The following is a 72,089-nucleotide window of genomic DNA, read 5'->3' as shown; positions in this document are numbered from 1 at the left end:
ATCTGTGCCGTTTGTTAACCAGCATTTGTTGAAACGAAGTTTTAGAGTGGCGTTACAAGTCGGCGACTCGGATGAGCAACGAACGCTCGCGGATGCTCACAAATCTGTTGGAATGAACTTTTTTAGGCTCGAGAAGTACGATCAGGCGTATGACCACTTAAATCGCTATATGGAAATTGTCGACCAATCAAATTGGAGAAGCCTTCCTGAAGAGTTCAATTACTATATTGATGCATGTAATGCTTTGAGGTTGTTTTACGTACGGTTGGGCGAATTGACCTCAAACCCGGAGGAGGCTTTAGATCATTTCCAAATGGCGCATTCCTACGCAGCTCTATGTGACAATAAGCGACAGATTAAACAAGTCAGTCATAAACTCGGTAAGTTAATTAATAAACCGAAAATTTTTGAAGATAAAAATTTCTCTTTGTATAGTTTTGAGGGAATTGAACATGCCTATGCAGAAACAGCAGGTGCTGGAAGGTCTTGGTACTAAATTATAACTGTTACACTTAATTTTGCTGCATTGTTTTTTTTTCTCATAAATTCTGTTAGTGTCTTCAAGAAAGTTTCGAAAACAGCTTTTTCGAATAATTTTTTCCGATGATAGTTAAAATGATATTTAAAAGCACAAGTAGATTTTCCTCGTTTGAGGAATAATGAACGGAAGTCAAATCAGGATATAAAATTTAAATTGGTTCTTTTTTAATTAGATCTTAGTAACAACTTCAATCTTTTGAAACACGGTCAAGAAACAAAAATTTGTTGTTCCGACCCCTCTTGAGGAGCTAGGAACTATATACTCAAATGGGTTTTTTTTGTTCAGACAATTTTTGCCGATCGATGTATTCATCGTAGAGAGTTGCGACTGGTATCATTAGAAAGCTCGTCCAGCATAGAATATCGAATTAAAAAGATTTTTTTATTTTCGTTTTTTTCAGGGAGTTATCGAGGTTTAAACTTCTGACAAAAGTAGAGTGAATTCAGTGGTTTTTATTCACATTTTCCGGAAATTTTGCCTAAAATTTTGTTAATTTTTATAAATGTGTTAGCATTTTGAAGAATAGTGTTGTTGGTTTCATTTTTAAGACAAAAAATAGTGTCAACTATTTTTATTTTTTTTGTCAAAAATTCTGGCTAAATATTTCAAAAAATTCAGCCTTTTTCATCAAAAACAGCACCAAATAAGCTCCTTTAGTCCACTTTGAAAACACCCAAAAAACACTAACGCAATCTGTTTTAAACTGAAAGGGGGGCTATTCTTGCTTCAACTTGCTTCAACAAAATTGTGTTCTTAATAGACGACCAGCACTAGCAGGGCTACTTTTGGACCAATCTTTGACTGCTACAACCCAAGAAGAATTCGGGTTGAAGTCAGTCGGTCTTTTTTTTTTAAAAAATGATCTTTTTTATTTTAATTAAACCAATTAACTTCCTAAGCAGCTCACTATTATTGCATTGAGATTTTTACCCTAAAGCTTATGGTCGTTTTGACTTTTAAAAATCTTTGCTTTTTAAACGAAATACTGGCTTTTTGAAATTTGTCTCCAATTTTTTCTTAATTTGATCGACTTGTAGCTCAGTTTCAGCAAAAAATGAAAGATGCTTCTTTCTACTGAATTAAGGTTCAATCTCTGTTGCGGTTTTACACCTTAAGTTAAGGTTTTCTGTTTTTGACTCTACTAGATTTCACAATTTTTTTATTTTTAATTATTTGCACATTCTTCAAGTTTTCTAGTTTTCTCACACTATCATATTATGGAAACTTCAGATATCACTTTATTCGCGTTCAAAAAAAACCTAATTGAACATAATAAAATTTTGAAAGATATAGATTATGGTTTTAGCGGCCGCGACATTACTTTTTTGAAGAATTTAGTTGAATATTTTAATTTTGTCTTCAAATGTCGTTTTAGTCGTATGAAATTTTCTGTATAATGACAGGTTTTATTGCCCTTTCATGGAAAAAAATGAGCCGATATTCTGATTTTAATAGATAGCTGATGGCTTTCATGACTTTGAAAACGATTGTTTTTCAAGATAAAAAACTCTTTTTAACTTCGCAATTTTAGTCTTTTTAATTTCTATGTGTTACCTAGTCTCGTTAATTAGAGGTTTAATATGACATTATAGATATCAGGGGAAGGTGTCAAAAGGAATTGGTGTCACAAAATCTAAGGTTTTTTATAGACTTTGTTATGACTTTACTGGCTTTGACACGGGTTTTTCATTAAAAAAGTAAATTAATTTTTGATATTTGTCATATTTGAAGTTTTTTGTAGATAAAAGACATATTCTGGACAATTGCAGGTCTCAAAGGCTTCCTTTGGGCGAATAAAGGAACCTATTTAACTATTTCATTTTGTAATTAATGGCTTTCATCACTTTTGAAGTATTCTGTTTCGATGAAAAAAAAATGTTACACAATTTTGCTCTTTTTCTTTTTTTGTCTATTTGTTACCTAGTCTCATTGATGAGAAGTCAAATACTATAAAATTTGTGTTCGAAGAAGGCACAATCGAACATATTTTGAGGGCCGAAATACGGCTTTACGGCTTTGACTGCGTTTTCTGGCAAAGTTTAATTGAATTTTTGTTTGTTGTCCTTTTGATTTTCTTTTTAACCGCATAAAAAATGGTACAAGGAGAGGTGTCAATGTCTTTCTGTAGAAGCGTTGGTAATCGTAAACCGTTGAGATATTTTGTTCGATTTCTAATTGTTTTTATTACCTTGAATTTATTTGTTTAAAAAAAAGGAGCGAACTTTTTAACGTTACTGTTTTCTTTCTTCATTGTCTAATTGTTACCGAGGCTGATTATGGACTGTTCACCTATCTGTTCTGGTGAATTAAAAGTTATTTCGCTTAGTTTCAGATTTATCTGACGCTTTGTTGACTTTGTTATTTACTTTTGTTTTTTAAGACGGACAAAGTTTTTGTTGTAATTAATGTTTGCTGTTGTTGTTTGACTTTGCTGCTGATCTTAATTTGATTTAATATTGGCATATCGCATCAATCTAGAGCATCACTTTACTCAACTGAGTTATTTGCTTTGGAGGCTATCTTTTCGTTCATAAACTGTTTTTTGAAATATACTTGAATTTTTGGACTTTTCTATCTGTTCCTCATTTGGTAGACAATTATACCACAATTGTGGATGAGTGTGGTCGGAACCTTATGTGCGGTCGCACATTACCGAGCCTCCTTGTTTATGTTCGAGAATCAAAATTAAAAAAATGAAGGAAAAATGGAAACTTTTAGAACAGCGGGCTCTGTACAAAATATTGCTTCAAATGATTCTTTAAATATTCGAGCTAAAAAAGGATTGAAAAAAGATGTCAAACAACCAAATTGGAGTTTATTAATAGCCGCCCTCATCTTCTCAGCCGGCTATTATAGCTCTCCTATTTTTTTTTTTTTACTTCGTCGAATAAAAAAATGTTTCGCTTTACCTCATTTTGCCGCCTTTTCAACATTTTGCGTGAAATCTTTTTGACTTCTCTAGGCTAGTTTATCTCTTCTCTCATTCTGCTAAAAGTGATTTTGAACATCAGTTGCTCAGCAAAGCAATTCAAAATGAACAGAGTCAGTATAAAAAATTGAAGTCAGAAATAGAAACGGGATAAACCCATAAAGCCCAATTTTAGATGCCCGCTATTTGAACGTCGTTCGTACAAGTATTAGTTACCTCTCTCTAATGCTTATTGTTATTGATAGTAGCCCCTGTAGCCTCTCTCTAAGAAACAGAAGTATGTTCAACTACGAAATGCCATCAAAATAAATCGGACTTAAAAAAATGTTTTTGTACAAAAATCCGTTTTTTTTTTCAATATCTTCTGTTATTTCAATCCCAATCATGCTTATTGGAATCAACGGCGGCTATTTTCCGGCAATCTGCCGGGTATGTTATAATAATTGTTCTTCCTTGGCCCACACAATGAGCTCAGTCGAAGCCGGACGACGCTAAAAAAAGCCAAAATTTGACCTGATCCAAAACAGTTGAAAACACTAAGTTCATTTAATTATTTTTGAATTGATTAATACGGAGACTATTTTCTCAAGCAAGTTAATCTCATGTTGGGTTGTGATAGTTCCAAATCAAGTCCCATAAGCCGCAGTAGTTCGATTGTAATAAATTCGTAAAAAGTCCCACGTGCCGCTGAGGCATGGCCATTGTGGGCAATTATTATGGCTTGCTTTTAACTTATCTTGCTCCAGTTATCTTGTCCTAATAATTAATGAAATCCAAAACCTTGCAGCTTCATTGTTATTGGTTCAGAAATTTTGCGTTCATCGCAGGTCAAAAGATCTGATTGGTTTAGAAATTTATCGGGTGAAAAATTGAATAAATTGTTGGCACTCTTATAATAGGCAGAGTTATACGCCGGCATTGTGAGAGGCATGGCTGTAGCCCGCAATAAGTACAGCGAAGTTAGTTATTTGATTGCTTCTTATTTAATTTGCTGAAAAAAATAATGAACTTCATTTATGAGATACTGGGTTATAATTGTGTAAAAAACCTTTAGCCTTATTTCAATTGTTAATTTTGGCTTTAAAAATTTATCAATTTATTGTTTTCAAGTTTGTGACTCTTTTTAACGTTTGACGTCAACTCCATTTAATTTTACCTGTTTTGAAATTGCCCGTCCATTGAGAAAAGAGTTGAACAAATTGTTTCACAGTTGATGGAAAATAAGAAACGATTTGATGCTATTAATTGAACAGGAAGAGGACGCTAAACTCAATTAATAAACTATTAGCTTATATCAGAGCCATGTCAGCAATTAATGAAGTAATTTATTTCGTTTTGTACAATTAAAAGCAAAAAATTTTGTTCCGAATTTGATCTTTGGCTGGATTGGTCAAATATATCAAGGAGATCGTTTTGCTGATTGAAATGAACACTATTCATGACTATTTTCGGGATAATTTTCAAACAGAAGTTGATGACCTCCAGTTTGTATTTGGACCCTAAATATTAGGTGTCAAGTATTATAGCTGCTTAAAATTAATTTTGGCAACAGTTTTTTTTTAATACCATTGAAATCTGTTGAACCCAAGCTCACAACAGATTTACAATGTTGCCTCGAACGAAGTATAGTATAGAGTAACTACTAACGGGAAATTAAATGTTGGAAGCCACTAAAGTACTGAGAACTTACTACCATAAACTTAATTTAACAACGAGCAAACAAAAAAAGCGCGTTACAAACACAATAACTTTAATTGCATCTAAACAAAAATCAAACGTTACCATGACTAACTATTTAATAAGGGTCTTTTATCATAATATATTCGGTGGAAAATAGTCTCAGTATGACTCCATTACCCTTAACATTTAGATTCATAGAAGCCAGAGCAACTCCAGTTCTTAAAAGAAACAATTTACAAATGTGTACAGTAAAAAAAGAAAGATGCCACATTTGGATTTGCAGCTCAACTAAAAAAATATTTCTTACAATGAGCACGATTTGAATGATCTAAGGGCAAGATAAATAGTAGGTGAAATTAGTTCCTTTTATGAAACAAAAAAAAATAATCAAAATTTCATACACAGCAAAAAATCAGTTCATATATAAAAAAGTTAACGAAACTTGCTTCCTTAGCATCAAATACCTCAAAATTTGTACATTGTATGATAAATTGGATTTAAAAACTGAAATCTTGACACAAAAATTTTTTTCTTTAATTGAAAATCTTCAAAAAAGATGATTTTTAATTTCTGTTGGGATACAAATTTTATTTTATTGCTGACATGGTTCTAAATTAAATCAACAGTCTTCTATTTGAGTTTGCCGTCTCCCTTCCTGTTCTTTAAATTCATCAATTAGTTTCTTTTTTCGTTTACTCACTTTGCGCAATTCACCTCATTGGGTGAGTTGAGAAGATTCAATTAATATATAAAGTCCCCTCCCATTGGGTGACATATAGTTCAACGTTAAATTTGAAGCAATCATTTTGCGATATTAGTACTCGATTTATTTGGTTGCTATTTATCTCCCCACTTTTGGGCGACCAATTATTAATGTTGGGTGCTAATCCCCTCTCGTGCGGCAACAAAAAATCAATGTAGCTTCTGGAGAAATAAGTAGTCATACTCATGAATGCGAAATCTTGGAACTTTTGACATCTCGCATCTATGATACAAAAGTTTGATGATCTCAGGATAGCAAAACAAAACTTTTTTCGGTCTCAGCACATAATTTTGGCGTAAGCTTTCTCCTATTTTGACCACAATCTATCTGCTAGTCTTTTAAAGATTGTGCTCTCTTGGGCCATCATGCCCTCTACGCTGACCACAAGTGAAGTAAATGAGACATGCTTTTCCTCACAAGCATCAAATTATTTCCTTCATTTTCATCAGCGCAGCTTTCTAAATTGTCTGCCGGTTTTCTGTTGCACTAAGATTTCAGTGGCAGTCACACGGATTCCAAAGGAGGCAGTTTCTTGAGGACTTCATGCTCCCCTGACTAATAGATCGCCTCTTAGGATTGGCTTATTCTCGGAGTGCTCTCCGACAACTGCTTTCTTGGGTGTAGGGCCATTAATTTTCTCGAACACATCTCTTATTTCTTTATGTTTTTGCGTAATGAGGCCACTTTTTGTACATATGAGCGCAAAACATTGAATTCTTCGACAAAACCATCACATTTTGTTTGAATACTTTTTACTTGAGGCTGGCGTTGATCTATGGAGTCGAAAAACTCGTATTCGGACACACAAAAATCATCCCTTTCAGAAACTTTTGCTGTCAGCCAGGACGAATTACCACTTTTGAAATTCCTTTCTATCTACTTTTTCTCATATTCAGTTAGCTGCTCTGACAGTTTGAGAAATAGCTGACCTTGATCTGCTTCCACTCAAGGCATAAGTTTCCTTCTTGCTCTATGGACGTGTAATTTGCGTTCCTCAGCGTTTAACTGAGTTGCATTCACAATTGAATCTGCTTTCAAATTCGATGATTCATTGTAAACATCGAAATTTTCTTTGGCTTTGCTGGCTGAGTCCGTTATTCCCAATCCACCGTGTTTTACAGTTACGCTGAAAATCTTACGCATCACGTCTTGCATTTTACTAACAATTGAAACATCTGGTAAAAATGTGCTTCTTATTGTGTTCTTTATGGGTAGTGAGAATTCTTCACTTTCTAGTGAAACTCATGAACAAATTTCCACACTGTTTGGACAGATTTTTTGGAAAGCTTAAAAAGCTTCCTGATGACAGTAGTCAACGCTTTTACACATCTGAACTTTTTCGTGCCGGTTTTCAACTTTTTTTGTTCAACAGATACTCCCAAACTGTTATTGTCGCCAATAAAGCCACCTAAGTACCGTTTTCCCGTAACAATTTTTCAACCAAATTTGTCAGAACAGCGTTGAGTCTCAACGATTTGGTTTTGGTTGACCATCAGATAACTGTTACTTGGCCAAAATTCGATCTTTTTTCAAGCCATTCCTTCAAGTTTTTAAATTTAGCGCAAGACGCTTTGTCATCTGAATAGAAATTTTGAATGTTTTTCCAGACTACGTAAAGTTTTAATCAGTGTCATCATCCATAAAACATCATGGAAAGTGGGTCCCTCTTTAATTGTGCCTTGATTGGGATACAGAAATGCTCACAAAGCAGAGAACTACTATTGTATAAAATTGGTTTAGCTATGTAAAGAAGCGTATCATTCATAGCTGAGGTCAACCTGCTATTTTTGTATACCAGAGAAAGATATTTTTTAAGCAATTTCAACCCGTAAAGTATAAACGAAAAGTTATAGTCAGGGCATTACGCTTTTGAATATTAGAGAGCATCGTTCCGGGTAGAAAAATACACCCGCGCCTGGTGCATATTGTCGTCAAAATAAGGTAACTACAGAGTAGAAGAGTCAAGCTCCTCTGAAGTTTCTACTGAATTATTTTAAATTTTCATTGTAAAAAAGTATTTTATTTACTGCAGCTCATCACTGTTGTTTCTCGAAATTTGTTGTTCTTCTGATTGTTTTAACTTTGTGTCGTCGAGCTTTGTAGGACAATTATTTAATAGGCTGCAAAACCAATTTTCTCGGATAAACTAAATTTGATTGCACTGATAAGACCTGGCCTTGATTATTGGTTTGAAGCATCAAGATGCATTAACTTGCGAGATCTCAACATGTGTCTGAAGAGTGACGGGGCAACTTTTGTTTCATCCCCCATGCTTGGCTTATGACCATGGCCACAGAATTCGCACAGCAGAAAATTGCAAAAAATAATTGATGACTGTAAAAAATCACAAATTGATAATCAGAAGTTACAAGATTTCCGGTTCATCAAGTTCTTAGTTAGACATCGTATTTTTGGATGCGTGATTCAAGATCTTGCATGTCGTGACACCGTTTAGTGTTTCCATGTGCTGTAAATAGTGATGAGTAACGTACTAGAGGGCAATAATGGGGAAAATCTTGATGTTCGGTTAACTGAAAAATGAAACACGGCGTTTAACAAGCAGTAAAGAGTTTTGCCAAATTAGAAATATTGTAAAGCTATTTCAAGAAGAAATTGACTTTATAGTACTCTCAAACAAAGATCGTTATTTTGTCGGTTTTTTGAATCTTTATTTTGGTTGATCAATTTTTCGTCTCAATCTTTGAATTTTTCAGTGGGTTTTATATGTTTGACATATGATTGACGTCATAACTTATGCTTGATCTATCGTATTGTAGCCGCTAACGCTATTTGCATTTGATGACTATGAACGACATTGACTGGTTCCCAGAGTGGCCGGAGGGGGCTCTTGCAGAGTGTGGCTCATTCCGTTCTGTAGGTTTTTGTATCCGCCGTTCCCTGTCTGCTTTTGACTCTCGGATGTTATTGAGGGTGACCTTTCCTCGGCAGATTGGTTCAAAATGCTGGTCAGTTTTCCCTTGTCTCTAGAGTACGATAAACTAATTGATATAGGCGGCGCTCAAAATAGTCGCTATAACAATCGTTAGTAAATATTGCAACTTGCTAAGTAAACTAAAACTGTAATTATTGGCCGACTGGCATTGCACAACGGCATCAAATTAATCGAATTTAGTTTTGAACAGCTATTCATGAATTGAGGACCAATCCATTGTCAGGACAGCTTCATGCCACCGCGTCAGCGTTCGCAAACAGCTAGTTCTATTTAATCGCGGAACCAAATATATAGGTGGTAAAGAACACTCTATCGGATGTTTAAATTCATCGAGATTGTCGACTGTATATCGTAACATTAAGGCAAAAAAGCACATCGCAATGGCCCGGCAAATCCATCTGTATTTGTTAGCAGGTATTTTGTCTGAGCCAATAAATCTTCAAAAACTTTTGAAATTTCTTTGGTATTAAACTTGATTGTTGTTGGTTTGTACATGAAATCCTTTAGATCCTTAGTATCTTCAATATTGATGTTAAATCATTGTAATTCGAGACAATAAATTTCAGTGCTTACTAAATTTTTGAAACAGATGATAAAAAACTTTAACTTGAGGGAACTCCTGATATTTTTCAATTTTATCTGTTTGGGCCATGTTTCCAAATTGCAGTCAAGCATTACACATAACAACTTCACAAGACACAATTAATCCTATTAACTAATGTAGAAAGAAGCGATAGTCCATTTACACTGCATCAACAGCTAAGTTCTATTCAGACTGCTCCCACTTTTTCAGACCTTCTAGAATGTTACCCTTCTAGCATGCTGCAAAATATTACCATTTCAATGTATTGTAAATTTTGACACCTGATTTTGAAACAGTTGTTTAGAAGTTATTAATTTTTATTGCGTCATACTTTTTCTGACGCTACAGCACTGATCTATGAGAAACTGGGTCGCCCAGAGCTAGCAGTGGAGCATTTGGAGAAGTTTTTCTCAATTGCCCAGCAAGAGGCCGATTTCCACAATATCGACACTGCAGCTGAAGTACTGGCGAAAGTGTACGATAAAATCAAAATGGACTACAATGTACAAGATACGCTCCAGGTTGGTCTAGTTCATTGCTTGGATTTTTTCCATTTCAGTTGTTTTCTCTAAAGCAGATCCTTCGACTCGAGTTCCTGCTCAGAATGTGGCTCCTATGTCCAAAACAGGTATGAGACAGACCGATATTGTTCATTGGCCAGATGAAACGACGCAATCAAACATCGTTCAGACTATGCGTTTGTTCGCACCGGAGCCTTTGTCCGCGATGTCAGTCCGTTTGTCTCATGCCTCTTTTGTCGTGGAGCTCACCCCGGATGAAAATCATTAACACCATCAAAAGTTATAATATCGTTGAAAAGTTGTTTGTTTCAAAAAACGATATACTGTAATTTACATTTCAGGTTCTAGAAACTTTCGTCGAAAACGTGGACAAAACAGACGACAGGTACGGGGCAGTTTGCAGCTGCTTAGGCTCTATCTACACTTCCAAAAATGAGATGGAAATAGCTCAAAACTACTTGAAACTGAGCTACGAAGCAGCCATGGCCAAAAGCAGCAAAGATGCTCTGGATGATTCCAAAATACAAGTTAGCATTGCCAGTGCCCACCAGATGTTGGCTTCACTCTTCACTGCAATCGATTCCAACACTTCTCAAGATGTGAAGAATATTTTATTGTGGAAAAACAACCGCATTAATAACATAACTTCTTGATCCATATATTAGTCATGGGCATTTAGTATTCGAGCTCAATTAAATTTTTAGCTGTATTTTATTCTTGGAAAATTACCTGCAAAGTTTGAACATTATGAGGTAGATAAGATGAACTCAGCTGAAGACACAAATTATGAAAAAAATCATAACTTTTATACAGAATTTGAACAGACAACGAGTGTATGCCAAAATTCGATTATCAGAAAAGGTGGTAGAATTTTCTAAATAAAGAGCTGCATATACTGATAGCCATAACGATCAATATTTTAAAGTTTAGTGGGCGGGGTCTCACACCTCTTTCTGAAGTGCTCTTATGTCCCCACTCTGTTGTCGACAGGTTTTATAAAAAAAAAACACGGAAATTAACCCCCTCCCTCCCTCACTTGACTGTTAAAACGGTGCGCATTTGACCATGTTCTCCGTGCCATTGCCATGCTTTATCAGCCAGTTGGACTAAATGGGAAACTTCACTACCGAACAAATTATTACCATCCGAGTTGAATGTTGTGGGGGTTATGTAAAGCGAAGTTTACTTCTGGTTTATTTCCCAGAGCCTTTGTTGATAATGTATAACGGAAGTTGAAATAATCAATTTGTCAACGAATCAAGGAAATCGAAATTGAATACAATGTGACAACTGATACCAGGAAAAATGAGCAAGAGTTGTCCTATTTATAAAGACGTTTCCTCCATAATAAAGTCTTAAACAACAGTTTCTTCAAAATAACCTCATAGTAGGCTTGTTATCGTTGTTACAAGTAGAAATTAATTGTTGCCATTGTTTTCTTATTGCAGTTACGTTAAAGAAGTTTTCAACGTTGGGAAACGGCTTAGGTTTATATTTTTGCCACCAATAGTCGTAAAGTTGCTGAGGAATGCAATTCGATGAAAAAAAACGATTTACGATGTTACCAATTTCGATCCGTAGACTTCAACGAACACAAATTACAGAATCTCCCATTTTACATCCGCGTTAACGAGCCGATGTCTTTCACAACAAAATTGAAAGTTTTATTTATTCTGTGACACAAAATTAGGTTAAATAAAATGTACAATTAATCAACTCTTATCTGATTCTGGACATAATTACAACTGAATCTAGATTAATTGACTTTAGTGTGATCAATTTATTCGGTCAGTTTTGTTTTTTTTTAATTTTTGAATTCCAGTTGCTTTTCAAAATAGGGACCAGGTAATCGCATAAATTTTTGATGTTCAGATCGCTGTTAGAAGGATCAAATTAGTGCAGATGCTTGCAAATGTTTCAAACCTGCTCAAACATTTAAAACAATTAAGATCCAAATGTCTACTCAAGCTTAATGGTTTATTAGTGCTGACATCCGTATTCAGCTAAGTACACAACAAAATTTCTTGGCGGAGAATAGCGGATTTTTTAACAAGGATATCAAAAGGTAATAGTTTTGCCCCAACTATACTGTAGCAGGCTTGTGAGTACTAGTTTATAAAGTTGCACTCGTAGGTCTTTTTCTTAACAATTTGGCAATAACACGGTGTTGCAGCCCTTCGTTGTTTTGTTTTCTCCTCTCTCCGAGTCCTTCATATATGACAATCGTTTCAGCGCAGTTTGTAATTGAAGTTGGACACTTGCTGAATTTCACCTAAAATTTTGTCAACTCAGATATTAAAATCCATTGAACTTAATTTTTTTTCGTCAGTTTTGTACTCCCATTGCACTTGTCTTTTGCTGCCTTTTCTGTTTAAAAAAATATTGGAGACCGTCTTAATTTTTAATTCGTGTTGTGAATACAAATGCATGAGCGCGAGCAATGTAAGCGAGAAATGTAAGCGAGAAATGTAAGCGACTTTAAATTGTAAATGTATGCGTAACAAAGTAAGCAACCATAGCGCAGTTAGCATAGCACAGCAATCGCAATCAAAGGATTGGCGGTTCGAGCCCCAACCACGTCAAACCCTACGAAGTAAAATACGAATTCTAATACTTGAGCCTTGAGCAACAAACCGCTTGAGAGAGGTTGTAAGCTAAAATGGCCCGATTTAGACTAAGATGACTTAGATATAAAATTTTTAGAGTATCAGAACGCATTAAATGCTTTTACTTTAAGACCAAAGCAAGGCCAAATTACGTCACACATGAGCTGAGTTGACCTCTTTTGGCTCACAAAAGGCTAACAGGTCTTGTCTAGCCTTTTGGCCGCCAGTGTTAGTTTAGATATCTTATGTGTACGAACATGAGAATTGTTATGTGTGATCGAACAAGAGCTAATCGTTGAAAATACGTATTGTTATCTTGAATAAAGATTTTTCTTTACCGTTTTGCTGTCGTTCGAGTTTTAGACGTTATATAGCTCGAATAATTCGAGAGATTACTGAAGAATAAATAAACATTCTGTTCGAGACAAGGATAATTAATATTATTCGTTTGAGCACCGCTGGTAATCTGAACAGTGCCAGCATGATAAGAGCGACAAATCTTCAAAGTTTACAAAGGTGAATTCAGATGAAACCAGTTTTAACTCAAATAAAACATCATTTAGTTCCACAACAACTACCTAAGAGAACGACTTTCTTTTGTAATTAGATTTATCTGTGGGCACCTGGATATTATAAAAAATTTGTCTCATGTCTGCATTATTCCGTTCAATGAACTCCAGGATGTAAGCAGGGAGCCTGACAGATTGATTAACTTAACGGTAGGCAAACAATGATGCACTGCGTGATTGCAACAGACAAAGTTGTTTTATGCAGGCCGATGATGGCATGCAAGGTGAAAGACAAAAAATCAAGCGAGCTGCAAAGGTTGCAATCATAATATAATAATAATCATATTGCAATATCTGTTAGACCACATAAAATCGTGTTAATAATCTTGAGCGATATGAATAAACCGGATCAACTCCAGGAAAGTTTTTGCTCTGATATGACCACGAATTAAATAAATTTTACGTAGGTAGCAATGAGAGCTGGAACACACGTAATTGAATTACTGCTTAAGTCCAGGTGTAGAATCCAGGTGACAGCCAATTACTTTAACTTGGCCTTCATACCCACAATCGTCAGGCAGCTTCAATAGGCCAAGATTTACCTTTTAAACTTTGTTGCAATCGGGTACTCGGGTTCAACAATATACAGCTTTGATTTAGCGTTTGGAAACCATTCGTGAAAATCAATTATAATATTATCAAACTTCAACTAATTAAACATTGAGCACCAAACGAGGTAAAGTACAGTTTCATCTGTATAAAAAGTGGTAGTTCATTATCACTTCTCTCAATTTAACAGCAAATGGCCGCAAGTAGCTTTAAAAATAATACAATCTTTTCTTTTAATTTGTCTACCGTTGACAATCAATGTCATGAAAAAGTAGAGGATCTAAGAATAATACTCACAAAAATCCAGTAATATCACTAATCTTTTGAGAGCAGTGAAAAACCAATTTTCTAACCAACTGTAGTACTACGGTTTTCATACCAAACCTTGATTATATTTTCAACCATTAGTTAAATCAAAACCAATGAATTATAGTAAAAGACCTAAACCATTATACTTCACAAGCTCTGATTTGTCGAAAAAAATAGAAGGTTGTGACTGATTTTGTGTTGATTGTTAGATGTTTTTGTTGGCCGATTTTGGGGATTTTGACTGACGCTAGGCAATCTAATACTTACTGATAGCGTTGTTAGTCTCTAGTTGCGACCGAATTCGCCCATGAACTGCAAGCCCAGACCATTTGAGGAGAACCTCAATTTCTCTATAGGACAGTAGTTTGCCAAAAATGTTGGGCAAAGATGTGACATTTTGATGAATAATCTCAGCGTTCCCGGTTGCGAACTCCGGACTGAGCGAACTTCGGAAGCCGTAGTTGTATCGGTTAATTTTGTCAAATTGTTCTCAAATTGTCAAAACAATGGCAATTCAGTGAAGGTACGGACAGAAGAGTCGAAGCAAATTTCATCTCCAAAATTTTATTCTTTTTTATCGGAAAGACATTCAGGGCCTCCAAGTGTTTGAGACAGTCTCCTATTCGTTTTCAATGCATCAATTTCGCTGTCAAAAATATGATTTTAAGTTTAGCGTGCAAAAAAATTAAATTAGCACTGGAAAGTAATTCAAAACAGTTTTCTGCTAATACATTAAAGTACTCAGTTACAGACCCAAAATGCTATTTTTTGTTTTCAAAACTAGGATTTATTCTGCAAGACCATCTGATCTTTTTTTGTATCAATAGTTTTTAGTCGCTATTACTCCTTTGGAAAAAAGCATCTCTGATCGAATACTGATTTCAAATTTGAGGGTTGATGAAAGTTCAGATTAGTTGCGCTTTTGAATAACTTGATCCACGTTTTGAGTTCAAATTATTTAGGTAGATCTTCAAACTTAAACATATTGATGCACAAACAGAGATTCACTTTTCGAAAGAAGCAAACCACTCTTATGACTTTTGTTTTGACAAAATCGTGAAGAAGCAAAATTCTCAGGCCAAAAATCTGGAGTTACTCAAAATCTTTGTGATTCAATATGAATACGGAGAAAATGGACTTTATGCAAAACTGATCATTGGATATTGCTCTAATTTTCCATAGATCCACTGGTTTGTTTGTGCAGCAATTGCAGAAATTATGTACCGTAACAGAGTTGCCAGTATGCGCTTTACTGCGGTAACAAGCTATTATATTTTTGGTCTACGAATAATTGGATTTATTTCACCAGCATTGATTTCACTGCTTTCTGCTTTTAATTGATGTGCGATCACTGGCACTGCTGTCTGCGCTGTTCTTAAAAGCAGCTCGCAGATTGGGACAATTTTGCTTTTTTGAGATTATCTACCGTTTCAATAAAGAAAACTCTAATGAAATCGTCAAATTTTTCCAAGTTGTTATAAACAGCTAATATTTTATTAAGATCTGACACTTCAGCGCAAAAGTTTGGCAACCAATTTTGACAAGTCCCGTAGATAGAAGGTAACAAGACGGCTCGTTAATGTGCGTTCGCACATGATGTTCCGACCCGCGCTCATCTATATTTTTGACTAAAATGTCCTTTGACCAACATTTTTGACAAAAAGATAATCAAATGACGAGATCTTTACAACGAGATCTGCCATTAAAAAAACTACGAGAAAAAAACAACAAAAAAATAAAAAAAAACACAATATAGCACAAAAAGCACTTACTAACAACGTCAAATTACAATCAGACAAAACCCTAACGACACAGATTTTCTTTTAATAACTCAAACAGCAGATGGGATTTATCATAATGAGACCCGGCCACAAGTCAACAAAAAGAAGAAAAATTGATGCGAAATTAAAAAATCAATAAACATTTGTTAAACCAAATAATTTCAAAAGTATTCAAAATCAATAAAAATCATTAGCTTTTAGCAAAAATAATTCTTGATAATTTTGTTAAAAAGTCAGAATGAAAGCAATAGGTCCTGTCTTCTGTTAGACTAAGCCATAGGAACGGACTAAAGATGTAGAAAAGCTCAAAAAACATACGAACAACAAAATTACGTCTTTTCTATATGTACTAATTCAACTGCAAAATGCTGAATGAAGAAATAATTTCATTCGGGCCACATTTGAAAATCATTGGGATCTGTTATTACGCGACTGTGCTAAAGGAAGAGAAAAAGAAACACAAATACACCAATCACATAACTTTATTAAAACGCATATTGTCAAACAATTAAAACATAAGTAACGTCATGATATCAGTAAACCTGCTAATTTCTAAAATACAAGGAATTGTACTGGACCTCTCAATGATGGGAATGAGTTACAAATTGACGAAAAGAACAACAGATTGAAAAAAAATGAAAAATCCTGCAACATCTTAAAAATGTTTGGTATCCTAAACTTTAAGACTATTCGATATAAACCGATTGCTTCGGGTAAAATCATTCATTCAATCACCAATAACAAGCTTCTGAGATCGGTCAGCAATTTATGACTACCTAAAGAATGATAAAAAAGGCAAAAACAGCAAATTAAAAAAAAATGAGCGAGAGGTATGTCGAAGCCATTAAAAAATGAACTTTTCAGTAAACACTTTTCTACTTTCATTTAATTTCTTAACGACTATGGGATTGTTCTTCCTAATAATTTTACTCCAATAAATCAACAAACATGAAAAAAAAAACATTAAAACCACGAAATTTTAGAGAAAAACCGTAGTCACAACGCCATTAAATTCAATAGCTCTCAAAGGAAGCTAATAAATACGCCAGGTTACTCCTAGATGAGACAACAAAGAAGTTTGTCAATCGCAAGTTATCAATAAGACTTCACGATAGGTCATTGACTATGAAAACGACAACAACAAAAACAGGCAAAAATCCTAAAATTAAGTAGAAAAGTAGAAAAGTGAGAGAAGAAAGTGTCGAAGCCATTTAAACCATAAGCTTTTCTCTGAAAACTTTATGTCTGATCCATTGAAAATCTTCTCTAAGCCAATGCACCTATCAATTTTAGGATAATGTGTTAGGATTCCAAAAGGAGCCAAAATTACGAAAAAAAAATATATCTAAAAATTTTTCAAAAAATTTTGAAAACTTGTGCTTCGAAGTCATAACACCAATAGCTGGAATATAAAACGGCTAACTAAATTAATTTTGGTTCAAGTAGAACGAAAGTAGTTCCGGTGATTACTGGTGCTGACATACAGTTCACGAAAATATGCTTAAGACCGGTTGGTGTTTAGTAAATTTCTCGAAAAATCATTTTTTAAGTCTCAACAGCCATTAAATTCAATAGCTTTCAACGGAAGTCAATAAATACGCTCAGTTATGACTTGATTGGTAGTCAACAAAACCTGTCAAACATAGGTTATCAATAAGACACCACAATAAGTCTTATGACTATGGAAACAACAACAAATACAGGCAAAAAAAAACAGAATAATCAGCAGAAAAGTGCGAGAAAGTGTCGAAGCCATTTAAACCATAAGTCTTTCTCTGAAAACTTTATCCATGATCCACTGAAAATGTTGATTTCGCCGATGGGAGATATCATTATCAGGATAATGTGATAAGATTTCCAGAGGATCAATTATTACGAAAACATCCAAAAAATTTTTTGAAAAATTTTGAAATCTTGTTGCATTGAAGTCATATAACAAATAGTTAGAAGATAAAATCTTTAGACAGATAAATTTTGGTTGCAGTGGCAAGAAGGAGGGTAATGTCATTACTGAGACTGACTTTTAATTCACGAAAACAAGTTTACGATCTGTTAAAATTAAAAAAAGCTTTGGAAAAATTTTTAAATTCTTAACAGCCATTAGCTGTCCAGTCAAAAGCTCTAGATATGTTCACTTAGTGCTCATTCCGGAAACTAGTGCACGTTTTTTCAACAAGTTTTTGCCATAAGACTCCACAAGTTAGTAAAACCTCAAATAGAAACTCAAAATTTCATTTAAAATTACGAAAACTCAGAGTCGAAGCCATTAAAAAATGAACTTTTCAGTAAAAACTTTTCTACTTTCATTTAATTTCTCAACAACTAAGGGATTGTTTATCTTAATAATTTGACTCCAATAAATCAATAAACATGAAAAAACACATTCAAACCACGAAATTTTAGAGGAAAACCGTAGTCACAACGCAATTAAATTCAATAGCTCTCAAAGGAAGCTAATAAATACGCCAGGTTACTCCTAGATGAGACAACAAAGAAGTTTGTCATTCGCAAGTTATCAATAAGACTTCACGATAGGTCATTGACTATGAAAACGACAACAACAAAAACAGGCAAAAATCCTAAAATTAAGTAGAAAAGTAGAAAAGTGAGAGAAGAAAGTGTCGAAGCAATTTAAACCATAAGCTTTTCTCTGAAAACTTTATGTCTGATCCATTGAAAATCTTCTCTAAGCCAATGCACCTATCAATTTCAGGATAATGTGTTAGGATTCCAAATGGAGCCAAAATTAAGAAAAAAAATATATCTAAAAATTTTTCAAAAAATTTTGAAAACTCGTGCTTCGAAGTCATAACACCAAAAGCTGGAATATAAAACGGCTAACTAAATTAATTTTGGTTCAAGTAGAACGAAAAAGGAATCCGGTGATTACTGAGGCTGACATAAAGTTCACGAAAATATGCTTAAGACCGGTTGGTGTTAAGTAAATTTCTCGAAAAATCATTTTTTAAGTCTCAACAGCCATTAAATTCAATAGCTTTCAACGGAAGTCAATAAATACGCTCAGTTATGACTTGATTGGTAGTCAACAAAACCTGTCAAACATAGGTTATCAATAAGACACCACAATAAGTCTTATGACTATGGAAACAACAACAAATACAGGCAAAAAAAAAACAAAATAATCAGCAGAAAAGTGCGAGAAGAAAGTGTCGAAGCCATTTAAACCATACGTCTTTCTCTGAAAACTTTATCGATGATCCATTGAAAATGTTCACTAAGCCAATGGGAGATATCAGTATCAGGATAATGTGATAAGATTTCAAGAGGATGAAATATTACGAAAATATCCAAAAAATTTTTTGAAAAATTTTGAAATCTTGTTGCATTGAAGTCATATAACAAATAGTTAGAAGAAGAAATCTTTAGCCAGATTAATTTGGGTTGCAGTGGAAAGGAGGAGGGTAATTTCATTACTAAGACTGACTTTTAATTCAGGAAAACAAGTTTACGATCTGCTAAAGTTAAAAAAAATTCTAGAAAAATTTTTAAATTCTTAACAGCCATTAGCTGTCCGGTCAAAAGCTCTAGATAGGTTGACTTAGTGCTCAATTCGGAAACTATTGCACGTTTTTTCAACGAGTTTATGCCATAAGACTCCACAAGTTAGTAAAACCTCAAATAGAAAATCAAAATTTCATTTAAAGTTATTAAAACTCAGAGTCGAAGCCAAAAAAAACACGATTGATTCTTTGAAAGCGAATTTTTTGTCCATTGGGCTTCATAAGACTGTAATTCAGGTTGTCATTAACGGAACCTTTATTTGAAAAGTGACTAGTCTCGAGGTGACTTGAGAAAACAAAGAATAATATTAAATTTCTAGGAAGAGCTCTCAAATTTTTTTGATAGTACACTTTCCTATGAGACCAGAACTTTTTATCGCCTTTCGTTCGTCCATTAGGAACTGAAAATTGATTGAATTTGTGGCGTGAAATGGAATTTTGAATTAATTTTTTTATTAAAAGGTCTTAATTTGAAGAAAAATTGTACTAAAAGTGAACAAAATCATGCCAAATATCCCGTTGTTCACACAAAACTTCAACCCCCGATAACTCCTCCAAAAAAACGAAATTCAAAAAAAACTTTTTAGTTTCCAATTCTACGCTGGACGAGCTTTTTAATTATACCAATCACAATTCTCTACGATGAATATATCGATCGGCCAAAATTGACTGAACAAAACAACCCTATTGAGTATATAGTTCCTCCCCCCACAAGTGGGGTCGGAACAATTACCGTTTGGAATTAAGCGTGGGACAAAATTACTCAAGAGTTTGAGCACATTTCACTTTACAGCCAACAACAAAAGTGTGATTGGACAACAGATCATCTCTGAGATACAAACCTACTGCTAGCTTATTTTTCTTATCCATGAGATCGCTGATCAAAATGTGCTACAAGACTTCACCAACAACGAAACTGTTCATAATTATCAAAATTATTAAAACTGGCTTCGATATGCATTCAATTAATCTTTAGAATAATCAAAATTCAAAAAATTACTACATATTTCCCAGCAGGAAACAACGGAACTTTTCAGATATTTCATTTATTTCAAAATTTTAGGACCAATCGCGCTGTGGTTGAATAGATGCAATAAAAATTTCCAATTTTCATGTAAAGATCTCATTGAAGTCGTTTAAAAGCTGTTTTTTGTTTTCATATTTCGGAAGGTGGCAATTTTAAGGTGGCGATATTTCTTTTTACGGCTATATAACTTTTTACGGCTATATTTCCCCCAACGCATTCCCAATGTACAGTCTATGCTTCTCTAAGAATTGTTCAAAATACATATTGGTAATTTTTTCGAATTCAAGTTTTAGTACAGATTTTTTCAATTTTCTATATTAACGCTCCACTCTTCACTTCTTTCGTTTCAAATTGAGAAGCTCGTCGACAAAAAATTGGCAGTGACGTTTAGTAATGTTTTTTATTTCGATTGCTAGAACGGAATCCAAAGAAATCCCCTCAAACTTGCGATACATATCCCATGCTTCATCGATACTTCAAACAAATTGGAACTTTTAACATGTCTTCAATATCTTAACGAAACTTTCAGAGTCAAAATTCTACCAATTTCTTTTTAAAAGCTGGCGTTGAGTTTTGCGCTGTATCACATTGTTTAGTGAGATGCAGATAAATGAATGGTCAGAGGAAGTAACGAAACTGTAGTCTTGAACCTACCCAATACAATGAAATGGGTGTGAATTTATAACCTATCATACGCATTGAAAACTGTTTTCTTGCTCGTCTTGGTCAATAATCAAATAAGCGCTCAGTGAAGTTTACAGAAATCAAGTCTATCAAAGACATCACCGACAATGTCGACACCACCAACAATGTCGACCTTAAAAGAGCAGGGAAAGCCCGACATTCGCGTCAGAAACAGAGGTATTGCCAAATTTGGCAGAATTGCTGAGCGCTATGCTCCACTTTTATTTTATACCAAAAGACTTATCTATAAAAAAAACTACGGAACAAAAAATCACTATGCAGGCCAAAGAAAAGAACGAAAAAAGGGGGTGACAATGAAAATTGCGGAAGTAGTTGAAACAAAATATCGGTAGCTTCGTGAAACGATTCAAATGCACCACAAGCATAACCATCAAGGAAACCAAGGGATCGAAGTTTTACCCATGCAACCCAATGTAGGTATTAACAGAAATTCCACAAACTCCATAGAATTTCGAAATTTGGTTGACTTTTAAACACCTTCAGTGTATCGATTGTTAAGATAACTACCAATTATTGTTAAAAATATAAAGTTCATATCCCTAAAAATGTTTATGTTAAAGAAATTGGAATTAACCATAGAGGGTGGGAGTGGCAAAGTAAGGTGGAATTTTTAATATTGCACTTGCCCCGGGGTTGAACTTAGTTTAGTTCCGTTTCATGTTTGCAGCTTGTTAAAACTTTTGTTCTTTTATTCATCGTTTATTCAAAATTTTTCAAACATATTTGCTTCCCATAGTTCATTCTCTTCAGTTTGCGTCTTCGTTACAATTCATGCACTTCAGCTACGTAATTCTAGTATTTTAATCTAATTTTCAAACAAGTGTTCCCCCACACTATTCAGGCCGAAAAATTTATTTTTGCAGTTGCTCTGTAAATCTATTATTTTTTAATCAAGTCTTTATTCCCACCGCATATATTCTAGTTGAACTCCCTCACCACAAGTTAGAGGGGTCATTATCAGTTTTCAAAGTACCTTAAAGCTGTGTGCGATAAGTAATCTTGGGTCATAACATTAAAAAAAGCATAACATTAAAGAGCCGTTAAAAGCAACACATTACTTGAAGAGTGATTACCAGCAATTCATAGATGACAGTGAACACCCAGCAAAGATAAATTGGTTAAGCAACAGTTCCAAGACTTGGTAAGCACCAGGCCGAATGACAACAAAAAAAATTTTTTTTAATTGAGCAGCTGTTTAATATAGACTTTCATTTAAAAATTTAATAAATTACTCAACGTATTAGCTGATGCTGCCGAAAAATGTGTTGTTGATCATTCACTTCGTTATTGATGTTATGGAAACAAAGAAAAAGAACAATATTGTCATAAATTTTCATCTGCACCTGTGTAGCCCTTTCGTAGCTTCTCTTAACTTTTTTCTAGGCCTGTTATAACTTTGTATTCTAAATTCATTACAGTTTTGACTGATTAATTCAAATTTTTAGAGCTTCACCTTAGTTTTATTCTGTTTTTTAATCAGGACAAACAACTTCAAAAACTAAAATAAAGGAGAAAGTTCGTTCATTTTAATTGAAATGATTTTTTTTCAAAAGTAGTCAAAAAATTTGACCTACGGATAAAAACTTTCTGTGTTTCAGCTTTTATAAACTTTTTTCAAACAAACATAGCTTAATTGTTCCGACCCCTCTTGAGGTTGGAGGAACTATATACTCAAATGGGTTCTTTTTTGTTGGGGCAATTTTGATCGATCGACATATTCGTCGTACAGAGTTGAGTGGTATCATTAAAAAGCCCCTCCAGCGTAGAACACGGAATAAAAGAGATTTTTTTAATTTCGTATTCTACAACGAGTTAAAAACCTTTGAAGTTTTCTGAATGATAGACGGATTTCCGTTGTTTTATTCACATTTTCCTGATTTTTGCGTTAAAATTTTGTCAATTTTGCCTTAAAAATTTATATTAAATTCTCAGCAAAAGTACCGTTGATTTTATTTTTAGAACCAAAAAAAGCATTGTTGACTATTTTGATTTAATTCTTCTGGCTGAAATTCTGGCTAAATTTTTCAAAATTCAGCCTTTTTCATCAAAAATTTCCCGAAATAAGCCTTTTAGTCCACTTTGATTAAATTTGCCGAAATTACACACATCAAGAAAAACAAACACAATCATTGTAAACTACAAAGGGAGCTAGTTTTTCTTCGACTACCATTGAAAGTAGTCGAGAATCACTTTTTTGCCGTTTTTTGCTAACTTTATTCTATGATTAACAAAAACGCAGCATTTTGATGTTTTAACTAACAAATTATCTAGATCCAAAGCATTCAAAACAATTGAGTGTTCTGAAAGGACGAACAGCAATAGCGGGGCTGGTTTTGGACCAATCCTGGAGTGTTACAATCAAACAAAAAAATCGGATTGTAATCAGTCGGTCTTTTCTTTTAAAAATTTCTATTTTTTATGTTAATTAAAGAACAGAACAATTCACATCAAAGCTCACTGTTGATTGGTTTCCTAAACAGTTTTAAATTATTGTATCCTTTTTCTTTACTCGGAGAAATATGGTTGTTTTGACTTTCAAAAGTGTTTGCTTTTTTAATAAACAATGGCTTATTGAACTTCGCCACTATTTTTCTTTTAATTTGGTCAACTTGTAGCTTAGTGTCAGCAAAGAACGAACGTTTCTTCGTCCTGTTCTTTCTACTGAATTTTTATCTTTTTTACGGGTTTAAGCATGAAGTTAAGATTTTCTGGCTTTGATACTATAAGATTTCAATTTTTTTTTAGGTATTGACCCGTTTCTCACGTTTGTTTCTCGTTCTGTCACATTATCACATTATTGACAGTTCACATATTACATCATTGGCGTTCAAAACAGCACACAATTGAACTTTTAAAATTCTTGAAAGGCATAGATTATGGTTTTAACGGCTTCGACAACCCTTTCTCGAAAAATTTATCATTTACAATCAGGTCTCATTGGCATTTCATGAAGGAATAAATGAGCCTTTTTTTCTGATTTGAGTAAATAGCTGATGGTTTTCATGACTTTGAAAACAATTGTTTTCAAAAATAAAAAAAACTCTTTTTAACGCTGTTTAATTTTGCATTTTTGTTCTTTTTTGTCCATTTGCTACTTAGCCTCGTTAATCATAGGTCACATATGACGTTTTTGTTGTCGAGGAGTGTGCAAGTGTACAAAATATCATGTTTCTTTTTTTAAGAATTCGTTTATGGCTTCGGCACGGGATTTTTGCACAAGTAAACTATTTTTTTACTTTTTGTCTATATTTAACCTTCTTTTTGTAGACGTAAGACAAATTCTGAATAATTACAGGTCTCAAGCGCTTCCTTTGGACGAATAGACGAACCTATTCAATTATTTCATTTTGTAGCTAACAATTTCATGACTTGAAATAATTGTTTTCGATAGAAAAACAAGTTTTAATTAATTTTGCCCTTTGTTTTCTTTTTTGGTCTACTTGTTACCTTTTCTCATTCATGAGAAGGCCTATACCACATCTTTAGCGTTCGAGGACAGCTATTTCAATTGCCATCTAATTGTTTTCCTTGCTTGAAATTAACATTTTAAAAACATAAGCCAATTTTTTTGCTGCTTTTATTCCTCTTTTTGTCAAATTGTTACTGAGCCTTTTTATAGAGTGGTCCATAAATTTTCAGTGAAGTACATTTTTTTGTTTAATTTGTTTTATCCGACGCTATTTTGAGCTTATAAGTTTTTTTAAATGGATATAAAGTTTTGGATGTAATTAATATTTGTTATTGTTTGATTTTGTTGTTCGTCTTGACTTGTCTGATTCTGCATCCATTTTCTCTTTTCACATGCCATACTTTTCCTACATTACCTTTCGAATTGAATTAATACTTTCACAACGTAAAACTAACGCCTTTGAATATACTACGTTCAACACCTCTTGAAAACAATGCAATCACTAATCAAGCAAAATTCAGCGACAATAATTCGGCAAAACTAACTGCGTTATGAAACATTTTTGAATTCGGGTCAGTAGACGGAGCAGTCAAGCATAATCTGATTTTAAGAATTCTAATAAGTTTAAGATAAACTGATATAATAACACGCATGTCGTGTACGTGTTTAACCCCTTTTTAGGTAGTACTTTTTCTTGATCAACTGAATTCTTAAAATCAGCAAACGAGAAGCAGCGAGTAAAACAACGTGAGAAATTTGATCTCAACCTGAGATGTTTTCTGGTGACGTGTCGAAATTGTAAACCAGATAAATGAAGTCTTACAAAATCGGTGTTAGTTTGAACAAAGAAAACATAGCTGGCAGATTGCCAGAAAATAGCCGCAATAGATTCGTAGATCGGCAGTCTAAAAAACAGTAAAAAAGACAGACCAAAAAAATTCGTCCTTTCATTGAAGGCTGCTCTGTTATATTTTGATTAAAAATCTGTTATTGATTAAACTTAAAATAAGTTATTGCTGCCTCTATTAGCTGATATCAAATAACCTTCATTTAGAGTGACACACACCCATTTGACCTTATCTCTTTGAATTAAAGTAAATAAAAATCAATTTCAAATTGAGGAAGTCATTTTTGAGAGTGAGGTAAGTCAAGTGTGACCAAAAATTTAATCACGCGCATGAACAAAAAAACTCGCTCCACTGAGAGCGAAAAATGACGTCACACATGCAATTCAGTTGAAATTGCATGAACGAATGAATAAAAAGTGGCTGTGACGTCATATGGTCGTAACAAAAATCATGACGACGAAATAAAAAACATAGCCGGAAGAATTCCGGAAGCGACTCGAAGCGTTAAAACTTCGCTAACAAAACCGTAATTGCAGCGGAAGCCACTACCTTTTGTATTAAACCATTAACTCACTACCTCTCCAGGTCTGCTAAAAAATTGGTGAAACTTAAACCACTGTCAACAAGAGAAACAAAATGCAGCAAAATTTCATATTATTAAAAACGTTTGGTAACGTTAAAAAATCCAAAATAATTAAGGTGGTCAGAAACCTAATAGTCTGAAAAAGCTGGCAAAGTTATCAATAGCCCTCAAATAATTCATGATTCTAATCTGAAAAAGATCGCGAAAGCAAACGGCAGATAATAATCTTAGAAACTAAGTTAAATCTTTTCAAAAAAGAAAGCTCAAATTTAAGAATCAGAAAACACCTATAATTACACTTCTAATCACTCACTGCGATTAAGACAAAAAACAACACACACATACTGTTCCTCTTTGTACATCAGCTAGACAACATGATTTCATACTAAATAAAAAAAAATTGATCATAGAAAAGACATAAGCAGCAGAAGAATATTCAAAAACAAATCGTTTAAATTAACACAAAGGCCGGAAGAAAGCTGCAGTCGATAGTCATACGTGGAAATTTTGGAAGAAGCTTGCTATCAAACTCTCAGTACTGCCTTTTGTTGAATGAAATCAATGGCACACCAAAGAAATAACAAACATCTAAGAAAAAGCTGAAATCGTTCATTTTTTACAACTAAAAAATCAATATACCGAAAAAAAAATTAGGTGCCAGGACAAAGCTAGAATGATAACAACTAGAATGTGAAGAATATGGGCACAATGTAAGGAACAGGGTAACAAAAGGAGTCTTGATTTTTGAAAGTTTAAAATCATTTTAAAAATTCAAGAAAAACGAATACATTTCATTGTTCAGCATTCAAGACAGAGAAAAGATAACTAGTCATCCGATACAAAAATCAATCCTCCAAAAAGACACCAAAAAGTAGGAAAAATCAGAATTCATAAATAAAAACATTAAAACATTTTGCAAAAAAAAATGGTCAAAGAACTTTTAAGTTAAGACTGCATCTATGAAAAAGATTTAACTGTTTTCTCAAAACTTAACGCCAAAAAATGATTGAATTTTTATTGAAACGAAATTAAAGTCCCTCATGTTGCACAAAAATCTATTTCTAGCAATTACAAACAAAATACAAACGAAAAACTGACGAAAATCGGAAAAAACTACCAAAATCGGATTAGCATATGTACAATTTTATTGAACAAAATTACATCGAGGTAGAAGGAGACGTTGACTGTAGGAATTTTCAGTGAGAGAAATTGCTATGTTAACTGATTTTTGACAAAAAAAAGGTTAAAAGATCCAAAAAAGAAGAAATTAAAAGAAAAAAGCCAAAAAATAACAAAAAAAAATCAAGAATTATGTACCAATTTTCAACTTGAAACGCATTTTCGGGCTCTGCAAAACACTGTGGCATCAATTTCCGAGGTTGACATTTCAATATAGTATCGAATAAAGTTTATTTCTACAAGGAACTAAATTAACAGCAAAAAATTTGGGCCACTTAGACGAAAAAACGGCTAAAAACGGTTATCTATGTGCATTTCAGTCAAAAACTACTTTTCAAAGTCAAAAAGTCATTCACTAAACGCAGTGCATGATCAAAACACCTCTCTCGCTTAGCGAAAATCTGTTCACCAAGACAGCTTTTCTCACTTTTGCTTTTAGGTCAAAATGCCGCGTGAACAAATCTACTTCCTGTAAAAAAAAACCGAGAGAAAACCAATACTCCTCTTCGAGTCGTAAAAAAAACCAAGAGAAGGCCAATAATAGCCCCAGCTATCGCTGTGCGGCTATTAAAAATATCAAGAAAAATATCAAGCAAAAAATCGTTATTAGCGGCAGCTATTAATTCATAGCAGTCATGAAATTATAAGTTATATCAAAATCAGGAAAACTTATCTATTAAAATTTGGCTGTTTAAAAATCCATTCCAAAATTGGTTTAGAGACCATAACATGACATTCAAGACTTTTCAGCTCTACAAATTCGAGGGAGTTTTTAAAATTAAATAAGGTTGACATTAGGAGCGAGTTGACTTTTTACAGCGCCATTTCACAACCTTTTATCTCAATTAGGGTAGAATATATAGACTAAGGTATTTTCTCTTGGCAAATGCTTTTCTGGATTCTATAAATTTATGCTGTCAAAACTTTTGATAGTCAAATTTCAAGATATAGCTGCAGCAGAGTACTTAATGGTATGTGATCTTGAAATTTCAGTAGTACAGATCTTTGACGGAGTGAATTTTTGGGATCAGAAATATAAGTCAGAATGAAACCAGATTTTAAAAACTCACCTGTTCTAATCGAGTTTCAGTCATTTTGCTCTCAAAACTTTCAATTTTTACTTTAAGCTTACTTTAACCCCCAAAAGTACAGCGATGATAACTCTTGAATCTGTTATGTTATAATGTCTAGCAAACCATCAAGTTTTGATTTTCTAAAACAGTTTTTGAATTTCGATCCAAAAATTAGATATTATTTCGAGTAAGAATTTAGATTTTATAATGCTTTCATCAGATTACCGAATGATGACAAACCACCCCAGACGTATCAAGACAGCTGGTCAGTCTATTGAGAGAGAGAGAGAGAGCATAATGTAAATTGTGCATAAGATATGCTTGACATAGGCTGACAAGATTCTCTAATTCGCTATGTGAGGAAAATGGGGTTAAACTTCTAAGAAAAACCCTTAACACCATGAATTTATGTCTCCTAAACAATTTCGGTGAATCACATGCTTACGAGTATGTCGATGTTTTCAGGGCTGCTTGTCATCACTCGGCAAAAAACTCTTTCAGGAAAAACTCACTAAACATAGTACTTTGCATTGTTAATACACTATGGTACCAAAAAGCTACGTACACCTAAAGATTTTTTTAAAAATGAGCAATACAAACATCAAATAATATAACATTTTGAGTTCAAATTTATTCTCTAATAACGTGTCACTATACATTTATCCTTTTTAACGTCTAGTAGATGGTTTGTATAGTTTTCATACGGGTTTCGCACGACTGCGTCAATTTCATTCCAAATTTTATTACTTTTTCTTCTAAATTTTCCAAAAGAAAAACTGTGTTTTCGTAATCGTTGCTTCAAAATCGCTCATAAATTTTCAATAGGATTCAGATCTAAACTGTATGCTGGCCATTCTAGTACCATCCATTCATTTTCTTGGAAAAAATTGCCGATAAATTTCAATTTATGCAAAAGAGCATTATCTTGTTGAAAAATAGTGTCCAATAAATGCATTTTTTCTTCGTAAATTTTCAAAATTTCCAAATAACCGACAGCGTTTAGCTTGTTTGGGCACTTAACAAGCAATTTCCGTCCATCTGATCGTATTGCACCCCAAAACATAAGTGATCGTTTGCCCGAACTCAAATTTATTGATTTTTTTTCACGAAATCTAGTTCCATTTCTTCGAAAACTCTAACAATTCCGTCGCAAGAGATGCGCACCCTTGTTTCATTAGTAAAAACAACATTCTGCCAGGAAGAGAACGGCTTTTTGAGCATATGATACACAATTTTGAGCGAAAACCCCTGCTTTTCTTCAAACTGACTTTTTTTGCAGCATTTCTCAAAAAAACGCATATTTTTGAGAATTCCTCTAACTGGAAATTGTAATGTGGAATTCTGTGGAATGTACTGTGGAATTCGTCTAGCCTCTGGAAAATGTATTGTTACAAGAGAAAGCGTTATGAGCCACTCAAATTAGCTCCAGTGAGGTTTTGGGATCTTTCAAAACATAGGGTAATTATCATTTTTTCAGATTTTTTTGACAATTTGGGGGGTCTTCCGCTCGATTTTAGGGCCTCGAAACTGTTGTTTTTCAGGTAACGATTGTATGCATACTGTGCACTGAATCTTGATTTCAAGTTGAGTTGCTTTTGTATTTTAGACCATGAAAATCCGACATGTCGTAGCGTAACAACTTGACAAACGGTAAAAGAACAAAACGGTTTAACCATCTTTTCTGTTTAAGCGGAGAAAGTGAGAATGAAATTTCTCTTAAAATTTCTAAATTTCACTCCTTTTTTCACGCCTTAGGGCAAATCATGCTTATGAAGCACGAATCATGCTTCAAAAGCAGAAATCCTGCTGTACGTAGCGTTTTGGTACCATAGTGTATGACAGCTAAATGCAAGCAAAACTAGGGTATTTAGCTTTAAAAATTTTGCTAGTTGTTCGATTTCCCCGAGATCTCCACCGTTTGCATTTTTCTTAGCGTTCAAATCTCAAAAATGAACTGCGTGGCGTCCTCTTTACCTTAATGATCGAAAAATTGTTCCTATTTTCTGTACAGGGGTAGCTCTCCAATTGTTGACCTGGTCTTCAATATGGAAGCCTGAACCTATCTAACTGAAATTATCTCTCATCCTAAAATAAAACTTTATAACGAATATATTTTCAATATTGGAAACAGTTGTACAAATAAATTCTAACTAAGATGATAGGACAGAACAGGATGTATAAAACAGTTCATTGACATTAAATGTCTATTGTAATCAAGAGTTTTCAAATCCAAGTTCTTCAGGAACAGAAAACGTCGCATTCAATATCTGTCGATTCACAACAACTATCGACAAAAAGCATGCAGTCACTCAGGGCGTTCATTTAGCAGATATCTCAAGGAAAACGTGAGGTTTCAAAATTCCCCAAAATTGCCTTTTTCACTGAAAATGGCCCGAACTTGAAGTAGCATTCATGTGACCCGAAAAATTGCCCGAACTATTTGCTTCGTAACTGTCACTCAGAGGCTGTGAGGATTGGTTTGCGGAAGAACCCTGGTTGCTAGGCGACGAAAGTTGTGCTTGAGAGAAGAGAGGGGGCATGAAAATGGTTTTAAATCTAGCTGACATTGTGGCTAGTTCTTCGTCTGACTTCTCGTATTTTTGCAAACTTTGTGTGAATCGTATAGCGGCTAAAAAAATCTTCAAAATATGCGAAAATTTTTGACACACCACAAAATGTAAGTCTCCATTAAGGGGGGGGGGGGGCGGGGGGCGAAAAACTTACTAAAAAACGTATAATAGATTTACCCGTGAACTGAAGAAAAACAAGGAGGCTCGGTAATGTGCTTACGCACATAATGTACCGACCCCGCTCATCCTCATTCTTGACTTAGTTGGCTACCAAATGATGAACAGACAGAAATTTTTCAAAAACATACATATCGTTCAATAAACCACTAATGGAATAAAATAAGGCCACGTTAGAGGGCCGATAAAACTTGTTGTTACTAGGACTACTGGAAAAAAACTAATAAATTTCAATCAAAAAACATAAATGACGACCAAAAATCGATGTCTATAATTTAAATAAAATCATAACAAAATCAACCTTGCATCAGATAAGACCTGAAGAAAACAAAATTAACCTATACCTCAATAGAAAAGATATGGGTCTTGTCCTCAATGCAACTGGGTAAAAGGTCAACAAAAAGAGCAAAAAGGAGCGAAGTTCAAAAAAATTATTTTCGAAAAAAATTTACTTCAAAGTGATTAAAATCATTAATATTAACTTAAATCACTAAATAGTTCATTTATATCTCCGTAGGAATCAATTGAGACCTGCCATTATCCAGTTTACGTCATACGACAACAAAAGGGACAAATACCGGCAAAATTAAACTTCGCGGGAAAATGGCAGTGAAGTCGTTAAAACAAAAAATTTGTCACTAAGAGAAATGAAAATGTTCAAGTTATAATTTAAAAAGAAAACAAGTCCTTTAAAATGTACAAATATATAAAAACCTCAAACGTGATAAGAAATTTATTAGAAACAGTAGTAACAAAGCCGAGAAACAATTGGTCTAAACTAAAACCGTTGTTAATTAAAATATATCTCACTAAAAACGGGTTGTAACCTGTCTTTACAGAGACTAAGCTACAAATCGACCAAAAAACAACTTAAAAAATGGCGAAGCTCAAAACTCCAAATACGTTTTTGAAAACAACTTCTTCACAAGTCATAACAGACATAACATAATAAAAACAAATCAGAAAGCCAATTGGACCTGTCATTAATGGGAGAAAGTCACGAGACTACAAAATAACAAATACAGGCAGAAGCTGAAAATTCACGAACAATTTTAGGACACCACAGTGTTCAAGGCAATACATTTATAAGATGTTATCTGCATGAGCTGTAAATCATCAATTGGTTCTCTTCAAAGGCGAATTTCCTTGTATAAGGACTAAAAAGGAATGACAAAACCCGAAAATTGGACAGTATAGAAATCTCGAAAATCTTTCATGAAACTACAAGGTCCAAGCAATCAGTCAAAACATATAACCAATCAAATAAAATATATTTGAATCGACAAAAACATTTGAGATTGCCTATTAGCGAAATTGAGTTAATTGAGGGTGAAAATCAAAGCAAATAGGAAACAGCTGAAAAAAATCTGTTTTTAAACTTAGCTTAAAAGTCATTACAAAGAATGGCTATATACTGAAATTTTTATATAGGTTGTTATACGTCATGGTGAAGCAATTGACATCTATCATTATCAGGATTATCAGGTATATAGAGTGCAACAAGCAAAAGAAAGACAAACATACGTAAATTTTAAAATCACTAAATTTGCGAGAGAACTGTATCAGCCCAAAAGCGCAAACTGTTCAACAAAAAAAATTAACATATTCAGATACGCCTTTTTCAACCCTGCTGACTTTCCAACGCTATGCTTTTTTTCAAGTGGACCTGTCAATAGCGTGATAATTCGACAACGAAACATAATGAAGTCATGAAATCAGCAATTATGCTCAAAAATTTTAAAAAAAATGCAAACTTGTGTCAAAACCAAGAATCCATAAAGTTAAAAATAAAACCGTTACAAACAATAATTCATTAGCTAGGAGGCAATAGGTTTTTGCTTGTTTTTACTGAGGCTAGGCCCGAACCTGAGAAAATAGAGTAGTGGCAAGGTTCAAAAATTCGCCGACATTTCCTTAAAACAAATATATTCAAAGTTATAAGAGACATTAGATAACACCTGAAAGCAGTTTCTGGTTCACCTATACCTCCTTAGAAGCCATTTGGATTATTGATTAGGGTGACTAAGCCGTTGGACTACATAAAAAATATAAAAATACCTAGAATATAAAAATTTATATAAATATAAATATAGAATATATATATATAGAATACAAATACAAAAATAAAAAAATAGTTTGCGAAAGTAATTAGTCAGAGCCATAAAAAACACGATCTTCACTCTGAGACCATAATAAATGGTCCATGGGCCTCAATTTTTGTAAATAGTATCTGTCATCAAAAGAGCCCTGATTTGAAATTCTTGCCAGTAATATGCAGAGAAAACTATTAATACGGAAACATAATTTTTTTAAAAAATGCCGCGCCCCAAAAAACCTAAAAAAACTTACCGTAAGGATCCATTATGAGATCAATATCAGCCCTGATAATGCTGCGCGGCTACGAAAACACACAATGGTGGCGAAATAGATCAATTTTTAAACAAGATTTTCAGTATAGCAAAAATAAATAATTTAATAGTGCATTTCATTTAATTATCAAGATTAAATTTGCAAAAATCTGTCAGAATTATAATTTCAGAAGACTCTGAAAGCCAGTGGGAGTGCAACTAGCTGTTTTTAAGCATACGATAAATATGGCTGCAGTTTACAAGGTGTCTACTTCCAGCAAATTCAGAGAAAGTGGGCTTAAGTTTAGCATAAATTTTAGCCAAAAAGCTCAGATCGAACAATTCAGCATACCCCCTCTATCTTTTAAGATAAAATCAATAACACTACAGTTAACAATTTCAACATATTTTAGCAAAATTAACAGAAATTTGGTCAAAAATACGGAAAATGTGAATGAAACAACGGAATATCGTCTACTATTCACCTCGATAACTCCCTATAAAAATCGAAAATCAAAAAATCTTTTTACTTCCATATTCTACGCTGGACGGGCTTTCTAATGATACCACTCACAATTCTCTACAATGATTATATCGATCAGCCAAAATTGTCTGAACAAAAAAAAATCAGTTGAGTATATAGTTCCTCCCATCACTAAAAGTGGGGTCGGAACAAAAAAGTATCGTGCGTATAGTTTTAATGTTCTTCCAACTCATGAATCAAGCAATAGACAAATCACTGACGCGTGATTTCACAGGTTGACCTGCTATAAAACGTTCAAAATAACCCTTGGTAGTCAAAAGTGCCACTTGCTATTGTACGTGGAGTGGTATTAAATATAATTTTATTATAATCATTATAAATATGTTTGCAATTTAGTGCTATTCACGTTTTGATATTTTGAAGCAGATGAAATCTTTGTTTACCTTCATAATCAGAATGGAATCCACACTGTTCCATAGTCTCCTGTTGTATTTTGATTGCAATGGGGAATACAAACTGCATTATCTTCACCATGTCACTTCCAGCACGTGATTTGGCCTCTTTCAGTCTGGCTATGTTCTGTGGATTCTCAAAGGCTGCCTCCATCATCTTGTGCATGCAGCGCTTGACCTCTTCGAAACTGAAGGCCAACTCTCGATCGCCTCCACCTCCTGACATCATAAATCTGAAATTGAAGACCTAATTCCATGACTCATTATTTAGCATTGAGAATGCAACTGATTCTTTCGCGAACTTCGTGAGCTTTGAATATCCAGATATACCGAAATTGAGAAAGATCACTTTCAATCAGGTAAACTTTTATTTAAAATCAGAATGCTTTCTAACATCCTATTATATTGATTTGAGTACCGAAAATTAGAGTTGCTATACCATTAAAAATACCCTTGAAAGTACGCGAGTTTCTCCAAACAAAGGACAGTAAGTACATATCAAAAACCAAAAAAAGGAAACTAAATGATTTGCTAAGTATCTGATATATTGCTGACACTTGTAGTATAAAAACCATCAACTGTTTTTTCTGCACACTTTTTGATATCATTCGAATCTACAATACTCTCAACTATATCTTGTCGTAACGCTTGGGTACAAGTTGTCGGAAGCATATACATTGGATCAACACCTTCCACGTCCACAAAATGTAATCTAGTTGCCATCGTAATCGCATCATTTAAGCGCTCCCTTTCTTCTTCCGTTTTAATATCAATTAGAGACAATTTTTCAATAAGTTTCATATTTTCATCAGTCAGACGGAACTCTGACTTTAGTTCTGTAGCAGGATTCCATGAAGGTTTGTTTGGAACAAATGTACACTTGAGGCGTCTCAAGAACCTTACACTCAACATACTCTGAAAAAACGAACATCGAATTCGTCGAAAAATAAGCTGACAGTGGTACATTAAACTGCGACGCTATCTCGGTGTAACGGTTCTCATGAAAGAAGACGAGGTTTCCCTGCCCACAAAAATCAAAGCAAACCGGAAGTTGTTGAAAACAAATTGACAGTATCAAGATAGGTTTGCAGACTAATGTACATTGAACTTCGGGTGTAATAAAATACCAAATTGGCGTAGCATCTCAAAAACAGTTTCCAAAAATATGCGTATACAAAACGAAGGATTGAAAAAAGGGTTTGTAATCCTTTGAACTCTGGGATATTGTTAAGTTTTTCGCAGTTGAGAACGAGCCCCAATATGCCTTGAAAACTGACACTAATTCTACGAAACTGAGTTTTTCAATTCTATTACCATTGTCAGAAAGGGGCGTCCAGCAACCCTGGGAAAAAGGGCTTCAAACCAGGGGCCAAAACGGCCTTTTACGTTATCAATTATTGCCTCCTCGGTATTTTTGGTAAACCATACACTGGGAGACTACTAAAACTAAAATCAAGCAAAACATTGCATATGAATCCGGCAAGACCCGAACAATTGCTGCAAACTTATTTCGAGTCATTGCAATTTCAGAGTAGCAAAAATTTGAAGGCAATTATTGGACTGTTCATCTTTAGCCATATAAAACATGCTTATTACTGAAAATGTATTTAATAGAACTTCACTATATTAAATTGATCTCTGAGCGAACAAATTTTAGTTTCAGACAAGCAACCGCGTAGCAAGTCATATTCGATCGGCAATTTATGCCATCATATTTACTACGTGGATTGCAGATACCGTAGGTTACTGCTATTGAAATTGTCAGGGGTAAATTTAGGTTCAGAGCTTCAGATAAAAATTAAAGCTTCATTTCTACAAAAAAACTTCAAGCCCATGTAGTTACTCACTTAACACTCACTTATCATGGGATTATCGGCCAATTACAGGTTTCGCCGATAAAAAATGAGAAAAAGATGTCGTAAAATCTACTGTGAACCGTCATTTTTATCCAAAGTTTGTTCCTCGTTTCACAAAACAGTTAATAATTTCTGACAGCTCGTATAAACTGGTTCGCCAAAATGACATCAGTAATGATGCTGCCATTCACTCTTATCCATCTTCGACAATAAAAGACCTCAATAATATCATTGACAATTATGCGCCATCAACAAAAGCAGAATGTCTGATTATTCATACAGGGCATAATTCCATTGACCAAGGTACGGCAGGAGAAGATGCCGCTAAAGAGTTGGGAGTCGTTTTATCGAAGTGCGTTAGTAAAATAAAGCCTTACAAAGTAGCGATTTGTAAATTACCCAAGGTCAAAAACGGCAGTTTTGGACGCGAAACAAACAACAATGAAATAAACAAATTTAACCGGGCTTTAGACGATATAGCAGATGGTTTACGCGGAGAGTTTCAAAAAATACCGACATAAAAGTTCTGGATTATAATTTGGAAAATGTAGATATTCGAATGGATGGCATTCATCCTAATCACAATGGAATCCACAAAATGGTTTTTAGCTTAAGAAATTACATATCAAGTGTGGGGTATCAACCTTCTGTCAGCAACGTATCTATGAGACAAATCAAAAAGCAGCCAATAGATAATGTCAATAACTGGAACAGAAATGGTCATATGGGATATAATGCGTTTGGGTGACTTTGAAAAACATGTTTTCCTATTGGAAATTTTTCGTGTTTTTTAGCCTGTTTTTTCTTGCAGAAAATAAAAAATGTAAGTGTTCAATCAATTGTCACCCAAGCACTTCAATTTATTTGATTTTCAAAAACAAAACAATAGTTGATAATGTATGTCTTGGATTTTGGTCTTTAAACTTAATATATCAGTTCCTAACTATAACCTACTTAATTTTACTTTGCGGTGATGTCGAATCTAATCCAGGGCCCAATTTACATAATTTACAAACATTCGAAAGCTACGATAAACATAAGGCAAATGCAAACTTGCATCCATGTTTTGTATACACAAATATTAGAAGCGTTAACAACAAACACGAAGAGATTTCGGATTTTTTGCAGCAGCAGAACAGACAAACATGCTTCATTGTTACTGAAACTGGATAAACGATAATCAGAAGATACCCTTAAACTTTTTAAGCAACAATCACCACTTTGTCCATCAAAGTAGATCAAAATTGACGCAGTTAACGAGAGGTGGTGGAGTAGGGATATGGGTACCAAATACGTTCAAACATAAAATACGGAATGATCTCAACTCTATTAACAGAAGTTTTTTTGAATCACTATGGCTTGAAATACAAGCACCGTTTAAGGAAGAACTTCTAGTTAACGTTTCTTATTGTTCCAATAAAAACTTGGGCGAATTTTTTCTAGAAGAGTTGACATCAGAAATTTCAGGCGCATATTCAATAACTGATAATGTAATACTATTCGGAGACTATAACATCAATTTTTTCAATCAAAGAGAAAAAGAGTTATTGACAGAATTTGCTTCCAACAATGGGCTTGAGATAGTAAATAAAAATACTCCAACCTGGATAAATGGAAATCAGGAAACATTAATTGATCACTGTTTAACAACGAAACATCAAATTTTTGATACAACTGTTATCGAGCAATTATTTGGAAGTGATCACTTTACACAAGTTTTCTTTTCGTCACTGGACATTGATTATGAAAACAACAAAACGCAATTTTTTTACCGGGATACTAGCAAATTTACTAGAGCTAATCTTAACAAAAAAATTGCATCCGCGGATTGGAGTTTCATGTATCAACAAAACAATGCAAACTCAACTTTTGAAAAATTTTCAATTATGTTTGAAAATATTCTGAATAGTATAGCTCCCATCAAAATAGGAGAGCCATCATCAAAATCAACAAAAAAGAAATGGTTATCCAGAAAAATTCTGAATCTAATCAACGAAAAGCACAGGCTTTTCAATATTTGGAAGATAACAGCAGACGTTGACACATATAACTCATACAAAAGAATAAGAAACCATACAAACAGACTACTTAGAAGAGCGAGCCACAATTATTCACAGAAATTGTTCGAAAGTCTTCCCGATTCAAAACAACAGTGGAAATTCATTAAAACAAAAATAAAACACGAGGATAAAAACGGCGAAATTTCTAGAATTCGGTTCAACCAAGATATCTTAAAAGACAAAAAAGAAATCGCTGACACAATTAATATTTGTTTTTCTAAATTAGGTTTATACGAAGGCGAGACAGAAAAGATTGAGCTACCGGACTTTGCTTTTGACAAAACTGAGTTTTCCTTCAGACATATAACGAGAAAAGAACTGTTTACTGTAATTGATTAATTACCACAAAACAAAGCAGCGGGTCCTGGATTACTCACTACATGGTCCTTCAAGTGTAGCAAAATGTCTATTGGAACACATCTACAGTTTGCAATAAACGAATGTATTTCAAAAAACATTTTTCCTGACATACTTAAAAAAGCATATGTAACTCCAATTTACAAAAAAGGGGATCCACTGGAAGCAGGAAACTACAGACCAATTTCAGTTACACCGACTCTTGCGAAGATTTTTGAAAGACTTTTGCTCCAACAAATGTTAGAACATGTTGAAAAGTATGAAATAATCAACAAAAATCAGTTTGGGTTTCTGAAAAGAAAATCTTCGAATGACACAGTAATATCGTTGACAGAATCAGTGAATAGTTTGTTAGAAGAAAACGAAACCGTTATTAGTATATTCTTGGATTTAGCCAAAGCTTTTAACTCAATATCTCACAAACTTTTTCTCGAAAAAATTACTAAATATGGATTTAGTACGGAATCAATTGCAATGCTAGAATCGTTTTTGTCTAACAGAAAACAATGCGTAAAGAACGGCATAGAATATTCGAACTGGGTGACAATAAATCACGGAGTACCTCAAGGAACAGTTCTCGGACCTTTAATTTTTTTAATATATATCAACGACTTCCCAGAAAAAAATGAAAAAAAGAGAGGACGTTTTACAGTTTGCAGATGACACATGCATTATTTGTCATTCCAAATCCGATGAAAATCTCTTATGCGAAATTAACAGTGTATTTGAAAGTACTGACAGTTATATGAGGCAAAATATGCTAACTTTAAACAGAGATAAAACAGAAATTGTGGTTTTTTCAAAAAATGGTGAATCAAAAATTGAACAATTTCATTATAATGGAATTTTCATAGAGCCAAAAACAAGTTGTCGTTATCTAGGTATAATGATTGATAACAATCTAAATTTTGACATTCAGCTGAACAAAACATTAACAAAAATGGCAAATGCTATTAGGTCAATTTACTTAGTAAGACATTTTCTACCACTAAAAGCAAGAATCGTTCTTTTTAAATCACTTGTTTTGTCCCATCTCAATTTCAGTGCAATTTTTTTTCAATCGTTGTCGGTTATGTCACTTCAAAGAGTTAATAAACAAATAAATTGGGGAATAAAGGTTTGCCACCTGCGCAAAAAGTTTGACAGTGCAAGAGATCTATTACTGAAAGACAAAATTTTACCAGCAGAGCTTTTCATTAAAAAAGTTTGTCTTCTTAAATTTTTTGACCTCCTCTCACAATATAAACAGAGTAGTCGAGAAACCAAAAACTCCCCTTTCAGGATTCTTGAAAAGTACGAATTGACCAAAAACTGCAGAACTGTCCAGTTTTTTCCAAAGAATAAGTGCCAATCCAAATGGAGTGACAGGTCACTGATCAGAAATTTTTCTAGGAAATGGAATAATTTGCCAATTGAAATCCGAAAAGAGAAAACTAAAAACAAATTTAAGGAAAAACTAAGCAGCGAAATGGTCAAACTGCATGAACGTGTTCCAATAGATAGACAAGTAAGAGGCTTTAGGAAATTTTTCTACTGAAGTATAAAGACCAAACTATTCATATATTTACGAGGCGATTTTGAAAATGTAAATATTTAACCAAACGTTCTTGTTGTGGTTATAACTTTAAATTTACATTTTTGAAGATTAAAAAAATTTGATTGACCAAAAAAACCAAATTGTCCTAAGTTTTTTGAACCACGAATAATTCAATAGCTTCTACAGCAATTTTTTGAAATGCCTCGATTTTCAATTTCTCTTTATAATGAGCTCTTCAAATTTGCAAACGAATTAATTTTCTTGTTAACTTGAAAATGTTCTTTGTGTAATACGCAACCAAATATACAGCCAATATACAAAAGAAGAAGGGTGGTCTTAAATCCGAAAATATAAATAAAATGAAAGAATTTCTGGAGCTCTTATTAAAATTCTCTCAAACAAAGTTTTATCAATTGTATTAGTCCTGTAGGGCGTTCTTTTTCATGCAGTTTTTGGTACTACCTATTTGTCTATACATTTGCATTTTTGTCCTCAAGAACGGGATAAACACTTAAAACTAGGGGGAAATATGTAGGTGAGGAGTTCTCTTAAAGCTTTACAAGTCTCCAATTGTCAAATAACCAAAGTTGCTAGGAAGACATTAAGTATATGTTAGCACATGAAGCGGCCCGAGGGACCTAGTGCCCTGACACGAGGGCGCTTGCGCTCGAGTGCTGGGAATAAGGCCCGAGGGGAGCTAAGATTCATGTGCTAACTTATTTAAAGAACCAAAGGGTACGAAGGGGGTTAAACTTTAATTAAAATTGAAATTAAGAGTACAGTTTTGCAAATTATTAAACGAGAAATTTTAAAAGTTGTGAATAAGCCAAGTGTTTCCGTTTCCAAGGCAAAGCAAGTGCTTTCGGTCCAGGTTTTGATGGGAAATGTCAAAAGTATTAGTAGCTTTGGCCTCACTGCCAAAAATTATGCTTCCTTACTGCGAGCGGGCCGCTAGGTTAGGGCCGCAAAACTTAGCATTCCACTTTTGGACGTGCTAATTGCACGTGCCGCCAAGTTTTAGCGACCAAAAAACTTGTGTCCTGGGTTCTCTAAATCATGAGGTGAGCAGTATTTTGGTGGTTTGGACAACTACATCATTGCACTCCTATACCCGAACGCTAATCGTTAGAGAGTAATTCGACCGACTTTAGGTTAACTTTCGGTTAACTTAGATCAATTTTAACCGTTTTTCAACTCCTGAAACTTATGCAATTGAACTAGCGCACCAAAGGTGTATCGTGACATTACCCTTCCCACACCCTTTCCCTTGAGAAAGGGTGGGTTTGCAGCCAATGAAGTTTAAAAAATGGCAATTAAATTTGACTTAAAATAACTAACGTTGCGCGAAATCGTCACAAACGACTGGCGAACAGGGGATGGGTCATGTCTGCTGAGTTGAAGGTGTAGGCCTGTGACCAATATGTTGACATAATTAAAATGTCGTTTCAAGAGCAATTAATGATAGCTCCAAAAATTTATTTACCTTCTTATTTAAGTATATTGTTGTTGTTGTTGGGAATTTACGACTGCTTGTCGAGGGGTCGTTCTGACCCTTGATTCTTGCTTTTAGAGAATTGTCCGTAAATTTCTGCATCGGTGAAAATCGCAACACAGTTGCCACGTGCAGATATTTTGAGTGTTGAACGATTTATCAACAAACTTCCACATCAAGTTTAGTATTCGGTTTTTCAGTCCTCGCGGTTCCATAAAATTTATTTTAGTGTCGATTCGGTTTGCTAGTCTGCAATTTTTGAAAATGAATTCATTTCGCGCCTTTTCGAACCTTACTTTTCTGAGCGTGTACAATTCTGTGGATCTTCCTCTAACTTTGTTGATTTCAAGTATTTCAATATCGTCTCTTCCTTCTTGAGTAAGCTTTGAGAGAGTGAGGAGATCGTTCATCTGCATGTACATTGGTAATGGCAGGATGTTCAAAAGCCTCAGTTGATTCTCGTAGGGCTCGTTTCGTCCTGTTATCCACCTCACTGCTTTCCGCTGGAGTTTTTCAAGATTGCCTAAATCAGATTTTGAGGGCGTAGTACAGTTGATTCCGTAGAACAAGACTGGCAGAACCAGCGATTTGTATAATCCCAGTTTAATGAAGGGTTTTACGGCATAGGCGACGTTCCTCCTTATCAAGTAAAGGACTCTGTTTGCTTCATTGAGTTTATCAAATCTTTGGATATTGAAGTATTTAAAGCTTATTTGTAGGCTAACCCTCCTCCCCCCGTCGGTCAGTAAGGCCGCTACTTGTAACCTGTCATTAACAATAATAATAATAATAATGATAATAATAATAATAATAATAATAATAATAATAATAATAATAATAATAATAATAAAAATTTGAATTTACAACATGTTGAGGGGACTCGAACTAAAAGTTTGAGTTTTCAGCCAATACAGTTTTGGCATCTGCAAGCAATTCTCCATGAACAAAGGTTGTTTTGGCTAAAGTTTTCAGTGAAGTATTGCCAGAATATTCGAAGTAACTATGGTTTCAGCTCAATAGGTCTTGTAATGTCAATAGATGGAAGAAATGATATTAGTCGAGTTGTGCGAGCAAAAAATTCGTTGTGGGATGAGTCAAATCGTGGTTTTCTGAAACTCGGAATTTTTCTATTTTCTTGTCTGGGTCCGTCCTTCAGAGATATGAAGTCCTCCCAACAGAGATTGTATGCTCCATTGCATATCTTAGTCAGTGTGAGAACGTCCAGCATTTGAAGGTAGTGGAATTGGGAGCACCTCCAGATAGACTAAGCGCTCTTTGCAGTCACTGAATGTTGGCAGAATCCATTTCATTGCGCGACGCTGGAGCAGTTCTAACTTCCTCATGTCGCCTCTTGAAGCGTACCAACAGGGCGATGCGTCGCTGATGACAGCGACTACTGTGCTTTTGTACAGATTGAGCTTCGCACTAACTCTCAGCTTTGTAGAGACGTTTCTCTTAAGCAGATTGAGGGATCCATATGCCTTGCCAAGCCTTCTGGATATGTGTTCTGACCATAACAGATTTGAAGAAACTATGAGGCCCAAGTCCCGGTGACTATTCACCGCGCCGATTGACTCGTTGCAGAGCTTGTATTCAGGTTGCAGCCCCGAGAATATCACTATCTTGGTTTTACTTGGGTGAAACTCCATTTTGTTGGCCAGTGACCAATTCTCCAGGTTCGTCAGAGATCGTTGAAGGGACGCACCGCTGGCTATGAGCTTCCTGTCGTCTGCCATGAGGAACACACTTACGAAAAAATCATTGATAGCTTCGGGAAGATCGTTTATGTACACCAAGAAGAGCGGTCCTAATCTAGAGCCTTGGGGTACACCGCTGGTCACTTTCCTTTCTGATGACTTGGCGTCGTCGATTTGAACAAATTGTCTTCGATCGTGTAAGTAGCTTTTGATTATTTTGAGCAATCGACCACTGACTCCTAGAGCTTCAAGTTTTGCTACTAGAATGGAATGATCCACTTTTTTCAGGTCTAAGTAGACAGCATGGGTTGCCTTCGAGCTGACCTTGCTCTCCACGATTTTGTTCAGAGAGACCAGAAGCTGGAGTACGGATGATCTGCCTCCTCGAAATCCGAACTGACACTCGGAGATGTGGGGTTCAACGATTTCGAGTCGTTTGTCGTAAATGCATTTCTCGAAAACTTTTCTGACACAAGATAACAAAGCAACTGGGCGGTAGTTAGCGACCTTGTCTTTGGCTCCTTCCTTGTGCAGTGGCTTAATGCAAGAGATTTTCCAGCATGAAGGGAATTTGCCGGTCTCTTTTGCTTTTCTGAAGATGAAGGACGGGGACTTGGCTAACCCTTCCGCGCAACATCGCAGAAAATATGGGGGAATACCGTCAGGACCCGTTGCCTTAGTGATGTCGAGCTCTCTAAGTATTGCGCATACTTTCTCAGGACTTGTGTCAAAGTTACAAACTAATGAATGTTGGAGGTTCTCAGTTTCGCAAGTGCCTCCTGGGTTGTACACTGAGATAAAGTACTCATTGAACATGTTGGCTTTTTCTAGCGCTGTTCTGGATTTCTGGTCTGCTATCTTCATGACAGGCGGTAGAATAGGTGCCCCTTTGACTCGCTTCAGATGTTTGAAGATTTTCTCTGTAGAGCGTCCAGCAAAAAGATGTCTTGATATTCAGAGAGATCCTCCTCAGACATGCGCTCCACATCAGCTTTCAGCTGCGCAAGTTTCTGTTTATGCTTTTCACTTATTACGCCTTTTTCAGCTTGAGTTTCTGCGGTTTTGAGCCTCATGATGACGTTGGAAGTGGTTGGAGTAATCCAGTGAGGCAGTGAAGATCTATGTGCAGTTTTTCTAGGAACAAAGGTGTCCAGTTTGGGTTCTAACCATTCGTGCCAATGTTGAACCATCAGCGCAGGGTTTGTCCAGCAGTATGGAATGAATGGATCTTCTTTCATTGCTTTTAGGATACCCTCTTTGTCCATCTTCTTGAAACTAAAGAGGGATCTACGTGTCCTTCTGTGTGAGCCATTCGACATCAAGGTGTGGATACAGAGCGGTTCGTGATCTGACATTGGGCTGCCATCCAAGATTGGTGACGGATATGTGCTGACTGATACTATAAGTGAAGGGCTATTTGATAAGCATACATCAAGAATGCGATCGTTTGTCTTGTTTAATTGAGTGAGATTGAAACCTAGAAAGATATCAACACACTCTTGCTCGTAAGAGTTGATGCTCGACATTTCGTCCCAGTTGACTGCTGATAAGTTTATGTCCCCAGCAAGGATAATGGGAACCATGGGAAGCGTAGAAGAAAGTGTGCTAAGAAGAGAACGAAAAAGCGTGGAGGGCCAGAGGTAATTTGAGTTGAGTGGAGGATTATAGACACAAAGGATAATGAAAGAGGTTTCACAGGTGATGTGAACCGCAGCGAAACAGCAGCCACTGACATTCATGTTCTCAGGGAATGTAATTTCTTCGAAGTAAATTGAGGAGCGAATTCCAATGAGGACTCCTCTATGTTGTCCATGATCTCTTTCACTTCTAACGAAATGATAATCAGGTAAGAAAAGTTCCCCGTCTTTAAAACTACTGTCAAGCCAGGTTTCGCATAAACAAGGAATGTCAAATGTGTTCAGTGAAATAAAAATTGCAAGGTACTCTCTTCTTCGGGTGTTCATGAGACTTCTCACATTGTAGCTAAGAATTCGACATGTTTTGTTCTCTAGTCAGACCTCTGGAGTCTCTTCAGAGCTCAGGTCCTTCACTTCGACTCCGTCAACAAACAGTTTTAGATTGTTTATCTTGATTCTGCTCGGGTTGTTTGCGTACTCCGGCTTGGTCAAGAATTCTCGTCGTTTTTTGAGGATGCGTCTCTCGAGATCCTGATCTTTTGCATTCAGGCTCGGGGAAAGAAACACTCTCCAGGCTTCAAAGCTCCTTAAGGTTTTGGACTTCGCGAGGATTTTTCGCACATCCCAGATGCTTTTGAGGGTAACCAACATTGTTCGTGGTCGCGTGCGGTTCGGGTCGTGCTTTCCAAGTCGGCGAATGTTCTCAATTTTTGGGCTCTTCAACCGACAGTAAACTGGTCTTGAACTTCAAGCTTCCAATACCAGAAAAACAATTTTATCAAATCTTTGGATAGGTATGACGTTAAAAAATTTTAATTGCAAATAAAACTAATAGTTAATTGGAGAGCAATAAACACTATATTATTGCATAGGGATAGCTGACGCTAAAACTACGATAAGTGCAAATGATTTATGCACCAACAGGAAATATATTATTTGAAGCGGAAATCACGCCATGCACTAGCTTGTCGAATTTTACACTTGTATCACGCAGGTACAATGATAGAGAGTTCCACTTCAGCGATGTATGATTAAATAATGATTTAGAACAGAATGAAACAGATGAAATATTCACTACATAAATTTTTCGGATAGTACGCATGTTAAACCTATAACTGTCCACGGTTAATTTACGCCAAAGAAAGCGCCAAAGGTGAACTGAATTGAAAGAGACATATATAGTACTTATAGAACTTAAGTCCTAAAAAGGAATTAAAAAAACAATTTTAGTGTTTTCGCCATTTAATACTTCAAGGTTCAAAAAATACTCGCGGTTTTGCCAAAAACCTGCGGTGTGTAACAACTTAATCAGAGTGCCATACCAAAAGCTCGAAATGAAAATCAAAGAAGGCAATTTCAGTGAAAATACAATTCAAATGTGCTTTATTAGCATTAAGGATCACAATAAATAGTTCCTTTACATATGTACATTTTAACAATTAAAACTCTACTCTACAGTGACTTCAAATTACACCGACGTTATGCTACAATAACTTCATGAAATAGCAACAACTTGATTGAAAAATATATTTGTAGCTTGAACAACGAAATCATTCTGGGAAACGGTTTTAGTCGAGACATGCTGGTCAACAGTCTGCTCCAAAATCTCCGCAATCTTTTTGTTAGTGAAGTTCGCAGCAACCGCGAGTAGCTTTAGTGTATCTGTTTCAGCATTAACTTCAAGTGATCCCTTGAAAAGCTCGTTCAAAATTGATTCTGTAAGCTTAGAGCTAATTTTTCCTTGCTTATGAACATCTAATTCACAGAAGAGCTGTTCACAGAAGGAGGCAAAGTCCACAGCAATGAGACACAAGAAAACAGACGATCTGAATATTGCAAAATTAACAACCTCGTGCTCGCGGACTGCAAGCTTCTTCTGCAGTTGTTCCAAACAACTACTTCTGAGCTCAACCTGTTTGCTCGCACAATAAGCAGCGATCAACTCATTAACAAATTCTTGAAACACAGTACCGCATACCCCAGTCACGCTCATTTCTTTGGCCAGTGATAACATTTCGAATGAAGCAAGGGCATTGCGTTCAAACACTGGTTTACCATAGCTGCTCAATAAAATAATTTCAACAGCCTGCGAAATTCTATTTCGGTTCTGTGGATTTGACACTGCCCGGAAATATTCGCAAAGGAATTTCACTGGATTTTCCGGACGGTTGACCAGCAATTTTAGCAATGCATCGCGAACGATTGGACTCACCTCGCCCTTCTCCAGAGTTGATTTATAAAATGAAAAGTCACGTTCACTCATCTGAAAGTAGTCCATTATTTAAACATAGCTGGCATATTGCCAGAAAATAGCCGCAATAGCTTTGTAGATCTGCAGTCTAAAAGATTTGTAAAGACACACTAAAAAATTTATTTTCATTAGGCGCTGAGATGATTTTGATTCAGAATCTGTATAACTTATTGCTGTTTCTCTTAGCTGCGCTTAAATATCCTTCAATTAGAGTGATATACACTCACTTGACCTTATCTCTTTGAATTAAAGAAAATAAAAGTCAATTTTAGAGTGAGGAAGTCATTTTTGAGAGTGAGGTAAACCAAGTGTGACCAAAAATTTAATCACGCGAAAGAACAAACTCGCTCCAATAAGAGCAAAAAATGACAACACGCACGCACTTCAGTTGAAATTGCATTAACGAATGAACAAAAAGCAGATTTGAAGTGGTTGTGACGTCTATGGTCGTAACAAAAATCGCGACGACGAAATAAAAAAACATAGCCGGAAGAATTCCGGAAGCCACTCGAAGCGTCAAAACTTCAGAAAGAAGCCGTAATTGCAGCTGAAGCCATTGCCTTTTGTATTAAAACCGTTAACTCAATACCCCCAGTCCTCATCTAAACATTGATGAAATTTAAACCACTGTCAAAAAGAGAAACAACATGCAGCAAAATTTATATTATGGAAAACGTTTAGTAACAATAAAAATTCCGAAGTAATTAGGATGGTCAAAATACTGATAGGCTGAAAAAGCTGACAGGGCTATCAATTGCCCGAAAAAAAATCATGATTCTAATCTCAAAAAGATTGCGAAGCAAACGAAGATAATAATCTAAGAAACTAAGCTCAATTTTTCAAAAATGATTGCTCAAATTTAAGAATCAAAAAACCTCCACAATTAGACATTTATTCAGTGCAATTAAGACAAAAATCCATACTTTTTCCTTGTTGTATATGACAACATGATTTCACACTTATTCAAAAGTTAATATCATAGAAAAGAAAAACAACAGAATAATATTCAAAGGCAAAAAAATCGTTTTAAAACAATAGCAAGGCCAGAGAAAATGGCAATGAATGATGTTAAAGGGAAATTTCGGATAAGGCTTTCTAACAAACTCTCAGAACTCCCTTTTGTTGAGTGAAATCAATTGCAAACAGAAGAGAGGAAAATCTAAGAAAAAGCTGAAATCATTCAATGTTTTTACAATCAATTAAACGAAAAAAAAACAATATAACGAAAATAAATGTAGGTGGCAGGACAAAGCTAAAATGATACAAATCAGAATGAGAAGATTATGGACACAATGTAAGGAACACCGTAACCAAGTCTAAATGTTGATTTTTGAAACAAATTTGAGAAAAGTTAAAAACCAAATTTAAAAACAATTAAAAGAAAAACGAAGACATTCCATTGTTCAGGAATCGACAAATGACAATGAGTCACCCGAGACAAACATCCATCCTTCTAAATCAGACAAAAAAAGATAAAGCAGAATTCAAATTTACGTAACATTGAAACATTTTTGCAAAAAAAAATGTCGAAAAAAACTTTTAAGACTGCATTTATGAAAGAAGTTGAACTGTTTTTCAAAAACTGAACACCAACAGACTATTGAATTTTTATTGAAGCGGTATTAAAGTCCCTCGTTTTGCACAAAAAATTTATTTCTACTAATTAAAAGAAAAATAAACAGAAAACCGGCAAAAATTAGGAAAAAAAACTACCAAAATCGGAATAGCATATGTACAATTTTATTTAAAAAATACATCGAGGTAGAAAGAAGCGTTGAGTACATAAAATGGCCAGTGAAGATTTTTGAAGACGGCTCAAAAAAACGGCTGTAAGATCCAAAAAGGAAAAAAATAATGGAAAAGCCAAAAAAATAACTAAAAAATCAAGAAATATGTGCCAATTTGGAACTTGAAACGCATTTTCCATTCTGCAAAACACTGTGGTACCAACTTTTGTGGTTTACGTTTCCATAAGGCATCGAATAACAATAATTTTACAAAAAAAAACATATTAGAAGCAAAAAAACTGGGACACTTTGACAAAAAACAGCAAAACACGGTTACCGATACGTGCCATTCAGTCAAAAACTATATTTCAAATTACAAAAAACGCAGCACATGATCAAAAAGCTTCTATCGTTCAGAAAAAATTAGTTCACATGGCAATTTTACTCGATTTTCCTGAGTCTGAACGAATAGTAATACCGTTAAAAAAATTAAGAAAACCAATACTCCTCTTCGAGTCGTAGAAAAAACAAGAGAAGGCTCAATAACCTCAGCTATTGCTTCGCGGCTATTAAAACTCATCTAATGAACATGCGTCAATTCATGAGCTCTGGATTTAATCCAGGTCCGCTCACTCCCTCAGTACCTTTTATGACAACGTTGCAATTAGCAACGTTATGTAACCTCATAAAATAGCAAGCATCCAAAGGTTATACCAAGTAAAAACTCAGCGTTGGGCAAAAATTTGCACCAACTTATTAAATATTTGTGTTTCACGCCATAGTTATTTCGACCTTTTTCTTTCGACATAAAACGCAACACTCTCTTACCTGATAAACCAGTGCCAATAGGACGAACTTTAGATTTTTTATGCTTTGGATTTTTTTAAAATCTCAATTAGAGCAAATACGCGTTTTCACCATGTTTTCAAAAAAAATTCTCAAGAAATGCAACAAACTAGAACTAATTGCCAAGCTTTTGGAGACCTAAAAAATACAGGAAAAAGACAATTTCATAAAAAAAATTAGAAAATGATCTTGTTAACTATGAAATGATTTGACTGTCGGACATCAAAATGAAAGTATTGATTGCATGGAAAGAGATATCGAATTTATCAAAACACAAACTTCTAAAGTTATTAATAATTTAACTGAGAGACAGGAGACGTCAAAAAGCAACAACCTTGTTAATCCTCCGATGAAAATTTATCAACTGAAAATGATAACCCGATTTGCCAAGCAATTAGTTATATCTGAAAGTACTTTTTGTAAAGTAAATCAGCATGAAATTTCGCAGCAGACTGCTATCTTCTCATATTCATTTGAAACAATAGGATATATTTCTAATGTAGTTGATTCCTTTTCCCCTGCGGCAAGAACGGAAACATTAGTTGTACATGTCGGTCATAATTTAATTGACAAAGGTGTTTCTGGACAGGAGGCGGCGACTCAACTAAAAAAATAGTCAACAAATGTATGCAAAAGTCAAACCTCATCGTGTTGCTATATGCAAAATCGGTCCGGTAAAAGATGGTTGCTATGGGAAGAAAACAAACAACGAGAAAATATCTAAATTCAATGATCATCTAGAAATGATAAGCCTGGAGCTTGATGGCTCCTATCCTTGGTCACGGATTAAAGTTTTGGAAAATGCGCTATCAATAGATGACATATGTTTAACATGGCTGTATAAAAATCTGGTAGAAAAAATACGTCACTGGTAGCATAAAACACATATAACCTACCAAATATAACACACAAATAACCTACCAGCATGACAGAAAACAGTTCAACCTCTGAAATTGCATAAAAATTTGAATTTTGCTTAAGTTGAGTAACTTTTTTGACATGATATTTTTATCATTTGTTTTTAATTTCTGTTTTTATTTTGAGAATTGTAAAAGACCAGGTAGACATTAAGAAACGTTACTTAACTCAAGTAAATTTGAAACATGATAATTTAGAAATTATGCTGACTTATTTTCAGAGAATGCTAATTTTATTACTCATTGCGGCTGTTCGTAGTGTTTCATGTTTTCCGTTTCTGTGGTGACATAGAAAAAAATCGTGGACCCTTTGATGCTTCAGAATTTTCTATTTTGGATGATGCTTTATTTGGGGCCCACAATGTCATAAAATTTCTGCTTTTCAAAGCTTGCAGCATACAAAATAAGTATCAAGATATATCAAACTTCCTCCAGCAGCTGGACTTGGAGACTATTTTTATAGTAAGTTAAACTTGGATGAGCGAAGAACGAAGCTTGAATATAAACCCGAGCGCTGAGCACAATTTTATGCATTAAAATCGATCACATCAAACATGAGCAGCTAATAGTCGGGGTTGTAGGAAGATGGATTCCTAAGAAAATAAATTCAAATGCAGAAGAGAATTTGAATTAGCTGATCCGAAATTTTTTGAAACGTTGTGGCTGGAACTAGGCAATGCTTTAATGGAAAAATGTCCCATTAACATTTCCTATTGTCCACATCAAAGCCTGGGTGACTTCGTTTTAGACAAATTAAAAACAGAAGTTTGAAATGCGTTGTCAACTGTTGATAATAACCTCTTAATCGCTGATTATAACATTGATAAGTTGAGCGTAAATGGGTAGAAAAGCTTTCAGAATTTTGCGGCAGGACTAGGATTACAGTTATCTAACATTGATATTCCTACACGCATAATCAACAATAAAAAAAATTTGATAGATCACTGTTTTTCGACTAATGAGCAAATCACTATTCGAAAAATCTGCCTACCTCCTTTTGATGTTGATCCTAAAGTAATTTTTTTCAGAGCGAACTTTTTTTGTTAGAAGAAAAACAAAAATATTTTATTCGACGAGGACGATATACAAAAAATTTTGTCGATGAAAAATTAAAAAAAGATCTGGTTCTTGCAGATTGGAGAACAGTGTATCAACAAAGAAATTGCGATAAAATGTCTGCAGAGTTTAACAGAATCTTATTGAGAACACTGGACAAAAACGCACTAACAGAGAAGAAACTAGTTTCCAAAATAAAAAAAAGACTACTTCAGGTAAACCACGGGTGACAAAAGAAATTAAACAGTTATTTGCTTAGAAACATCGTTTTGTCAATGACTACAAAGTGACACAAAGTGCTGAATCATTTGTGTCTTTTAAAAAGTATCGCAACCTTGTAAATCGAAGGCTTAAAGAAGCACAACATCAATTTTCAGAGGTTTTTTTTGGCAGATTGTTCCATTGAACGTCGAAAAAATAGAGCGAATTTTCAAGAAATTAAATTTAGACCTTATACTTTGAGGGAAATCTATAAAGCTATTGACAATCTACACAACAACAAAGCACCAGGGCCGGGATACATTAATGCTTGGGCATTGAAATCCGGACAACATGCTATTGGGACCTATCTTCAGATCTTATTTAACAATTGTATTCAAGAGAAAGCTTTTCCAACAATTCTTAAGGATGCACACATCACACTATTTTTAAAAAAGGAGATGTTTCTGTCGTATTCAAGAGAATGTTTTTCCAACAATTCTTAAAGATGCGCACATCACACCAATTTTCAAAAAAGGAGATGTTTCTGTTTTAACTAATTATCGTCCAATTTCTGTAACACCAACTTTTGCAAAAATTTTTAAAAGGCTTTTACTTAATCAGTTAATAGAATATCTTGGAAAGTTTCCGCTTCTGAACAAAAAACAATTTATTTTCCAATCCAGAAAATTGTCTAGTGATGCTGTGCTTTACTTCATTGAAAAAATAATAGGAATGTGGAAGACAACAACGACAAAGGTGCTGTATTCTTAAATATTGCAAAAATTGTCAATTCATTTTCACATGAGATCTTTCTCAAGAAAGCTGAAAATTTCAATCTCTCAATCAAAAATTCTACTTTTAAAACCTTTTCTCGCAATTTGAACAAAATGAGTAAAGAATGGGTGTTGACTTATCAGATAAAATAACTATGAATCATGGTGTTCCACAAGGAACTGTGTTAGGACCTCTTTTTTTTCTGTTACATGTCAACAATTTTTCTGAAAAACTGGAAGGTGAAAATGATGTCGTTCAATTTGATGACACTAGTATTATATGCAAGTTTGAACAAATGAAAACATTCCAAAAAATTGAAAAAAATTTAGAACAAACGGACAACTATCTAACAGAGAATCAACTCACTTCAAATGCTGATAAAACAGAGATGTTATTCATTACAAATCATACTAATTCGGATTCAGAGTTTTCTTTTTCAGGCAAATTTATCAAATCGGCGCATGCCTGTCGTTATCTGGGAGTACAAATTGATTCAAACCTAACCTTGAAAATCCATTGAACTCAGTTTTAAGTAAAATGGCCAATGCATTTCGTTCTTTGTAACATGTAAGAAATCAAATTCCTTTGAAAGTAAGAATTGATGTGCTCAATTCAGTTGTACTCTCTCGTCTTTTTTTCAGTGGATTATTCCTTCAAGCTCCTACTGTAGAAAACATAAACTGAATAAACAGGCAAATTAACTGGGGTTAAAAGTTTGATATTTTCGACAAAAATTTGACCACTCCATTGACCTTCTTATTAAGGATCGTATGCTGCCAATTGAACTGTTCACCTCAAAAGTTAGCCTAATAAAGCTACAAACAGATATAAGACACCGGGAAACATCCCAAAAATTTACAAAAATTACTAGTCGCCATAAGGCTAGACAGAACAAGAGAACAAATCAAATTATTATAAAAAAGAAAACGAAAACGAAGTGGAGTAACAAATCTTTAATCTTGAAAAGGATTCAAAAATGGAGCAAATTGCCCTCCTAAATAAGAATTTTTTATGGTAAAACTTGCTTTAAAATGTTTAAACCAAGTTTTCGCTCGATCAACACAAGAAAGTACCTGTTAATAGACAAATAGGAGCCTTCAAATCCTAATTTTACCTATGAGAACGAACAGCCACAATAAGAACATTATTATATTAAAAAAAAAGCTGATTAATTTTTTAAGATTTTAAAACATGTAGATATCTAACCTGAGGGTTATATTCTGATTAATTTACATGTTTAAAAAAACTCAATAAAATTTGACAGCAGACATTATAGACACTGAGGAGAGAGATAAACGATTGAATTCCGTTTGAAGTGAAAGCAAAAGTTGGATCTTTTCCGTTTATGCCCCCCAGCTTAGTGGGCGCATATTATTTGCATCCCACCAGACGAACGATTCATATTTTGAAATGTTGATTTACTATGTAATGGCACCTGCTCTTTAGCGGGGGGCATAATGTATTAAGGGAGGCAAAATTAGAAAACATCCCAAAGGTTATTCAATTTGACATTTTTCTTTAAAAAAATGGATCTTTTCCCTTTGTGCCCCCCAGTACGTTATATGCCCCCAGTTATAGATCACGTGCCATTGAATAGTAAATCAGTATGTAAAAAAATTGCATGTGCGTCTAGGGATTGCAAATAATATGCGCCCAATAGGCTGGAGGGGGGAACAAATGGAAAAGATCCAGAAAATTTTAAAGATTAACTTTAACGATTATCGTTAATCTTCTGCTCTAATTGCGGAAGATTAACAAATTAAATAGTGAACCAGAAGCTGAAAGACAACTATTACTATGATATGTTGACGATATAATTTGCAGGGTAAATGGTGAACCGGACACCCGGCTCTGAAAAGTAAACACCCTTCATAGGAAATTGGAGTTCACAATCGCAAAACCTGACAAAAATGGTAATTTATCTTTTTTAAACATGAAAATTAATGTAAATAGCTGCAAAGAAATTAATTGCGAGTGGTACAAGAAACCAACAGATACTGGAGTTGTCTTGAATTTCCGTAGCTGTGCACCAATCCAACATAAAAAGAATATTGGAGAAGGGACTGTTCACCGCGTTTTTAGAAGCACTAGCACATGGCAAAATTGTGTCAAAGCTCTGAAGGAAAATGAAAACGTTTGCCTAAAATTCGATACCATGAAAATAGCACTTCCAATATAATCAACGATGCTTTACAGAAAATTATAAGTAAACTTCAATTGAAAAATGAAGGCGAGAAGGCACAACCAAGGAGACAATTTTGCCAGCGAAAGATGTTAAAACATTACTTTTCCTGCAGTATTGAGGAAACATCAGCCTGTAATTGAAGCAAAATTTGGAAGAAATGTAAGAATTGAAAACCATACTTACAACGTCAACACTATGTACTTGCCTACCATCCTGAAATCTAGTTTTGATAGCAATCTGAAGACTCTTGTGTTCTACGAACTCAGTTGTTGTGGATGCAGTTCCACCTATGTCAGACAAACTTGTCGACATTTGGTCACGAGAACTTCTGAGCATCTAAAAACCAATTCACCGATTGGACAACGTGTAGTGGAATGCTGTGGGGCTCTAACGGCCTTTAATTATAAGATAATTGATCAGTGCCAGGATAGTTAAAAACTTACGACCATAGAAGCTCTACACATTGATAGACGCAAGCCACAACTGAATACGCGGGACAAGTACAAATGTAGGGAACTAACACTAAAATATTAAGTGCACAATGCATGTTCTGCCTAAAAATTTTAGATGGGCCATGCGAGCAACGTTGTATTGTGGATCAAAACGAAAACCTCAAAACTCACACAGAAAAAGAATCATTTTAAAAGTTTTAAATTTTTTTTAACCTTTAAACAAACTTTAAGGTTGAAAGGTGAAAAAGTTTTAGAAAAATTTGAAAATGTAAACAGATAATTAAGACACGTTGCTGTATATATATGCATATCTGTAATTATTTACTTAAAAACTCCTGACGATGCAAATTTTAACCTTTTATATCGACTTTTAACTCTTTTTAGCTATTATCTTTAAAGATTGACTCAGGCTTTAATTTTAGTTCAAATCATAATTTTGACTAGGCAAGGATACATAGGGCAAAAAACATTTTGTGCATGACAAAATAAAATTTGTAAAACCTCCACAAGAGGGATAATTAGAGTTAGGGCCAATTTGGAAAAAAACCTGGAAATAAAAAAACATGGCCAAAATCGAAAAATCCGGAAGAGGAATGTTTTTAAAGAAATTGATAACAAATGTAAATATGAGTTCTAAATAAGCTAAAGTTTGTATATAGGAAAAAACTTTCGATTAAACTTTTTAAAGTAGTTCCTAGAATTCATTTAATGGTGGTCTCAGACAAATATGATTACATATTCATTTTATCCTTTAAAAATTTTTGAAACAGTTTTAAACTGACGTTGAAAGTAAAGTTCGAAATCGTTTGTTTTAAATATCGGAAGTAATTTTGCTTTGACAAATTGGTTTCTTTCACATTATTTGTTTTGTCAATTGTTTGAAAACAAGGCCTAGGGAAGGGCTAACTGCAAAACACTTTGAGGAGTTTTCAGTGTTTCAGTGTTTTAGCGAGTATGAATTTTATAGATTTACCAAGATGGCGCATGTTTTGGCTGCAAGTTCGCTTCACCATGCTGTAAATAGTCTCCCCTTTTCGGGAAAAAAACAATTTTCAGGGAAAATGACATTGGTTTCCCGATTCTCCTTCAACAGAAACTCCAAAACGGGTTCAAAAACGCCAAAAAATCTCTTTCAGAAGGGTCATCTGAGCAAGAGGAAAGACTTGGTAGTGTGGCACGATCTGATAAATAACATAATGTCACGCACAAGACAAACAATTACCAACCCTGCAGCGTGCCGGAGTCTATACCGTTTCTTAGAACGAACAAAGACCACTTCAGTGATATTGTTTACTGTCGACAAATAGGCACAGATGATAATTTTCAGGAGCTACTGAAAGCTGAGGAACTGGCGCTAAGCGTAGCCAAGCATTTAATTCCGAAGAGTAAAAGGAAGACACAGCAAGGAAAGTACTTTACCCGCATCAAGACGCTGGGCTGGAGATTAAGACCCCGGAGACAATGTTACGCCATCAATACATTTTAGGAGGGCTGCTCAATATATTAAGAGGCAAGAACTTGGGCAAAAAGCAGAGGAAAGCGAGAGCCAAGGCAAAGGAGGTGCAAAAGACACAGACTGAAGAGGAGCTCTGACACAATCGGGCTTCCTTACCCACTGTCCTTGAGCTTCTTTGATGTTTGTGGTCGCTAATTCCAAAGACGTGGCTCAGGTATACTTTGAAAAATCAAACTGTTACAAATTTTATCGTTATTACTTGAAATACTTATATAAGGTCACTAACTGCAATTACCGAATTGAGTTTTAAAAACAATGAATTAATAATGATACATTTCCGGATTTTTTTGACTGGATGTTTTGCGAGAGCCAAGTCAAGGGAGGTGCAACACACAAAGACTGAGGAGGAGCTCCTGAACAATCGGGCTTCTTTATCCCCTGTCCTTGAGCCTCATTTATGTTTGTATGCTAATACCAAAGACGTGGCTCATGTATTTTTTGAAAAATCAAATTGTTATAAACTTATTCTTGGTTACTTGAAATCCCTAAATAAAGTCACTAGCTGCAATTACCGAATTGAGTTTTTAAAACAACGCATTTATAATGATACAATTCCGGATTTTTTGACTGGACGTTTTGCACTCCTAAAAATGAAATTTTCAGGAACAAGGTAGATTTTCCTGGAACAAGAAATAATACCGTGCGGATAGAGACCGTAGAATGTTCAAGGAAAACTTGAAACACATAAGAGTAAATATAGAGAGAAGGTGAGACCAGAACTGATGACATCGTTTTTCAGCAACACTAGACGTGAAATGAGGAATCAATCCGCAATGGTTCAAAATAGACCTAATGGCAAACTGGATAAACTGTCAGAGACATGATAGACCACTGCGGAAAAGCTCCTATAGTAATGTTGTGATAATGGATGGCGGTAAACATCCAAAGTGTGTAGTTGAACTCCTACTGTTGGGACCTAAACACCCTGTGAGAGACAACTTTGATGAGGTGCACTTCCTTGCGGACGTAGATAAACTTGGACGTGAATTACAAGAGAAAAAAACTGATGGTGAAAAACTTTGTTAAATTGAGGCGTCCGCAAAATGGAATGCAAAAAATGTACGCGAAGCCCAAATGGTTGGAGGTGTCAAAAAAGTGTATGATTATCTAAAAGCCAATAATTTGCTGGCGGTACCATTTGACAACGGATGCTGTTTCTGTGTGATGCAAAAGTCAACGTACAGGGAAAAACTTGATGATATGTTGAACTCGCATCAGTTTCAAAAAATCAATAGAGGAAAAGATTAAATAATGGTCAAAAATGAAAAACAGATAAATAACAGGCTGCAACATTTAATGAAGCAAGGGAAAATTAGTCACAAAATTTATCAAAGACTCAGGTCAACAGGTTCACAACCAGCAAGATTTTATTGCCTGGCAAAAGTACATAAAAAGATACACCTCTCTGACCTGTTCTCTCGATACCTGGTAGCAGTTACGAAAACCTGAACAGATTTCTGAAAGCAATTTTCCAGAAACTACCGGATGCAAACATTGAGATCAACACGCAAGCTGCTAGAAAGGCCTTAAAGTCTCTCTCTCTCTCTCTCTCTCTCTCTTTTGCACAAGGAAGAGGAAAGCGAGAGCCAAGGCAAACGAAGTGCAAAAGACACAGACTGACGAGGAGCTTCTGAACAATCGGGCTTCTTCCTTACCCCCTGTCCTTGAGCTTCTTTTAGGTTTGTGGTTGCTAATACCAAAAACGTGGCTCAGTTATTTTTTGAAAAATCAAATTGTTACAAACTTATCCTTGCTTACTTGAAATCCCTAAATAAAGTCACTAGCTGCAATTACCGAATTGAGTTTTTAAAACAATGCATTAAAAATTATACAATTCTGGATTTTATGACTGGATGTTTTGCGCTCCTAAAAATGAAGTTTTTCTGAACAAGCGGTGCACAGTTTTCAAATAAAACTCCTGAAGCAATAAAAAACCGTGCGGATAGAGACCGTAAAATGTTCAGGGAAAAACTTGAAACAAAAAAAAGTAAATCTAGGGAGGAGGTGAGACCAGAACCAATGCCATCCGTTGTTAGCAGCACTAGGTGTGAAATGAGGAATCACTCCGCAATGGTTCAAAATAGACCTAATAAAAAACTGGATAAACTGTCAGAGAGACATGATAGACCACTGCGGAAAGGCTCCTATAGTAATGTTGTGATAATGGATGGCGGTGAACATCCAAAGTTTGTATTTGAACTCCTATTGTTGGGACCCAAACACCCTGTGAGAGTCAAGTTTTATATATTGCACTTCTTTGCAGACGTAGACAAACTTGCACGTGAATTACAAGAGAAAAAAACTTGGTAGAAAAGCTTGCTTCTAAGCGTTGTCACTTATAAGGGTGCCTAACATATTTTTAAATGTTGATCTCAGCAGATTAATAAAATCATACAAAATGACAGAGAATTCGTCGGATTGAGTTGTATCAAGCAATATACCATCTTTGGTGCATCAAGACAGCTTCGAAGAAATCCAAGTGCGCAATGTGGGACGTCTAGATAATCCATGTTGTAGAGAAGTTTTTCTATTTTGATAACTCTTTTTGTCAAAGATGCAGCAACAAAGCTGGAATTACCGATGGCAGCGCCCAAGTTTTCAAGTACTATGCTATGTCTCATTACCTTGTTATCTATTGCATTCAAGTCAGCGGGTGACCAAAGCTCAAATTTTTCTATTCTGAGCTCTAAACCGCAGCCTTCTCCCAAATTAGTCAACAAATTCAATGCTGTGCAAAGTTTTTGTTGGGTACCAGCAAGGATGCCGTCATCCAAATACCAATGAAGCTGCACTAGATTTAGTAATTTTGTTTGCTTGTTTTTTTTCACATGTATGAGCATAGGTTTTGTGGAATTAAAGAGGCATAGTGAGCCAGTTGCATGACGACTTTAATTGTTAGGGGCGCTGCCTTGTAGTGTTTGCTCCTGGCAAAAACATCTGCAGTTTTTGGGTAGTCAGTGGTCTCAAAATTGAATTTCGCGAGCTTGCGTTTGTGTAAGAAATAGCGCGTAATTCAGTTTAACTTTTGTTCTTAGTTAAAATAGGTTGCAACAGCTGCAAAATAGGAGCATTCAAATTTAACGTTAGTTGGAGTAAAATCGTATTCTGGTGAGGGAATTTAGTACCATGGTTTGGAAAAACAATCAACGGGAAATGCGATCCATTTAAAGTAAGACAAGCGCTTTGGCACCTTCGATTCCTATTAAACTTGACACAATTCATCTTTATTAAAAACTGTCGAAAATGCTGAGCTTTATCATATTGCTGATAGTGATGACGCCAGTGGTGGTATTCAAACCAGCGGAGTCTCGCAACTGGCTGGACTTCAGGAATTCTGGAGAACGAAGCAAAGACGCAGTCAATCTAAAGAGGGCCGAAAGTTGGATTTACGTTTCTTTTTAAACTTATCTGAGCGAAAATGAGATGAAAAACAAATTGTGATTATCGAGGTATGTAGAGTGTTTATAGATTTGAACTAAAATAAATAGGATATCCTTTCTGTCACAGAACAAAAAATATATATCTTATTGGCGTCTGAGACATACCTCTCTATGCTGGATAACACATTGATGCAAAGGTTTAAAAGAAAAATTAAAAACAAAAAACTATAAGGTCTTATCGGTTGAATCCTCAGAGACCTAAAAAAACCGCATATATCTTAGCTTTCTTGACTTTAATTACATGGCCAAGGACTGTAAATAAATTCGAACCAAGTTCTTTTCACAGCCGAGCTTTTTTCTTTTTCCTAAGTCATGCCAAATTTTTTTCATATATTCAACCAAATTGTTTATTAACTCTAATTTCGTCTAAACTAATTCTTTTCATGGAGATCATGGAGAAAAATAAGATCGAGACAACATCCTATCTTGAACTTAAAAATATTGCGGTTGTTTCCATTTCCGTTTTGTGACAATCAGGTCAAGAGAGACAGCGTATGAAAACTTGACTCAAGTCCTTGAACAAGTTAAAAACGGTTAACCTCAAATTTATAATAATAAAAAAACTGTTAATAAAATTTAGTGAATATAATCCTTTGACTAAAGAACTTGTTTCCGTGTATATAGAACAAGTAATTGGTGAATCCTCTATTTGACCCCTCTCTGAACTGAACCTTCTTTTACCGTCCCTAAATAGCAAACTTGAGTCTCCCCAAATCGGAGTTCTACATTCTGTGCTGGGCACAAGACAAAAGCATCACCCAACAGCTGTGACAGTTAACACATGAGGCCCACAGACTGTGCGACGCACAAAATACAAAACAAAAGTCCAAAAGACTAAAGAAAAAGGTCCTAAAGACAAACAAAAATCCCTTTTATAGCCAATTTTTTCGGCTACTGACGTTACCCAGAAGGATTGTTTCATGGGACCGTCATATGTTACTCTTGGAGGATTTTTTCTACTATGGTTTCAGATATCACTGTCGCTAATCATCCGAGATTTCAGAGGTCACCTCAAAAAATCCTGTTCCCCGGTGAGATCAATCCAAAAATCAATATTTTTTTTACAGAACATATAAACACAAAACCAGAAAATTGTCCATAATTTGTATCCATTTTTCATTGCCATTGAAAAGAATATGTCTTTCATTTACATTTGTCCAAAGTATTTGAATGCAATGACATGTTCTTAGGGCAAGAAGTCCCTCCTAAAAAGAAAATTGACGAAAAAACCGTTTCTGGCAACAGAATTTCAAAAATTGTTCTTTAAAATTTCGGCCTAATTTTGAGCCTACTTTTAATAGTTCAATCTCACTTTTGAAAAACATGTGAGTGAGCATAAAAGTCGTTGATTGCATAAGTTCAATAAGCTTTCCGAAACGAAAATTGACGAAAAAAAGACGTTTTTTCAAAACAGAGTTTCAGAAACCGTTCTTTCAGTTGCTGGCTTGATATTTTCATAGAATTTACCTCTAAAAATTTAACCTCACTTTGATCTAGTTGTTAGCAAGCCAAACACGCCGTTATTTTGATAAATTCTAATAGCCGTTCAAAGACAAAAATTGACAAAAAAACGATCTTTGACAACAGAAACTCAAATGTTTTTTTTTCATCATCATGATTCAAACCATTTTCTGAAGTAGTTTTTTTCAGTGTTTTAACAAGAACCAGCTGAAAAAAGTTCAATAGGTTAAAAAAATAATACGAAAATCTCGCTTTCCCCATCAAAAATTAATCAAAAACAGATCCACAGAAAATTTTTGCCGAAAAAACATATTTTTTGCAAAAATCCTCGGTCTCGGGCATTGCCGTCTGCAAAGTCCCTTAACCGGTTTTAGACGTTACCATAGCCTAAATTCATCAAGCTTCTTGTGTTTTATTAAAATGTTGTCAGCCTTTTGTGTCCTACTCGTACCCTTTGTTGCCTACACGCATCGAATCTAGAACAAAAATTGTTGGTTTTGAGCCCACAGAGAAGAAAAAACACATAGGAAAAAGTTAATTTCTTTCCTCTAAACTTACGGAAAGTTTGTGTGGCATGAATCGTTAAGGTTCTACGGTTAAACTTAAGCCAGTAAAAACATCTTTTGGTAGTTTTTCGATGGTAAATAATTAGTTATTCGTTGAGAAGACTTAATAGGTTTGAATGGTTTACAAAAAATGTTGTTTAAAGTACCATTTTTTTTGCTTTCTTGCCTAATTCTGGTTTAATTGTTTAGATGGGAAATGACGCAATTTTCTCCCATAAAAAGGTAGCAAAAGCATTTATAGTACGGCGTGGAGCCAACAATTTCAAGAAATCACTTAGTTCATTTGACATGAAATAAATAATTTTTTGGGTCTGTTAGACAAAAGTCAATTAAAACGGAAAAGCTTTTACTTCTTTCCTTAGAACAAAGGCTTGATTTAACAAACAAAAACAAATTGAGGATATCAATTTCTGCTAGAAGTTGCGTTGTTGATCTTTGAAGTAGAAAAGACTAGGTTCGTTCGTACTCAACTCTTAGACAATTTTTTAAATCAAAATTTTTGTTGCTTATGTTCTTTCAGCCGTTTTTAACTGCGGCAATGATTTTCAATGACTTCAACAGCAACAAATCGTCTACAGAACACTAAATCTACAAAATGAGTATGCAATTAAGTGCTGAATGCGAAAATGCCATCAACATGTTAAATGCGAAAAAAGCGACAATGAAACAACAGCCTCATCGGAATACAGTAACATCAATTCTGGACAGACAAGCCAAATTGACCAATCGTATTGATAAACTACAGTTGCAAGTCTACCTCTTGAACGATAATGTTCAGTTGAGCCAGTTTTCCAGCCGGGAAAGAGATGATGTTAGTTTATTCGCATGCAGAGAAAACTAATCTCGACGATCGACCCCTGTCTCAAAAGATGGCTACGACCAATTTTCTGGAAGCGACTTGTCAAAAAATATGTGCTGACACTACTCAAGAGATTCAAATGGAATGAGAACAACCAGTCACCGCTTAGAGTTGACGTTATCCGGATCCTGAAAAACATGAATTTTTATCGTGAATTTTGGCATTTTGTGCGTGTGCTGAATGTATACCCTTGACGATATGGATAAAACGGCTTACTGATGGAAAAAACGGCTTATGGTACGTTCGTTTGCCCCGTTTCCGCGTTCGCACGCGTTTTGACTGATTAGCCCCCTTTTTTATTTTTCACGCAATGGCCTCTGGGCAATTTGGGTTACCCTATCTTCGACGGTCTCTCCAAGTGTCGCTGAAGACCATTTTACCACTAAACTGACAGCAGTACGATAACTTCTTACCATTCATGACTAGAGCAAAGTTTTTAAAAGAATTTCGGCGTTGTAAGTTTCTGGCACCTTGAAAAGATTTTTAAAAATTAGAAAAAAAAACTGACTACATGAAATTCAAAACAATCAATTCTGACAGTTGTTAAAATCTAGACTTTCTCGGACTTTCTTCAATCGAGCCTAAGTCCTGGACTGAGAGTATCGTTGATTCAAACCTAGGGCAGCGGTTTTGTTTCTAGTCAAAGTCATAAACAACTATTATATTCGAATCAATTCCTTTTGTAATGTATATCGATCACGAACACTTTTTATTATCTAATATCTGTCCAAGACTTTCAGGGGTACTTTCTGTTGCAAAAATTAGTGTTTCAGATACCTCATCATTAATTGTCTTTCCTTTGACCGGATGGCTATAACATTCAGTGTTTATTAGAATATTTGTTATTTCTAAGAAATCGGGCTCTATTCATCCTAAAATGAAATGGTTAATGTTTCGTTAGAATCACACTGACGCATTTAAAAAAATTAAAAAAAATCAAAAACATGTAAATTTAAAAAGAATCAACATTTTATATTCAAACTTTCAACTAACATATTGATACAGTTCAGTTGTGTAACTTTTGAATTTTCTTCAACTCGTTTCAACAATTCTTTATTAATGCCTTTTTCAGTCCTTTTGTACGTACTTATTCTGAAAAAGGGGCAAATCACTGAACCACTTCAATCAATTGCAGAAAAAGAGTATTGCGTAAATTATTTTGCTGTTTTTTATTGACTTTCCTTATATCTTAAAATTGCGGGTTTGAGGTTCTCAACTAATGGTTGTTCTTCTACTCAAATGGATATTGAGATCAGTTGTCCTATCAGACTTTGATTTCACAGTTCAAGAGTTTATTTAAATCAATTTTCTATATCTTGAGTGTAATGTAACAGGCTCATGGAGAAGGTTTAATAAAGAAGATATTTGTTCCGACCCACTTTAGTGCGGGAGGAACTATATACTCAACTGGTTGTTTTTGCTCAGTCAATTTGGCCGATCATTATAATCATTGTAGAGGGTTGTGAGTGAATGGTATCGTTAGAAATATCTCCAGCGTACAATATATGATTAAAAACATTTTTTCAGTTCCGTTTTTTCCACGAAATTATCGAAGTTTGAATTTTTTCTATTTTAAAATGGTTTTCAATGTTTTTGTACACATTTTTTTTATTTTTACGCAATTCTCTGCCGATTTTGCTATACAAATCTAGCAAAACTCTGAAGCTAGAAAAGTGTTGCGTGAATTGTTTGATTGTTTGGGGCAATTTTTTTCTACGTTTTTCAAAATGCAACATTTTTCATGAAAAATGGCTTGAAGTAAGTTTATTTAGTCCTCTTTGTCCACTTTTAAAGTTACCGTTTACACAAACCAAAAAACTGCTGAGACAAATTTTGATCAATTGAAAGAGCGCCCATTTTACTGGCACTTCCTTTGAGAGTATTCTTGAATTAAATTTTTTGTCCGTTTTGTGCTAAACTAACTCTATGTTTATTCAAAATGCATTATGTGTTTTTGATACCCATATAAACTTTATGTCGAATTATCCATACAAAAGGCTTAGACAAAATTGCGTGCTCCTAATGGATGAGCATTAGGGTGAGTTTTGTTGCAATCGTTGTAAAAAAAATCCATGAATAAATCGGATTGTATTCAACCGCCAATTTTTTTTTTTAATTTGTTTTGCACTTTTTTTGGAAGTCAATTACAGAACTAGTCAATTAAAATTAAGGCTTATTAATAACAGTTTCAATTGGCCTCCTGCTGTGGAGATTCAAAAATTTTAGTTTTCTAGATGAAAGGTGAGGGTCGCTCTGACATTTTGAGATACACGTTTTCTAAATGAAAAATACATTATAGAGTTTTTCCAGTTTTATTCAAATTTCGGTCAAATTGTAGCTTAGTGCCATTAAAGACAACTCGCATTTATTGGACTGACATGAAAAATTTTTTGATGATTTTACGTTTTGAGAAAGGGTATTCCCATCTTTGACGTTATATTTCGTCTCTTGTCACATTTTTGACAAATCAGATGTCACAATACTAGCATTCAAAAATAAGAACAATTTAAACAAATTGAAACTTTCAGTGAATCGTTTATGGTTTTAATGGTTTTGACACCCTCTACTATTGAATTTGTTGTCTTTTTTCTTCTTTCCGAAGACGTAAAAAAATGACGTCATATGTTAAAAAGACAAAGACCTAGTTTGCACTTTGCTGTTTTTTTCTCTCCTTGTAACCCATTCCCATTAGCTACTGGTCACATATCAGATTATAAGCGTTGAGGAAAAACGCATTTACAAGCATTTACTGGTTTTAGTGAGGTGTTTATTGCTTGAACAGCTTCATCATTGGTTTTTTGTCTGTAAAAATAATCAAATTTTTGAAGTTGACAGTAATTGTAGCCATTTTTTGTAAACGTGTGACATATTTTGGTTGAAAACAGATCTGAATTGCTTTCCGTGGAGAAGTCTTCAAATCTATTTAATTAGTACTGTTAACAGTTAAAGTTTTGAAGACTTAGAAAATATTTGTTTTCAAAAAACAAACATTTTTTTTCAACTTTGCCTTCTTTTGTTCTTTTTTGTCCAATTTCCCTGCTTAAACTCATTATTAGCAGCTAGCAAATTACACTATGGATATTCCGAGAAAACCGCTTTAATTATGTTTTTTGTTTTACAGAGTTGATTATGGCTTTAGTGGCTTTGACGCCATATTCTTGAAAAAACAAATGAAGTTTTATTTTTCGTATGTTTTTATCGTTTGTTTTTGTAGACAAACAACAAACTCTGGATAAGGACAGATCTCAATGTCTTCTTTTAGGAATTATGAATGACCGTAAACCTATTTAAGGATTTCAGTTGATATCTAATGCTTTTCATAATTTGAAATTTTTGGTTCTCAAAAAGTGTTAACGTAATTCTTAATTCGCCATTTTTGTTCATATTCGTCCACTTGTTGCCGAATCTCATTAAGTACTGGTCCTATGATGATTTTAGCGTTGTATTTTTTTTTCAGTTCAGGTCTTATTTGACGCTATTTAACTTTTTTATTATTTTTTTTATTGGATTAAGAAGCAATTTTGCAATTTTTTTCTATTCATGCACCATTTTTTTCTGAGCAATAATTAAATTGCTGAAAGTTTTCTGTCCCATCCTCATTTGACAGACAATTATGCCTAAGGGCGGATGAAAGGGGTAAACGTCCATTATCTAACCTCCTTATTAACGTTCATACCGGGTGCCATTTTTGTAGAAAACCGAGTGCCTTTTTCTTGATTACGGAGTTTCGTTTTCCTGAAATACCGATTCTGATTTGTCCTTTTTTTTCTTTTTTGTTATTTTTTAAACCAAGTTTCTAATTTTAAGCTATTCAACACACTTTATTGCCTATGAAATTACTACTAGCTTAATTCACGCTGATTTTAAATTTGCTGATTATCAACTTTTTCTGAGTTTTCATGAGTCCTGGCAGAAATCCTTGCTGATTATACCGGAAGATTGTCAGAACGGATCTCAGTTTTTTGAGATACGGCATGTCAGATAAAAGTTTTTTCTCATCAGATAATTAGGTACTTTTTTGGGAAAATTTCTCTATGAATCCGTTTTCAAAGTTTTGAATGTGTATCAGAAGTGATGAATAAAGACAAGGTGAACCGGAGTTCAATTCCAGTTTAATGTTGTCCAAGCTTTTGTATTTATCTTGAAATACCAAAAATACTTTTTGCAGAAGAAATCCCAATGCTGTGACTTGTTGACTTGCATACATATGCATCGTTCGCTTTTAAAATTACTTTAATTTTTTTCATGCTAGTCGTGATAAAATAGGATTACATCATGGAATAGATGCATTTGGATTAGTGAAAAGCTGTCGTTGTAATTAACAAAGGTACTTAATTTTCGCTTAGTCACTTACGCTTACGGTGACTGTAAGAAGTATCCCGAAAAATGCGAGTTCGACAATGAATGCTGCTACGGAAACTGTCACTGTGCGGATGTGAGTGAGAGTGGTGAAGCTTTATGTGAATGCTATTATCCCGTTAATCGAGATCTAGACCTCAACAACAATACTCAAATTGAAGAGAAGGACGATGTTGAATGGAGTTACACGTCGGAGTGACAAATAAAAAATTAAAAACCTAAGACTAGACCTCGACTTAAGAAAAGACAACGCTCGGCAAGAAAAAGTTATCAGATTAAAACTCTGTTTGACCCAAATATAGTCTATGCAAAAATTTAAGCTCGGCTTTTATCAACAGGTCAACGTTAGGAATTTTGACCCTGGGCTGAATATTCGTAATCAACGTTGACCCCCCCCCCCCCCCCCCCATCCTGGACATTTAACATCTTCTCATAAGTCGAGGCCCTGACTATGAAAACATCAATATCATTGGACCTGTAGCGGTTTTCGTTCACTTTACAATTAGTATTGCCTAGAATAGCACAATCATTGACTATTTCTTTTTCCTGATTTAAAAAAAACAGTTCATATGTAGTAAAAAAATCTAATTTGAAGAAAAATTGCGTCTCACTGCATAAAAAAGATAGCAAATTTGCCCATATGTTATGAGCATAAAGGTACTACAGCAAAACTTCACGATCCCAGAAAAGTTTGCCCAATTTGAACACTTTTTTTAGTAAGAACTGATTGTGGCTGCGAAACAACTTTTGTTAATAGTTTTACTTCATGATGATTAATGCGGTCTGATTTTCAGATGAAATCCAAATTTGAAATAAGTTTCAAAAAGATCTTGAAAAACGTAAGCAATGCAGCACAAAACAGAGACTGGATGACAAACTAAAACGCGTTGAAATGTTAACTGAATACATTTGTGGACTCACTTAGACGTTTTTCACAATTTCTGAGCTCATCTTTCAGATTTGGAATCGATGGGAGAAGTTGGTTGTTTATGCAGAAGAAATACAATTATTGTTAAATTTGACAGCATTTTGCATTTAGGATACAAAGATGTGTTTTAAGCAGGAGGCAAGTGACTGACAATAAACCGTAAATCTGCTCTTTTGAAAAAAAAGCCAACAGGTAAAAAAGCTCAGCCATAAACAAAATAGCTTTATTTAAAAATTTAGATTTGTTTGCGTGACATTGGCTCGGACTTCAAAGTTACTGTCAAGAATGCTTGTTTGTTGGATCAATAAAGTGTTGCTATCTGCGATATGTTAGAGCACCACATCCAGATGTTGCAGCTCCCATGAAGTCTTTGATCAGTCTTCTCCGCGGAGATTGGTTTTGGGCATCCTCAGCTGTTTCCGGTGGTGTCCGATAAGGTAAAGGCTTCACGTCAACTAGCATTTGTGAGACCCAGGTTTTATTCGGGGGCGGTTTTCTTGCACCTCCAATTGCTTGGACGTTATTTTAAAGACAACTTTTTAGTTATGCGGCCTGTGCTCATGCGGCAGGTCTCCACAAACCATTTAAGTCGTGTTTTGGTCAGTGTTTTCTCAATGGATGCGGACTTGCATTTCAAAAGGATGTCTCTATTGCCATGTTTTGCCGCCGACTCACTGTGAATATCTTCTCAGGCATTTCATATGGAAAACTTCCAGTTTCGCAAGGTCTTTAGCTAGTATTGTCCAAGTTTCAGTGCAATATAGTAAGAGAGAGAGAGAGAGAACAAGTGACGAGCAAATTCTCATTTTTATGGGCAAACTCAATTCGTTACTCTCCCACAGTTGTTTTCTGATGCGGTTTAAGGTGTAGTTAGATTTTCCAATGCGCATTGGAATCTCAATAGAACAAGTGGTGTTGTTGATTTATCGGCCAAGATGTGTGAAAGTTACTACGTTCTCAATTTTGCTGGTTTCCAGGCTAATTGTTTGCGTTGAAGAATACAGCTTTCCTTTTAGGAATGTTGATAATAAGTCCCAGCTAGGCAGCCTCAATTGATATCTCTTTATTTAAGGAAGCGCTGTGCATCCTCTTTGTTTTTGCTCAGAAGAACTCTGTCGTCCCGGTGCAACGTATCCTACTAATATCACTACGAATCCTGATTATCTTACTAAAACTCGATATTCCGTAATTTCCTGCCTGGAAAAAATTTTTACCCGTTTTTCTGTAATTTCCTGCTCAGAAAAAAAACTTTTACCTGCTTTTCCCACAAATCGTACTAGGAAACTTTACTATTACTTTTTTCCTGAATTTCCTGATAGGAATTTTTTCTCTGTTGTTTTTCTACGTTTCCTAATAGGATATGGGATATTTTTTGTGGGAATTTTACCTCCACCCAGATAAAACTTGTACCGTTAATAGAAAATTATTTAACGTTAAAAATAACTGCGTGGGCTCTAACTGACCACTAAGTATCGAAATTGACTTTGCATCGAAATCACCCATCTATTGCATCTCATGTGTCCCTTGTTTGTATTGTTTGAGATCCGGCTTAACTAAAACTCACCCACCCCATTTTTTCCACTCTCGTGCATTCTCCTTTTTGGTCCAGTCCCGGCTTATCTAGGACCCGTCCCCACCCTCTTCTTTCTCTGCTCTCATGTGCTTTCTTTCTGTTTTGGTCCCCGCTTAACTGGGACACGCTCCGCCCTCTGCTTTCTCTGCTTTCATGTGCTCTTTCTTTTTGTTTTGGTACCGGCTTGACTGGGGTCCACTCCTTTTCCTAGTTGCATGTTTTAGTGTGAGTTGCATTTTCAAGTGCATGCCTGCCTGTTTTTCGTTCGCTTTATTGATGCTACAACAGCTGCTAATTTCCGTTTTTTTTAACGAGAAGCCCGTTTGTCTTGCTACGACTTCTATTAACCTCCTGTTTTTCTTAAAGTGATTCCTGTTTTTTCTATTAGGAATCCGCTTTTTCTTTCAAGGAACCCAGTTAGTTTTTGAATTTTACTGCTGAGATGTTGTTTTTAGCCCATATTTCTAATTAAGATTCTGACATTTCTCAATTTTCCTTGTGTGAAAAGTGAGCGCTTGCACATACTTACCACAACCTACATTTCCTGATAAGTTTCTTGATCAGATCCTTGTAAGATTTCTTCTATTCTTACCGGGAACAAAACAGGAACTGGTCAAGAATTTTGGGATTCGTCAAACCCATAAGATGAGATCAGCGTTGTAAGAATCTCATGTTACTTTACAAGTTGGCGAATGGGTTGAATTCATTATCCAGTCAACGACAACATTAAAATTCAGAAGAGAAAATTTGCAGCCTTACGTACTTCTGTCTGTTTTGTAAAGGGGTTGTTAAGTAGTTGTTTTCGCTCACACGGCACTGACCGTTGTTTTAGTAACTTTATAAAGTTTTTACTAATTTTTTGAGCATTGAATTAGGTGCACAAAAAATAACCCATTTTTGTATATAGTTCTTCCCCCAAAAAATGGGTCAAAACGAAAAATTAATTGTTTTTGAATGGAAGAGTAATTGAAAAATTTGAGAGCAATAATTGGTTGGTATTTCAAAAAAATTTACTCTATTCTTCGACTTCATTTTCAGTCCCTATCCAGGGACATAAGTTTTCTGATTTGAGCGGGATGCTTGCCCGAAAATTGAGTAACTAATTCCCACGGAACGCCACTTGCGGCATATTCTAATAAACATTAGCGCACTATCTCAAAAACAAAAAATTTTTTGATTGCTTAGCAGATCAAACAGAAAGTCAGAATTAAGCATCAGACTTCACTCCTCAAATTGATTGGCTGGCCATTTTTATTGTAATTCCGATTTGTTTGCTTACATTGCATGAGTTCAAAAAAGGAAATTTTGTCATAAGCATCAAAATCTGTCACTGGCCTTCACGGATGAATATAACTCAATTTTAGAATTTTCAGCATGCATTAGCCTAAAACTTTATTGAAGCAATTTTATTTGTAATTAGCTAAAGTTCAAAGGATTAACTGTTTTTGTGAGCAATGATATAGTTATTTGTGAAACTGCTATATGTCTTCTTGATCCACAATAGGATTCAGAGGGACATTTCTGAAGTTAATCAATAATTAAGTTTTCGTTGACTTCAGTTAGGTTGACATGATTTACTTAAAGCGTGAAAAAAAGTGACATAGAGCATAGTGACTCAAAAAATCTGACATTTGCCATGTAAAATTTTGTCACTTTTACGCTGTTTGAATTTTTTGAAAAACTATTTCACATTAAGAATTCTCTAAAGAGCATTGACCTTCGAAAAAAATTGACTCGAGAACAAAAATCACCTAACAACTCTATGCAGTTTCTACTGCGTTTGAAAAAACTACTCCCATTTCTTACAAATTTTGAGAGCGCTATCCGTCAAAAAATAAGGCATCTTTTTTCATCGCAAATTATCCAGCCTAAATTAATTTCGGAACTATTTTAGGGAACTCCTCCTAATTTTACTGGCTTTTCGTACAAGAAAAATCTTGGGTTGTATTGGTGCGCTGTCTTTTTTTTAAAGATCTGTTCACACCTTTTGACTTTTTAATATCATTGAGATGTCAATCTAGAGTGGTGATTTCAGTCACTCGCTATAGTGGTAAACAACACAAAATGATACTTAGAATTTTAGTGTAACTTTGTTCAAACTGCCTTGACATTAGTGCGAGAATTTGATAGTTGAACAAATTTATGGTTTTGAGAAACGAATTTTATTCAGAACTGGCATTTT

General features: G+C 34.8%; 4 protein-coding genes across 4 annotated transcripts in view; 2 read left to right on the top strand and 2 right to left on the bottom strand.

Annotated features, from left to right (window-relative positions):
* The window catches only part of LOC142349025 (tetratricopeptide repeat protein 29-like), an 11,601-nt gene extending 922 nt beyond the window's left edge, over window positions 1-10,679 (top strand). The window contains exons 1-3 of the mRNA XM_075400429.1: window positions 1-380; window positions 9,798-9,970; window positions 10,312-10,679. The exon at window positions 1-380 is cut by the window's left edge and continues 922 nt beyond it. Coding sequence (XP_075256544.1) covers window positions 1-380; window positions 9,798-9,970; window positions 10,312-10,623 — 865 coding nt within the window. The 3' untranslated portion in view covers window positions 10,624-10,679. The remainder of the gene's footprint in view (window positions 381-9,797; window positions 9,971-10,311) is intronic.
* A 19,579-nt stretch (window positions 10,680-30,258) lies between these two features.
* On the bottom strand, window positions 30,259-34,428 carry LOC142350041 (protein C10-like). Its single transcript, XM_075401952.1, has 2 exons — window positions 34,152-34,428; window positions 30,259-30,758 (listed from the first exon to the last, which is right to left on the bottom strand). The coding sequence occupies exons 1-2, from the start codon at window positions 34,387-34,389 to the stop codon at window positions 30,508-30,510; spliced, it is 489 nt and encodes a 162-aa protein (XP_075258067.1). The 5' UTR covers window positions 34,390-34,428; the 3' UTR covers window positions 30,259-30,507.
* An 11,722-nt stretch (window positions 34,429-46,150) lies between these two features.
* Window positions 46,151-47,180, bottom strand: LOC142349291 (tubulin polyglutamylase complex subunit 1-like). The gene has a single exon (XM_075400760.1). It carries the CDS (start codon window positions 47,072-47,074, stop codon window positions 46,292-46,294), a length of 783 nt encoding a protein of 260 aa, XP_075256875.1. The 5' UTR covers window positions 47,075-47,180; the 3' UTR covers window positions 46,151-46,291.
* A 12,644-nt stretch (window positions 47,181-59,824) lies between these two features.
* Window positions 59,825-67,659, top strand: LOC142349702 (uncharacterized). Its single transcript, XM_075401433.1, has 2 exons — window positions 59,825-60,100; window positions 67,394-67,659. The coding sequence occupies exons 1-2, from the start codon at window positions 59,965-59,967 to the stop codon at window positions 67,603-67,605; spliced, it is 348 nt and encodes a 115-aa protein (XP_075257548.1). The 5' UTR covers window positions 59,825-59,964; the 3' UTR covers window positions 67,606-67,659.
* Window positions 67,660-72,089: the final 4,430 nt, after the last annotated feature.

Source organism: Convolutriloba macropyga, chromosome 11, assembly GCF_964194025.1.
Source record: "Convolutriloba macropyga chromosome 11, txConMacr16.3, whole genome shotgun sequence".
NCBI lineage: Eukaryota > Metazoa > Xenacoelomorpha > Acoela > Convolutidae > Convolutriloba > Convolutriloba macropyga.
The sequence above is the reverse complement of the archived record's forward strand: the minus strand, read 5'-3'. Positions and strand labels throughout refer to the sequence as shown.

Bases quoted from the DNA above. Each gene is read 5' to 3' on its own strand.
- LOC142349291 (XM_075400760.1), bottom strand. From the start codon at position 47,074: ATGGACTACTTTCAGATGAGTGAACGTGACTTTTCATTTTATAAATCA.
- LOC142349702 (XM_075401433.1), top strand. From the start codon at position 59,965: ATGCTGAGCTTTATCATATTGCTGATAGTGATGACGCCAGTGGTGGTA. The intron at 60,101-67,393 runs GTTGGATTTACG...ATTTTCGCTTAG, and splicing joins CAATCTAAAGAGGGCCGAAA to TCACTTACGCTTACGGTGAC.
- LOC142350041 (XM_075401952.1), bottom strand. From the start codon at position 34,389: ATGATGTCAGGAGGTGGAGGCGATCGAGAGTTGGCCTTCAGTTTCGAA. The intron at 30,759-34,151 runs GTAAACAAAGAT...AGATTTTTTTAG, and splicing joins ATTCCATTCTGATTATGAAG to CCGCTATACGATTCACACAA.